Source organism: Podarcis pityusensis (genome assembly GCF_964106645.2).
Source record: "Podarcis pityusensis genome assembly, chromosome: 4".
NCBI classification, from domain to species: domain Eukaryota; kingdom Metazoa; phylum Chordata; class Lepidosauria; order Squamata; family Lacertidae; genus Podarcis; species Podarcis pityusensis.
In genome coordinates this window covers 33386355-33458443 of record NC_138027.1, presented here as the reverse complement: position 1 = coordinate 33458443, position 72089 = coordinate 33386355, and the positions used below count along the sequence as shown (strand labels likewise).

At 42.7% G+C, this 72089-nt stretch overlaps 1 protein-coding gene and 2 long non-coding RNA genes across 5 annotated transcripts; 2 read left to right on the top strand and 1 right to left on the bottom strand.

Moving 5' to 3' along the window:
* Window positions 1-12759: 12759 nt before the first annotated feature.
* Window positions 12760-36342, top strand: LOC308475637. The gene is made up of 3 exons (XR_013985321.1): window positions 12760-13443; window positions 21716-21916; window positions 35343-36342. It is a non-coding gene; the product is annotated as an uncharacterized lncRNA (long non-coding RNA).
* On the bottom strand, window positions 35733-51183 carry DPT (dermatopontin). Its single transcript, XM_081002787.1, has 4 exons — window positions 50845-51183; window positions 44439-44564; window positions 39332-39439; window positions 35733-37617 (listed from the first exon to the last, which is right to left on the bottom strand). The coding sequence occupies exons 1-4, from the start codon at window positions 51141-51143 to the stop codon at window positions 37542-37544; spliced, it is 609 nt and encodes a 202-aa protein (XP_080858913.1). The 5' UTR covers window positions 51144-51183; the 3' UTR covers window positions 35733-37541.
* LOC308475647 lies at window positions 39462-61483 on the top strand. Of its 3 annotated transcripts, none has more exons than XR_013985337.1 (3): window positions 39462-41223; window positions 42024-42254; window positions 61233-61483. It is a non-coding gene; the product is annotated as an uncharacterized lncRNA (long non-coding RNA). The 3 variants fall into 3 exon arrangements; XR_013985338.1 differs by having other exon boundaries at window positions 39462-40930; window positions 61233-61479; XR_013985339.1 differs by lacking the exon at window positions 61233-61483 and adding an exon at window positions 44392-44473 and having other exon boundaries at window positions 39462-40930.
* Window positions 61484-72089: the final 10606 nt, after the last annotated feature.

Here is a 72089-nt window from a genome sequence, read left to right as displayed (position 1 = left end):
TCTAACTGACCAATGATTGTTAGGTGTCCTTTGCTGCAGGGCCCAAATATGGGGAAACCAGCAGGTCTCCTGCTGCTAATCCTGCGCTGAAAATAGATTGATTTTATTACCAGAGACTCCAAAGTGCAAATTACTAACAGCTGACCTGACCCAGGAAGAAACGTGCCTCTCGTTTTAAGGCCCCTATCTGCAAGACAGTGATGTACTACTGGTTGTGGGTAACACAGAAAGCTCTGGACAGCCAGAAAGGTACCAGCATCATGGCCCTTCTTTGACTTCAGGAGTATCTCTGGAAAGCCAACATCCTCAATCTGAAGCAATGTGTCCCCCACTCTGATCAAATCTGCTATGATTAAAACCAGGGGACAAAGTGAGTTCTTTGGCCACCAGGGGGCATATAGCTACTTACTTACCAAGAGGGATCTAAGTGTTGATTGATTTAGCTGAGCTCATGTCACATAAAAGTGCCATAGCGTATCTCTGTACATTCCTTCTGTGGTTCTGAATTCCCATTGAATAACGAGCTTTTCCCACGGGCAAGAGTAAACAAAGTACAAAGGCGTTTTTGTGAAGATAAGGGACATGGTTCCTGATCACATGGGGTGGGGAAACCTGTACAAATTGTAGACGGATAGGCTCTGTGCTAAGAGGTAATGCATAAGTGAAGGTTGGAAGCAGTATTGGACACGTGATGAGCTACAGACACTTAAATCAGCAAGCAAGTGCTACATACAAAAACCCATGCCCTCACAGAAAATGTATGTCTAGGCTAGAGATGGAGGAAAAGTTAGTTTGGTTTGCATGATTAATATGAGCTTACAAAATTCACGCTGCCCAAACCAAACACTTTCCCAAATTTTGTAATGCAGGTCTCAAACCAAAGAACGCAAACAAAGCTTCCTGTACAATACTGAAATGTGCATGCAAAAATGCATATATTATTGAAAATAGTGTACAAAATTGCATTCCGTTGGGAGGAAATCAAAAATACACAGGCAAAATTGTGTACACAAATTGCATATATTTGGAGAAACACATATAAAAATTTGTACAAATTTTCAAGCATACTTTTTAAAAATTAAAAATGCAAAGACAACATGTATGCTAAATGGGGTATTTTTGTACTTGTTTTGTTTAATTCCTCAGGTCCTGCTGCCGCCTTGGCTCTTCTCTTCTCTCTATGATAGCTCAATTTTTGGTAGCTTTGAACATAACCCACATGTAAAGGTACCGTCTCGTGCTTATGGACTCTCTATGTTAGAACTGTCTTGACTGATCAGATGGTGACAGCAGCCACGAAATTAAAAGATGCCTGTTTCTTGGGAGAAAAGCAATGACAAACCTAGACAGCATCTTAAAAAGCAGAGACATCACCTTGCCAACAAAGGTACGCATAGTTAAAGCTATGGTTTTCTCAATAGTGATGTATGGAAGTCAGAGCTGGACCATAAAGAAGGCTGATTGCCAAAGAATTGATGCTTTTGAATTATGGTGCTGGAGGAGACTCTTGAGAGTCCCATGGACTGCAAGAAGATCAAACCTATCCATTCTTAAGGAAATCAGCCCTGAGTGCTCACTGGAAGGACAGATCGTGAAGCTGAGGCTCCAATACTTTGGCCACCTCATGAGAAGAGAAGATTCCCTGGAAAAGACCCTGATGTTGGGAAACATAGAGGCACAAGGAGAAGGGGATGACAGAGGACGAGATGGTTGGATAGTGTTCTCGAAGCTACCAGCATGAATTTGACCAAACTGTGGAAGACAGAAGTGCCTGGCGTGCTCTGGTCCATGGGGTCACGAAGAGTCGGACACAACTAAACGACTAAACAACAACAACAACAATCTTGACTGGTGCAAGCCTGGGGACAGCAGTATGGATTAATTTCTTTTTCAGGCCCACTGAAGCCTTGTACGGTACGGGCCCGAATTTCCATCAATATAAATTTGCAACATTTCATTCTGGTCCACTGCCTTCTGAAAGCATATATATTGCATGGGGATGGCTGATAGCCCTGAACTGTAAAAGCATCTCAGCATCTCTGGAAGGCAATTCTGTGCTCTTAAGCTATCCCTATGCCTAGACAATAACACAAGAGCTGCTACAACTGCTGCATCAGCCCCGTTCCCTGGACTGCAGTCGTTTTGCAACACCTCGCCTGCTAGTGCAGCAAAGCTAAATATAACCCCTGCAGAGTGGATCTTTTCTATTTATAGAGCCCCCAAAAGTCAGAGTTCAGCACATATCTCAGTCTAACCATTAACAAGCCCGTGATTCAGGGGGTCAGATACAGAAAACGTTGCTAAGAAGGAAAGCCAGGATCCCTCCCTCCGGCATCAAAGACTATGGAAGGACAGGTCTGGGCCTGGCTTGTATCCTCTGTCTCTCTTGTGCATTTACAGTACTTATCATGGAATTTCTCATCACGGGCTGACAGAGTTCAGTAATAATGCCTTCCTGAGGTGAGGGGATTCCCAGCTCCACAGTCTGTCAGGCTGCCAGAGATTCAGAGCTCGGCTCCACGAAACACAGAGGCCGCCATTGAAATGCCTTTAAACAACCATGGCTTCCACCAAAGAATTATGGGAGCTGTAGTTTGTTGCAGATGCTAAGATTTGTTAAGAGACACTTATTTCCCTCACAGAGCTACAGTTTCTAAAGTGGTTTAAAAAGCAATCTCTCTTTGGGAGGGAACTCTGAGAACTGTATCTCTCTGAGGGGGAAAGGGGCCTCCCAACAACTCTCAGCTCTCTTAGCAAACTTCATTTCCCATGATTCTTTAGGGGACGCCATGACGGTTTAAGGTGGCATCATTGTGCTTTAAATGTGTGGTGTGAATGTGTTTGGCTGTCTTGGCTCGCATCCTCTTGAATTTAGACCACAATTCTATACACACTTACCTGGGAGTAAGTCCATTGAACTCAATGAGACTTGCTGCCCAACAGGGATGTATAGGAGTGTGCTTTTCCCAAACAGGATTATTTGCAATGATGAATGGGGGAAATAACACTCTAAAGTAAAATCATGTGCTTGGTAATTAAGGGGTGATACAAAGGTCAATCCAGATTAATATTATTGTGAGAAAAAGCCTAGCTGTTTCTTATGAGGGGCAAAATTATGAATAGTAATTGGCCTGGCCACAGTTCTGAAAACATATGCAATCCTTATCTCTGTGAAAAGTGTGCATGTGGATTTTCAGTGATTTGGATTGGAGGAATCAGTCCTTGCTTGGAGAATTGGAGGAATCAATCCTTGCTGCATTATATTAATAATTTTTAAATATGCTATCAAGCGACCTAAATGAACTTTGCCAAGGGCAAAACTTATGAGCAAAGAAAGATTTATCATCATTATTATTTTGGTTCTTTTAATTATTCTAACTTCTCCTAAAACAGCAGCAACTTATACAAAGTGGTTTACATATAATTAAAATAACAGCACATGCAATAAAATAAAGCCCGAAGAATAAAGTCAACAATAGCTGAACCAGCCAACAGTTATGCATGCAAAACAATAGGTTTCAGAGTTTAAAAGCATTACTGAGTAGAAAGAAAGTCAAGTTCCCAAACATGTGTGGAGTCCTCAGGCCAAATGCTTAGGATTTTTCTGCCTGCAACATCCCTACAGCACTGGCACAGCAACACAGTGCTTGACCACTCTATGGCTACAAAGGTCAGTTGTGTTTCACACTAAGGCCCAGATCTCAGGATGGTGCTATAGAAAACATAGGAAGCTGGCTTATACTGAGTTAGACTATTAGCCTATCTAGCTGAATATTGTCAACACTGACTGCCAGCAGCTTTCCAGGGTTTCAGACGGAGGTGGGGTCTCTACCAGCCCTACCTGGAGATTCTGGGAATTGAACCTAAGACCTTCTGGATGAAAAAGATGGTGCTGAATCACTACGCCACAACCACACAACCGGGCTTATGCAGGAAACAGACATGTACAGTGGTACCTTGGGTTACGAACTTAATTCATTTCAGAGGTCCGTTCTTAACCTGAAACCATTCTTAACCTGAGGTGCACTTTTGCTAATGGGGCTCCTGCTGCCCCCGCATCGCTGCCGCGCAATTTCCGTTCTCATCCTGGGGCAAAGTTCACAACCTGGAGCAACTACTTCTGGGTTAGCGGAGTTTGTAACCCGAAGCATTTTAACCCGAGGTACCACAGTACATGATAAGAGCTCAGAGCAGAAATAAGTGCCACTCTTGTGGTCAAATAGCGGTGATCAAATGCTACTATTGTGGTTTAGGACTGTGAGTTAAGAGTCCTGGGAACTATTATTTACTTGCCCGCAATTTTATAAAGATGTGCAGATTAACAAAATATGTGTAACTTTCCCAAGGGGATATAATCCTGTTTATCCATCATACACAAAAAACAGGGCCCAACTTTGACCCAGAACACATGAGGGTTGGCTGCATGGCAAATAAGTTGTCTGATGGCTCCATCCTGTAACCAGATCATTGTTTTTGGTGGTTGTTGGGTTGGGTTTTTTTTTTTTTTTTTTTTTTTAAAGTGGACAATGATGGCAGTAATTTATTCTTAACTCCTTTCATCACAAGCTGAAAATTGATCTGGGCATCAGGCAGAGCAATCAGATGGCGGCTTGGCTGGGTGGCCAGCAGTAATGAGCTTTAAATTCCCTCCATGTTCAGAGCCAATTGTGGCTGGCAGGAACCGGTTTGTGTAGCAAGGCCAATTCATAAACGTTTCTAACGTACACGGTGATAATTGGATGGAAGTTTTGAAGTGATATAAGGCTCAGAAAACAATTGCCAGCATTAGGAAGGAAAGGCCTTGACTTTGTGAGCATGCCCTAGCCCAGAGGTCATGGACATCCTTTGTGTGCAGAAGATACAGCGTTCAGGTCTCACCACCTCTGGTTTAGAAGGCTCAGCAGCAGGTGAAGAGAATCACCTTGGCCTGAGACCACGGAGAGCTGCTGCTACTCAGGGTGGGCCAGGGGTTGCCAATGTGGTGCCCGTGTGCTGGCTAGCACCACCTATGGCATCCGTGAAAGGTCTCAGTAAATATCCACTCAAAACCCACAATGTGTGAGAGATTGCATGCTCTTTGTGTTCAGTTCCTGTTTGCCTTTCCTGCATTGAACACACACCTTTAAACGTGTCCACATTTCATGGGTTGCCAGGATTGGACACATACTCTCCCATTAGTTCTGAACAAGGCAGAGGTATCCTCATGAGCCACTGATGGAGCTGCTGGTTGGGGAGAGACAGGATTCAAGCCCGCACCATTCCTCTGCGCTTTTTGTGCAGTCATTTATTGCTATGTATCCACACTGTCATTTTGTGACTGGGGGGCCACAGTAATTTCCCAGAAGTTTATTTGTTTGTTTGTTTATTCATTTATTACATTTACATACCACTTTTCCCTGCAAGAAGCTCCAGGTCGTGTGCATGTTTCTGCCCTCACTATTTCACCCTCACAACATCACTCTGAAGTGCCCACTGGCCCCCAAAAGAGAAAAGTTGATGACTTCTGTCCACCTGGGAATATGGAGGAAACTTCCCTTGTAAATACAAGATAGGCAGGTAAGCCTGTGCAATGGGTAGACTTTTTAAGGAGTGGACTTTTCATTCCCAACCATGCACAGCTGCCATTGTGCAAACCTGACCCTTTATTGTTAAAATAAAAGCCTCTGAGTGAATTGACTTTGCAGCAGCAATGAGTCCCCCCCCCCCCACTCCTTCCTAATAAGTTGATTGGGGACTTTCCCTTGCAGAGCACCAGACCCAGCTCTAACTCTTGCCTCAGATTTTCCACTGTACCCTCTCGGCAATCATTGCTGCTCCTGTGAAGTGGGTTATAAATACGACCCACAATCAGGACGCCTCGCAGGCACCGACGGCACCCTCTTGAAACACCCACTTTGCCCAAGTGCTCCGGCCTTGTGAAAAGCGACCGCAGACAGGCTGTGTCGCTAAGGAAACACGGCTTGTTGTCCCCTGTTCTTCAGACAAGGCCTTACTCGGGGAGGAAGGGAGATAAATTTGGGGCAACACCGTAAACAGGATAAGGATATAATGCACTCTGTTATATAATAACAATATCAATAAAACAGCCTAGCAACTTAGATGGCTTTAAAAAAGGGATTGGACAAATTCATAAGGAAGATGGCTGATGATGACTACTAGCCATGATGGCTGTGCTTTGACTCCACAGTGGGCGGCCATCATGCTTCTGAGTACCAGGTATTGGAAGCCGAAAGAGGGGAGAGTGCTCTTGTGCTCAGATGCTGCTTGAGGATTTTCACAGGCACCTGGATAGCCGCTGTGAGAACAGCTTGCTGGATTAGATGGGCCACTGGTCTGAGCCACCAGGCTCTCCTTACGTTCTTAACAAAATGTTAGCACAATGCAGAGGAGTTTAAGCATCCTTAATTTTTTTCACTGATAATTTTGGTGCACATGTGAGAGCTTTATTCCCCTTGATTTCAGTGGGTCTTAAGCACTTGCTGTTAGCATTGGAAGAAGAGCAACAGTTTTGGTGCTATGGATGCTTTTCTGGCAATGAGAAGAAGCATGAGAAGTGAAGCTACAGGGAACCAGGCAGAGGGCCTTCTCAGTAGTGGCACCCATCTTGTGGAACGCCCTCCCATCAGATGTGAAGGACATATAACCTTTAGAAGACATCTGAAGACAGCCTTGTATAGGGAAGTTTTTAAAGATGTAATGTTTTATTATTATTTTTATATGTTGGAAGCTGCCCAGGGTGGCTGGGGCAACCTAGTCAGGTGGGCGGGGTACAAAAAACAAAATAATAAAATAATAATAATAAATTATATATTATTATATTGTGGTGGGTCAAGCTCCATCCTCCCACCTTGTAGACTACTGGAGTCTCTTCCAGAAGGTTCTATTCTCCCCATGTCCTTTTTATTCTGCCTCTGGGCAACCACCTTCAGTGCCCGGGTGCCTGAGCCTTCTTCTGTGGTACTCATAAGGAAAATGTGGATTTGCACTGACAAAACCCACCTTTTACAGCAATCGCAAAGGATTCCTTTTAAGAGAAGGACCCAGAGGTTGGGGGAAGAGGCACCCTGTGGGCAGAAATGCCTGCCAGTTCAAGATGAGCCAGCTGTCCCTACTCTCACCATTTCCCCACATTGCTCCAATAAAAGATATCACCTTACTTATTTTGTAGTGCTTTAATTTGCTGGGAAGAGCATGGCCACAGCAACTGTCAGTAACGGGTTGGGCAGGAAGAAGGGAGGAACCCCTCCCCTCCTGTCACCTCCCTCGTGCGGTTGTTTCTTTCCTCACCATACGCCAACTGCCGAACGTGAAAGATTCATGATCCGAGTGTTGACGCGGCAAGAGGCTGAGAAATTCCCTGACAGCACCGAGTGGCTTGGCTGCGGCTGTCCTCAGCCCGACCTTCCTCCTCTTCTGTACTTCTGTACTTCTGTACTTCTCTGTAATCTGAGACAGAAGGAGGAGCCGTGAGTCATCACTGGGCTGGTGGTGACTCACATTTGCAGCTCTCAGGACTGAGATGTGCCTGCTTGTGTTGGAAAATGCGGGGTTAAGGAAGCCTCTCTTTTTCTTTCGGTGTAAAGACAGAAAGGCCATGGCCAGTCTCCTGGGCACTAGGGCCTTGTGTTCTCTTCAGCCACGTCCATACATTTAAAGCAGTATTAAACAGGCATGGCTTCCCCCAAAGGGAGCTGTCATTCTTTAAGGGTGCTGAGAGTTGCTAGGAGACCCCTGTTTCCACCCTCAGAGCTACAATTCCCCATGTGGTTTAACAGCCAATCCTTTTTCACAAGGAACTCCAGGAACGGTAGCTCTTGAAGGGCAATAGGCATCTCTTAACAACTCTCACCACCCATAACAAACTACAGCTCCCAGAATGCTTTGGGGATTTGTGGTATCATAGTGCTGAAAATGATAGGTGTGAATGTGGCTATACTCTGTCTCTGGCCCAACAAGCATATTATTATAACGGTACCTTTTTCAACCACTTGCTTCTCCCTCAGTGGCACAGGTCTTCTCTAGCCTTGGTTCTGAAAAACCTTTTAGCTAAAGATGCCATTTGCAAAGCACTTGCTCCGCTGCTGAGGAACAAACTGCTTTGATTTGTTTTTTACTGATAATTTCATTTTTTTTGTAAACTGCTTTGAATGTGTGTTGCTTTACTGTACAGGTATTTTTTACAATCAAGCAGTGAAATCAAGCAATTTTTAATAAAATAAATACCCAGCGCTGTCCTCCTAGCATCTTATTTCCACCCCCAGGCACCACTCTCCCTAATGGTATTACTTGCCCTGGTGTTAGCTGAATTTTCAAGCATTACTAGTAGTCAGGCGGAAAGGGATGACTGTTCTCCTCATGCCATTTTCCTAATTGAAATCCTCTTCCCAAGGTTGCTATTTGCCCTACAGGTTAACCTCCACCCCACCAATATGGTGGTGGCAGATCAAACTGTGGGGCTCCCCCCAGCAATGCAATGTCATGTCCTCTTTCATGGTATTGCCAGCATTGGGTGCCAGCAACCTTGCATGCCTCTAGTCAGCAGAGGGCAGATTTGAGACTAATGGGTTTGTGGTTTGCCACTAAACACCTAAGCTCCGCCTCTTCCTCTGATGCAAGAGGGTCTGCAGAAGGTCTAGGTAGCAACGATGGGAAGCTGCTCTTGCTGGATCTGGAATCCACCTGGTCAGTACATAGAAGGTGACTCAGAAAAGCAGCAATTTGAGCTACATGCCACCCTCTCTGGAAGAGCAACTGGCTGAACAGCCTTTGAGACACCACAAACAAGCCAAGGACATGGAGAGATCTGAACTGGAGATTAAAGATCTTTCGTGTGAGTGGAACGGTGGCAGAAATGGAAGCTGTGAGAGACCATCCTGGCCACAGGCCAGTGTCAAGTGTCTGCAGACCTTAGAAGCCCAGTAGTTTGGCTCTGCACCAGACAAGGAGCACAGACCCCAGGGAATGTGTCCTTATTATAGTGCCGTTCAGTCAACTGATAGGAGGCTGTGCTGGAAAAGGTGTGCAGGAGGAGAAAGAGGCAACCTTGACCTACCTACATCAGGCGCTAAGTCTCTGGAAGGAAGAATGCACTAGGCCAGATTCCAATATATTAACTGTGCTAAGAGTGTCAGAATATCTTTCCCTGATGGATATGGTTTTTTCTGCTTATCATTAAGGAGTCAGGTAGATTGGAGATGCTTGGTGGTCATGATGAGTGTTTTGAGTACTCAGCTTCTTTTCTGAAGCAAGGCAGGGGAGGTATTCTTTCATAAAATTTATATACCCCTTGATGGTGTGTGTGTGTTTTCTTTTATAAAAACACACACACTTCAAAGTGTTTCAAAAATAATGAAACAATGAAATTGGGGGGGGGGACAATTAAAAACAGCTATTTAAAACAATTTAAAAAACCTTTAAGCTAAATTTAAGCCAGATTTAAGTACATGTCAGGTGCCAATTAGAGTACTATGAAGGTGTCAATAGGAAAGGAGTTCCCAAGCATGGACTAAAATATCTATTTCTGAAAAATGTGGAATGATTATTACGTGGAACTTGTAACAGTGCTGGTTCCAGGGATCAAAGTGGCTGAGTATGGGGGGAGGGTTAAGACATTCTGCTTTGAGGAGTTCCCCTTCCAGGAGATCCTCCCCTTGCTTTTTTATGTGGGTTGCCTTGTCCTTGCAGCCCCAGCTGCAGCTGTGGAACTGATATTCCTGGTGGAGGTTTGCATCTGGAATCCTAGTGGAAGGTACCTGCAAGGAGGCTCTTAGAAGATGCATGTTGTTCATTCTTCTCCCCTCTGTCTCTTAGCTCTTTGATGTTTGTGCAAATTGCAGCATTTGTGATAAATGCTCCCTTTCCCCAGAGAGCCCACTTGTCATTCATATAGTTGCACACACTCAATGTGCGCTGCAGTTGTTTATATGCAGTGGGCTTTGTGATCTCCTTTGCTGTGTGATGAAAGTCCTCTGATGATGGACCAAGTGCTATATAGGATGGAAGTGGGGACAGAGAAACTGCCTTGGGCTGCCCAATTTCCCTTTGTCTAGGTAGATAAAACATCTATCTTGTTGTCAGAGCTTTCTGCCGGCTCAGGTAGACTCCAGACTATTCTTCCAAACTTATTTTTACCATGTCTTCAACTTTCCTCTCTCCCTCCATCATAGTTGCAGTGATGTAGAATTATGTCACGGTTCCAACATAACTTGCGCACATCATCAGAACTTTGAGCTACCCCAGTTCAGGGGATCTAAGAACAATCTTAGCTTCATCCAGTTGGCATAACTCAAGGGAAAGGACTAAGCTGTAAATGTGATACTCCCATGAACTCTGATTGAACATCTCTATCCCGATGGGATGAGGCATGGCGTGGAACAGAAGTCTTCCTGTGGAGAATAACCATTCTGTTGCTTGCGGCGACCCAAAATAATTTGGATGGATGTGTCCCACAGTGGAGTTGTACACAATGCCAGCAAGGACAGGTTTCACCTTGGAAGGAGTTGTGGATTTGTGGTGTTGGATTGTCTTCCAGGTGTGGGTGTGTTTTTCCTGCTGTATTTCAGCAGTTTAATCATTATTTTAGAATGCCTCTGTCAGTTTTATTATTTTAACTCAGCTGCCCTGTGCACAGGGGGAGATGAGATACAGATATCTGAAACGTGGAAAAGAGGCAACCCCTCATCTTTCTAAGGTTTCTTGGGGAGAGAATAATAGCAAAGCCAGCCGAGGTCTGGAGATGCCTCACATTTACATTTTAGCTTTTTGCAATATGAGCTGAGTACATGGTGACTAACTGAAGCAGCTGGCATGCCAAGGAATTATTTGTTCCTTCTTTCGACCCCTGCAATGTGTATTTTTAAAGTGGCAATGTCAAGAATAAGATGAGGGAGACAAAGTCCCAAACCATCTAAGCAATTTGCAGTTCTGACCAAGGCCATCAGGCAACCCTGAACGACTTTTCCCCTTCTGGGAAGGCTGCGCTTGGCCATAAACAGGCAGCAGTTTTGATTCAGTGCCAGATGGAAGCAGGATGGCCACATCTCCTTACTTAACAGAGGACTGTCCTCTGTGTGAAGGGTAGTCCATGTGTAGGGATAGCAGAGGTCTGAACTTGACCATCAGCACTTAGCACTTGGAGAGCACACAGGTCACCAGGTTCCCCACTGTGTGAGAAGTACTGTATTTCTGTACAATACTTGAGATCTGGATACCTAAAAGATCATCTCAACCCCTCCACACCCAATCAACCATTGTGTTCCACTGTAGAAGGTATCCTGCAGATACTATTCTATATATAGATCCATTTCATGTGATGTCAGAATTGGGCCTTTGCTGTGGCATCATCTACCCTTCCATTGGACGCCAAGTCCCTTCCATTGCATGCCAAACAGGCACCTTCTCTATTGCCTTTTTGGCACCTGCTAAAAATGTTCCTTTTAAAATCTAAATCCCAGTTCGCATCCATTTTGAATTGGAAACGATTTTATGTGTGCACTGTTTTTATATCTACCATATATTGTGGGAAATGGTATGTTTGTTCTCTATGTGTTCGGACGACTCTCAAGATATCATTGCCAAATTCATCACAAGGGTTCCTGAGGTGGGAGAGGCAGTCTTCGTCAATGTTTAGATGCTGGGCGCCATTTTGATTCAAGATGGTGGACCAAAACACTACTCTGGTGTGGCTTCATTTTTTTGCCTTGGTTTGGTTGCCTCTTGAGATAGAGTTACCAAACTTGGCATAAACTGAGAAAACCCAAAATAGACAGCTTCTTATTGTTGGCCCTAGGAGTGAGATGCAGGAGAACTGCATCAGGGTCAGGGATGGTTGGAAGCTACATAGAAGGCTGAGGCAAGGTCCACAGCAGTGGGCCACTGGCTAATGTGACTGTGTAGAAACGAGGTGCCTTACATGGTTAGTTTATATACTTTTATTCCACTCTTCACTGCTAGAGACTTCCCAGGCCAGCTCACAAATCAAAAGGCTAAATAGCAATTAATTTATCAATTCACTAAATATCAAATAACAAATAACCAAATATTAAGTCCAGTACCAAGTTTTAAATCCATTTTGTTGAAACAGGATCAAAAAAGAACGAAAAAGCGGAACAAATAAAAGAGGTATTCACCTTAACCAAAAAATATAGCAGTGTCTGTATAAGACCAGCCTCCCTGGGAAGGACATTCCAAAGATCGGGTGCCACCACTGAACAGGTGAAGTAAGCCATATCATTGTTTGGCAAACCATAATGTCAAGCCAAGAGGGACAATAGACTCCAGAGCCTATGTGAGATAAAGGATATCTCAGTTTGTATCACTGGGTTACACAGTACTGTCACTCCTGCTTTCTGCTCTGTAGGACAATCCCCTGTTTTGAATTGTACCTACCGTAATAATAGTGTAAACCATAGCTATATGGCAATGATCCTCTTTACTTTTGAAAATTCACATCCTAGCCTGGCAGTATCTTTCTCTAACCTGTGACATCACACTGTCCTTTAATGGGCAGGGCAATCTTCCAAATTTAGCATAGCCATGGCAAGATAACTTAGACAACAGCAAGCATCTATTCCTTTCATAGACTTTAATGGGCCTTCTATGTACACAGTCCAATGAGACACTCCTGAACAGCTTAGCGCTGGTCAACATTTTAAGAAAGCGGTTTTTAAAAACTGTGGTAGAGTGAAAGATATTTTGCAATGTGAAGCTTACTACTCGAAGCATCCCTAAGAAATGTGTCCTCCAAAAGATCTGGAGACTTACAATGTTCTTCCTGCCAAGCGCTCAAGAGGCTGCCAAATATATCGTGTCCCTTGGCATCTCTGCAATGGACTGAAATAGCTATAGACCTTTCTGTAGCCAGAAGAAAGCAGGGGGAGAAAAGTCCCTGTTTCTAAATTTGAAGGGGAAGCTGTAAACAACAGGCGCACTCTCTGCAAATACACAAGAAGAATTTCTCATTTGATCTCTACCGCAAGAGGGGTCAGGATTCTGCACCTCTAAACAAGCATAAGCATCAACTGGGTAGACTTATTTTGCACCAGTAATTGGAGTCTAAAGGAGGAGGTTGCTGCCTACAATCTATGAGCCTCAGAAATGCTCTGAAGAATATTAAGAACTATTTCTAAAAAAACTTGTAAATCTGGATAATTTGGCTTGCTGCTGTGCAGAATGCAGGAAAGAGCCTTATTTAATTCCACTCATTCTCTGTGTAAATATGGCTGTTTAACTTGAACAATATTTTTATGAAGCTACATTTCCCATATCTTTGTGAAAAGAGGCAGGAATATCTGTAAACAAATGCAGGAGAAGCAATCTCTGGTCTTCTGCAGATCTCCTGGAGTAGCTGTAGTGTTAAGTTCTCCCTTACAGCCTAATATTTCTAGGTACATAGATATCTTCTGGACATTCCTTCTGCATTTTTCCTGCTGTTGAGGCTATCAAGTAAGTTTGCCTTTTTCTCTGATATTTGCTATTGTTAATGCAAATACGTTTCTTTAACTGTTACAGACAGACGATTTATTATTAAACCAGCATTAAGGGTGACTGGGGGCTAGTGGCTACTAGTTACTGAACACAACCTTCTTGCATGTTTCACTGTCGGATATGAACAGCTTGGCAGTCTCAGTGTAGCCAGTGAAAGGCCATATTTGCGCCATACATTTAAAGCTCCTGGCTGACTGCACTGTGAGGAGCAGGGCTGGCCAACTTATATGGGTGGGGAGTGGACCTGAGTGAAGACTGCTGCACTCAGGTCCACTTCTGAAGCCCCACCCCCAGGCCACCGCCGATTGGCCAATTTTCAAATTGGGTCTGGTGGGAACCTGAGATGCTCCATGGTGGCCAGGAGAGGGAACAAACAGCCGCAAACAAGATGGTGTTGCTCCAGTTATTTGCCCAGCAGGGGGAAATAGGTGGGTACCTGTTTCTCAAGTAGAGCAAATGTTGTCCATCTCTAGACATGATGAAGATGATCAGTGGAGAGCTGCTTTTCAGCACCAGACAGTCGCCTTGTCTCATTTTTGTCTTTATCTGAAATCTTCACCCAAGAGTACAGCTTTTTAATGAAATGAGAATGCTGATACCAAGCTTATTGTGCTTCTCAGTCTTATATTCATATTTATTATAACCCTGTATAATCCAATAATCTCTCTTCAGTCTTACACTGTACACTCGTAAATGTTTTATGTTTCATTGTGGAATCCCTCTTCAGGGCTTTTGCGAATAAATGATTGCATAGTTGTTGCTTTTTATGCTCTGCAGTGCCTTCCCGGGACTACCCTGTTTGGAAGGGTGGCTCCTAAATTATGCCCCAGTTCCATTTCTCTGATCATCTGATCATAACTATTCCTTAAAATACACCATGTCTGAGCAGTTAGAGAGGCTTTCTTCATATCTCGTACCGGGGTGCCAAATTGAATATAATATTTTTTGGGGGGGTGAGGTAAGTCCTACCCCACATAATTAATCACATGATGCAGTGCACACACACCATTTGAATGGGAATACCCATCAACTTTGTGGGGGCCTGCCCCCCTCAAATATTTTATTATTTTATCAACTATTTTATTTGATTGCCCCCACGGCCCCTCAATTATTTTGTTGTGGGGGTCAAAGCCCCCACAGCCCCTAAGAGTGGGCTCCTGTATCAAGTACACAACCATGGGACTTGTTTTCAGGGTAGTTTTTGTTGGAAAGAGTTTTTCAGATGTTACTTTTTTTTTACTGATGTGATCTTAACATCACAAGCCATGCCCAAGACCTACAGATGTGTAAAAATCTAGGAATTAAACCATTGCCATTTCTGATACAGCTGAAACCACAGTGGACTGAAGCCATTCCAGTTTGCACATGGTTCAGGCCAATAAACAGCTCGACACACCTGAACCACGTCAGTTCTGTTCTTTTGTAAACTGCATCTCTGACAGTCAAAATTATGGCAGCTAAGTTGGCATGAATGAGGGATTGCTAAAAGTCTATTACAGTGGTACCTCGGGTTACAAACACTTCCGGTTACATACGCTTCAGGTTACAGACTCCGCTAACCCAGAAATAGTACCTCGGGTTAAGAACTTTGCTTCAGGATGAGAACAGAAATTGCGCCGCGGCGGTGGTGTGGCAGCAGCGGGAGGCCCCATTAGCTAAAGTGGTACCTCGGGTTAAGAACAGTTTCAGGTTAAGAACGGACCTCCGGAACGAATTAAGTTCTTAACCAGAGGTATCACTGTATTATTATTATTATTATTATTATTATTATTATTATTATTATTACTATTATTTATATATATATACTTCCCTATACCTGAAGGTCTCAAGGGAGTTCACAGAATAAAATCAAAATATAAAACCACAAAATACATAATAAAACTAAAAACAACCCAATAACCCCCACCCCCCAAAAAACACATTTTAAAAGGGCATAGGATCCTCACAACATTTAAAGTAAGACAATTAATAATCTTGGACAAGAGTCATTCGTTGGACAGACCACAATCTCAGAAATGTCTGTGGCAATATTTATTGACAACCAAATTGGCTGGGTGCCTTTCTGATACAAAGACAAAAATAAGAGGGGGCGGGGATTAGCTTTGGCTGTTGAGCAGATGTAATACTAGTGCTTCATCTTCTGCAAGGGAAAGGCCTGTATCTAATGTTGCAAACGAGTCCTCATTGCTGAGTTTGATCTTGGCGCTGTTTCTACGGCTGATGCGCTTCCACCACAACGTTGTTTGTCCATCCCAGGGCCACCATGGCTGGGTCAGCCTCTTGGTCAGAGTCCGTATATCTTCCAGCATCTGGGAGGATGCTTGGATCAAATTCATCATCACTTTAGTCATATTATCTTCCAAGGGTCTTGAGGTGGTGTACGTGGTTCCCCATTTCATCACAACAACCCTATGAATCAGGTTAGGCTAAGAGATGGTGACTGCCCCAAGGTTCATGGCTGAGTGGGAATTCGAACCCTGCTCTCCCAGGTCATAGTCCAACACTCTAACCATTACACCACACTGGTTTATATTGCGTCCTTGTGCAAATAGGAGGTGTGTGCCCTGTGCTGGCATAGCCTTTCTCTCACGTACCCAGCCATGTGCGAATGGTGTCATGAAAAAAAAAGTGTGAGGGGTGTGCCTGAGCCTGAAGGACATCAGGGAGCGAGAAGGGGTCTATGGAAGGAGAAAAATTTGCTACTTTCCTAGCTTTCAGAGCATTGTTAGCAGATAGGGATGTAACTGTTTTGGGGACATGCAATTCAGTTATTTAGACACAGCTCAGTAAGGATGATGACCTCATCTCTCCGATAAGGTTGTTTTGACCTAATTGTAATCTGCTAATTTTATTCAAAAAGAAAAGAAATCAATCCTAACGTTCTTCCATGCCCTTTCTGTTCCTGAAATTGGAAAACAGGGCCTGTGGGACAGGAAATCTTAAAAGTCCTTCTGGATCAAGGACAACACACACATCCCCGCCCATATTTTGGATTTTGCAGCTGTTGTTTCTCATAATAACAAAGGTGCCAAAGGCTTTATAGGTCAGGCTGAAAGAAGCTGAGATTCCATCTGCTTCCCAGTCTTCTTCTAGTAAGCTGGGGAGACTGGGAAGCAATAGTTATGAGGATGGAAAGGAAGAATGTGAGAATGGAACAGAGTCCAAGAGGTTTAGCAGAGGAGGCTCGAAGGGGAAGAGAGAACCCTATGCAAGAAAGGCTATACAGTAGGGGGTAAAGAAATTCATTTTGTGGAAAAAAAGGAAACAGAGCAGAGCACAAACAGATAGGATGATAGTTGTGGGCCTTTCAGAGTTTTGCCCTGAAAAACGTTGTTGTTGTTGTTGTTGTTGTTGTTGTTGTTGTTGTTGTTGTTGTTGTCATCAGTTGGTCTTAAGAAACAATGGAGTGCGCTTCAAGGGGTGAAGTCAAAACGCTGCATTAGCAGCACCCAACTGATATCCTTGGGGTGCATGCCTGGGCAGTGTGTATGGAGGTTCTGGGCTGCCCAAAAGACAACCTCCCCCCCCCCGCCTCACTGATGTGGTCCTAAAGAAAGCAGAGCAATACACTTGGCACCAGCTTGGCTGCAGGAGTTGCCAGAAGGAGGCGTATAAGGTGCCATCCAACTGTCTTAGGGATTCCACTCTGGATTTGTGTGGGGTTCACTCCTTAGCCCTTTCTTCTCCCAAAGATATCCTGCAAGGTAGCAGAGGTTTAGGATCAGAGTTTTCCTTTTCCTGGATGGGCTACCTTCCCAAATTGATGAGCCATATCTGCCCCTCACTTCCCTCTACAGTACATGCAGAAACTGCCTTCTTGACTGTTGGACCCACTTTTGGTCCCATTCGCTCAATCCTCTGGAGCCTGTCTTCGCATACAGGGAAAGTCCTTGGCTACCCTCACCTGGTTTAGCCCTCCCTAACATCCCATACTCCCCGGCCTATAGATTTGTTAAATGAATGATAAATGATGAATTAGCCCAACATCCCAACTTTGAGTCCTACACTTTGCTCCTTATTTATTTTACTTCATCAGAACACCTCTCTCCCAGGCTCTGGAATGGCTTACAGTTCACACTTAAGCATTTTGAAAAGAAATGGGGGAAAGGGGGTTAAAAAAACAAGAATCACACCTCTGGTGCTCTTCCTGGTGTCTCTTGCAGACTCTCAATAAAATAATTCCCTCTCAAAGAACATCCGTCAACATAATATTAGCAGCCAGCGGAAGGACAACAGTTGCGCCATTAGTGGCCCATCTCCTCTCTGCTCTTGAATGAATGAAAACAAAACAAAAGTTGCAACGGCCAACATAAGCCAGCGCCTGTTTAGCAGGTGGCTTCCATCCCCAGTGATCATCTAATTATAGTTCGAGCACAGAGAGTACCTGTCTGTAGAGATGAATGGGAATTTGCAGTGGTGATTGAATCACGCAGAGTTGGCACATGATTAATGAGAATCAACCAGCTGACTCTGGGAGGTCCATTGAAACTTACACCATTGAACAGCCAGTGGGGAACAGTTCTGGCTCTTTGGATCATCCACTGTTGCATTTTATATGAAACCTCTGTTGCAAAATCTGTCTAGCTGGAAGAAAAGATGCAAGCTGCTAAAGTTATGTTATTCCCCATAGAAGCCCCTCTAAAGTGGGGGTTTTAATGTGGGTGTCCTCTGCAACGTGTCTTTGAGGCAATGATAGTGCAATGGCGGTGGATTTAGACTGGACTGTCCACACATCATTCTACTTCAAAAGTTGTTCTGTAATGCTGTTACCACATTATTAAGATCTGGAGCATGCTAGATCAGGCCAATGCAACACCTACTCTAGCATCTTGCTCTCCAAAAACTACAATCTTAGCTCAGTCCCCTTCCTCAACTGCCTTCCTTCTTGGTCTAATATAGAGATATAACAATAAAACAATGAACAGGGTGGTGATACAATGACTATTGCAATCGACACAGGATAATAGCACCAAGGCAACTATCTGTAAACAAACAATAAACTTCCACAAAAATGGCAAAAGTAGTTTTTTTCTCAAATACATTTTATCTTAAGCAATAGCAAACACAGTAAATAAAGAGTTTACTTGTAATATATCAGTGGCTCAGTGCTCATTTCTACTCTTTCCAAAATAGTTTTTATCTTGAACAATTGCAAATGCAGTAATAAAGAGTCCAGTTGTGATATACCAGTGGTTCAGTGCTCGGATGCCGTTCCAGTAATCTGACATTTCATCGCTAAAGAGCTTAGTCATCGAGCATTGTAGTAAATAATATACAATAAAAGAGAGTATGTAAATGACTTAAAGCAGGGGTATATTTGTCCCCATCTGCATGTTTCCATCGGGAGGAGCATAGAAAGAGGACCATGTCCTTCAGTTTATTAAACCTCCTTATGGACGTTTATTGCTTGTTTACAGATAGTTGCCTTGGTGATATTATCTTGTGTCGATTGATTTAATATAGAGATAGCAACTCAGCTGATGACCACTAGTTAACAAAGGAACATAGAACATAAGAAAAGCTGGATTAGACTTAGCTATCTAGCCCACCACCCTGTTCTCACAGTGGCCAACCAGATGCCTATGGGAAGCCCTCAAACAGCCCCTGAGTGCAACAGTGCGCTCCACCCTTCTCAGCAACTGGTAAGATTTGCCTTTATATCAAAGTGGCACCATCCAGATCTCCCATTTCATCTGCCGTCTGTAAGAGCTAGGCTGGAATCCTTCAGAGTTCAAGGACAGGGGGCAGACAGTTACTGGAATTCTGGATTAAAAAGAGAATTAACAAGAAAAAAATGCAGGGATTTCAAAAAATGAAACTTGCATTCTGATAAATGAACAAAAAAAGAAATAGAAGGAAATGATAGAATCTTAAGTTTTAAGGGATCCCCAGGGTCATCTAGTGCAACCCTCTGCAATGCTGGAATCTCAGCTAAAGCATCCATGACAGATGACCATCTAGCCTCTGCTTAAAAACCTCCAAGGAAGGAGAGTCCACAACCTCCCGAGGGAGACTGTTCCACTGTCAAACAGCTCTTACTGTCAGAAAGTTTTTCCAAATGTTTAGTTGGAACCTCCTTTCTTGCAACTTGAAGCCACTGGTTCGAGTCCTACCCTCCAGAGCAGGAGAAAATTATTATTATTATTATTATTATTATTATTATTATTATTATTATTATTTTGGATTTATATACTGCCCCATACCCAAAGGTCTCAAGGCGGTTCACAGAAAACAAGCATGTTCCCTCCTCCATGTGACAGCCCTTAAGATATTTGAAGACGGCTATTATTATTTTCTCTCTATAGGAGAAGAATAAATAAAATCTTGCTGCTGCTCCCCCCCTTCCCACACCCCAGCCATCTGCTGTGGAGAGAATGAATGCCTGACCGTAAGGAGTGCAAAAACGAGAAAGTGGCCAGCAGAACAGCTGCTGCGCATCATATCCCAGCGCTCTAGCAGAGACATCTTCTAAACAATCTGACATCTGCCTCCACTTTCTCCCACTCCTGCAGTTGAAAACGAAACACCCACTAATTCTGCCAGAGAGCCACAGAGAGCACAAAAATGGAAAGAAAGAAAACAACAACAACAATCTTGCTTCTTTCTTATGTCTCATGCAGCATCCACATTCCTCCGAAGGGGCACTTCTACTGAGGGGAGACCCAAAACTGGTGTAGGAGGCCTCCATTTTTGTGGGACCTTTCAGGGCAGGGCTGGGAAACTCTCAGCTCAGAGGACGCATGTAGTTCTCTGTCTGACGCTCAGGACTCTGTCCAGGCCATTCCGGACAGGCCACACCCTTCACTGGCCCTGCTCCTCTAGTGATTTGGGCTGGAACATGTCACTGTTACTGTGATAATACCTTTTGCTTCCATGGATGGAGAATGGAGAACGATGTGAGTCCAGTCATGCTCTATTTTACCACACAAGCCACTGGTATGAGGCCTGTGGGAGGCTGCCTTTGAGGGAATATAGCTCTTTAAGTTAATATAGGTTCCCCCACCCCTAAAATATAAGGCAAGGCAAATGGCAGATGAAAGGAGTAAAGAATTTGTTATATTCTTTATTTATTGAATTTATATACTGTCCTATACCCGGGGGTCTCAGAATGAAGCCCCCCCCCCACTTCCTGTCATTCTCATGCACCCAAACGGGACCCCCCCCCCCGCACTGGGTATTTGTAAATAAATAAATAAATAAATCCTTGCATTTAATGGTGATTTATATCATATGCAGTGTGGGACGCGGGTGGCGCTGTGGTGTAAACCACTGAGCCTAGGACTTGCCGATCAGAAGGTCGGCGGTTCGAATCCCCGCGACCGGGTGCGCTCCTGTTGCTCGGTCCCTGTTCCTGCCAACCTAGCAGTTCAAAAGCACGTCAAAGTGCAAGTAAATAAACAGTTACCGCTCTGGCGGGAAGGTAAACTGCGTTTCCATGCGCTGCTCTGGTTTGCCAGAAGCGGCTTAGACATGCTGGCCACATGACCCGGAAGCTGTACGCCGGCTCCCTCGGCCAATAAAGCAAGATGAGCGCTGCAACCCCAGAGTCGTTTGCGACTGGATTTACCTATCAGGGGTCCTTTACCTTTACCTAATATCATATGCAGTTTGACTACCGGGGAACACTGTCAGCTCATTTTCTTGGGATCGCTCTGTAGAATTCATCACAGCGGGGGGCGGGGGGGGACATAATGGATTTTTTTTACATAAATGGTGACAAATACTAAAAAAACCTCCCTCCCTACATGTCAAACCTGACCCCAGTATAACATGTTCAGTCACATCCACACCATATATATGTTAAAGTGCACGGCTTCCTCTAAAGAACCCTAGGAGTTGTAGTTTGCCCCTTACAGTGCTACATTTTCCAGCGCCCTTAACAAACAACTGTGCCAAAGGTTATTTGAGGGAAGCCCTGTGCTTGAAATGTATGATGTGCATGATTACTCAATAATAAGTTCCACTAAATTCAGTGGTTACTTCTTCTTTCATGTGTTTAGGACTATAGCCTAGTTGCTCAGGCCACCAACTGAGGAGGACCTTGAAGCTTCTGCAGGAACCATGATCCTCTAATGGTGCAGCAGGACTTTCTTGGTGTCTTGTCTCCTTGCAGTTCTGTCCTTTAGTTAGAGCTAGGTGGAGACATGGAAGCTGAACCCCCACTTTCCACCACTGCAACACACTTAGATTGATTCGTAACACTTACAATTGTCATTGTCCTATTTTACAGAGTCCTCTGCTTGAGGGGCTACCAGAGGACAGTCGTCTAGGAGTCTTCCATTTGAAAGTCTGTCCAGTTGGAAGTCTGCTCCCAAAATAAGAAACCAGAAGGAGGGAGAGCAAAGGTCTCACAGTTGTCCATCAGCAGCACCTGGACAGCAGTCTGAACAAGCTCTTTTCCCAACTTCCACAGGCTCTCTTCCCTACCATGGTGAGACAACTTGCATTTCTATTTAAATTACAAGAAGTATTTCTAAATTTGCATCTCTACCTAGAAATCAATACATGCAATTTTTATGCAAATTTGTGCCCTCATTTGTCCTATTGCCTTGGTCCTGAGGAGAGGTCATGGCTAGCAGCCACTCTTGAAGTTAAATAGGGCATGATTTTACAAATGGCATGTTATATGTTTAACACTGACTATCTATCATCTATCTATCTATCTATCTATCTATCTATCTATCTATCTATCCAGTGCTTTTTTTTCTGGGTGTACGCAGAGGTACACATACCCCTAAAAAAATTGTGAATCTAAATTTGGCCTCATTGAGGGGCAGTATTTCAATATGAGTAGGAAAATGAGAGTACCCCTAAACATTTTTTTTAAAGAAAAAAACTATCTATCTATCTATCTGAAGCGCCAAGATGGTAACATTCCACCATCAAGATTTGGATTCAAAAGTCAAATTTGAAAATTTCCAGTTTTTGATTTGGTAGCAGGATTGCAAAATTTCAGTTCAGCTATAGAACAGGAATTTAGGTTTATTCTCTTGGGGGCAGGGAAAGGAAAGAGGTTTTGAAATGTTATACCACCAATTAAAATAGGAGACCATCTGTTGCTTCTACCCTTCCAAGTGCAAAGTTCTACTAATTTTATTATAGTTTCTACCACCCATTTGACCCACGAGCTGAAGATTAAAGAGCAGGTAAGCAGTGAGAAACTAGCCCCCATGTTTTTGACTTTGCTTCGACTTAATGTGCACCTGGGTAACCATGGAAATGAAGGCAACTGTGCATTATTCTACAAGCTTCTTCTCAGCAAGAAGTCTTTTATAGCTGCATTTAGTTTTCCAGCACTGCATAATTATGTTTAGAAGTGCCTTTTAACTAATTAGTCATAGCCACTCATTCCCAGTGTTATCGTGACTCCTTCACTGATACCCAGAAGGCCTGTTCCACTGTTATTGGCTAGAGATACTCATATATCTAGTACTGCACGCTAATGGGCTTGTTGGACTTCCTCTGTAAGCAGGTTTCCACTTGAGCCCTTAAAGAAACTTCAGTGGGCACAGAAGACAGTTGCTGGAATGGTGTGTGTGTGTGTTAGACATTGGAGGACACCAATATAGCAAGACTGTACCCGTTGTGCTGGTTGCCTATTCCTTAGAGAGCCAGTGTGGTGCAGTGGTTAAGAGCGGTAGTCTCGTAATCTGGGGAACCTGGTTCGCGTCTCCGCTCCTCCACATGCAGCTGCTGGGTGACCTTGGGCCAGTCACACTTCTTTGAAGTCTCTCAGCCCCACTCACCTCACAGAGTGTTTGTTGTGGGGGAGGAAGGGAAAGGAGATTGTTAACCGCTTTGAGACTCCTTAGGGTAATGATAAAGTGGGATATCAAATCCAAACTCTTCTTCTTCTCTTCTTATCCAGACTCAGTTTGGAGTACAGGTTTCAATCTTTCCTCCTCCCAAAAAATAACATGCTAAAATACACATAAAATACAAATGCCATTGCACAAATGAAATACCTTCTAAGACAAAAGAAAAACAAATAATTCATTTAGAATGATGGAGTTGCTGTAACCAATTCATTATACAGATATAACTACAACTATGTACAAGGGGGGGAGGGACTATTGAAAATTTAGCACTACATCTGAGGATTGAAGATTTATCTGCTGTTATTTTCTTTGTTGTTTTAAATTGGTTTTAACTGTTTTTGTTGTATTTTGCACATCTCCTTGAGACATGTATGTGGAAGGCTTTTATTATTATTAATAAAAATAATACATAACCATATTCCAATAAAAGATAAACATTTTTCAGATTGAAGTAAATAATGTTTATTTTTTTAAAAACGTTTCTTTTTTAAAATAATGCTTATTTTTTTTAAAGCCATCTCCCAACTCCACTTAAAACAATTGTACATATTACAATACTCAGAAGCAGGAGGGTGGGGAAACACATCTGGACTTGCTTCTTCAGGTCTTAAAAGAGAGGAATCACAATTAGTAGCTAATTAAAGGAGAAACAGCAGTTATAGAAGAAATCATACATTCCTTCTGAAAGTGAATGCAATTCCTTTCTAGGTGAAGTTGTTTCACTTGTGTTAAGATCAGGAAGAAAGTTGTTCTGTGACATCACCCCACTGCCTTTTGAAAGGTGAACTCATGCTGTACATTTGCTCATATGAGTATCCTTTCAGCGCAGTCTATGACTCTGCAGAATCCCCAAGAACTGTGGCAGACTTTCAGCACAAGAAGAGTGACTCAGCTGCAGCAGCAGCTGCCGATATAATAGGAAACTATCAGACAAAAAGGGCATCCCTCTTGAAACGATACGCCGCAACCGCTGCTCTGGTTCAAAGCAATTGGCTGCATTTGTATCTGGTCAGGGTGCATTTGTCAGCAAGTCTCGTCCAGTAAGTAAAATAAGAATAGTTTAAGATAAGAATAGGTTTCAGAGAGCCTGGGAGAGCTATTTGGCAAAAACAACTCACATATCCACACTCATACACCGATCCTCTTAATAAGGAGAATGGGGGTACAGTTTTAGAAATTGAACTGCCTGATGTGGAATGAAACAAAATGCTGCAGCTGAGTCCCCAAGGTCAGTTCACTGCTGCCTCATTGGCAAAGTGTGGAAATAGCGTCTTTTAAAAGGCACCACCTAAGTAAGATTTCAAGAGCAGAGTTCCATGCCGATGCAAGTTTGCTCTGCCTTAGGAAGGCACGTCTGTGCTGAGAAAATGGAGAGGGGACCCTGTCTCCTGTTAGGCTTCCACATTATAGAGTCTTGTGTTCTTTTATGGACATCACCGGATGCATAAATGGTTATTAAGACATGCTGACATGGAGTAATTTAACTGTTTTGTCCTCTTCATTTGTAGATGTCCCTTGGGATCCCTTCCTACTCTCCAATTCTGTTATTCTAAGATTGGAAAAATGAGAAACCAAAGCTGTCAATTTCTCCCATCCCTAAGTATTATATATCAAGTATTATAGGGGGAAGCACACTAGAAAGTAGCTTGTAGTTTGCATCTACAAACACCCAAATCTAACTTTTAAATATAGCATACCTAGCTACTGGACTCCTTTTCTTCCTATCTTATTCATATTTATTATCTCTGCTGCCTGCATGTCTGTCCCTTTATTGTCCTTTTGTTCATGTATCTGCCCAGTTTCTCTGATCTGAGTTTCTAAACAGAGATTTTAAAAGGATAAATCAAAACTACCCAGGGGTTTCATTTTGCTTGGCATGTCACTCTTCTGTCAGGACAGGTATCTGATATCCAGAGGGCTAATATTTTCATTTATAAAGTCACTTGGAAGGCTCTCTTGGCTATCTAGTTTATTGATTGCAAAATTACCCCATTCTTCACAACTTGTATTTTTGTACGCACCTGGCCGTTCAGGACAGCCATTCTTTGTTATTTTACTGAACACTACAGTATACAAAATTTTTCACCAGGTCTGCTGCTCTATCACCACTCCTAAATTCTATACTCCTTCATCTTTGTCCCCATCTTTGGCATTCACTGAGCAAACTCATTACCAAATGAATGTGGCTTTCCTTAGTCTCTATCTTGAGTCTTCCCATTTCACCTGAGTCCTAGTTGCCAGATAGGGATGAATGTTAAAGTCCATTGATTAGAGCCGTCCAATTTAGAACGTTTGATTTTGTGGCTACACATCTGTCTCCATGCACACCACACAAGTGTCCTGGGACACCCTGTATTTTCACTCAAGAACACAGAAACCATTTTGGCCATAATGATCTCACACGATTTAATGCTGCGATCTCCCCCCCCCCAAAAAAAGCACTTTTGTGGGGGCCACAATCTTGCATAGCACTCCAAAACACACACTTGGATGCCGTGCTCTCATGCAAGAGTGCAGCCCCCCTCCCCAAAGTGCATCTTTTGGGCTCCGCGATGTCACACAGGTCACGTGACTTGTGCAGGAACACAGTCAGGAAGACGCACGTCCCGGTTTTGAGACTCAACATGTTGGAGGGTATGCTTCATGGAGGATAAGGCTATCAGTGTCTACTGGCCATAATGGCTGTGCTCTGCCTGCATAATCAGAGGCAGTATCCTTCTGAATACAGTGGAATCTTGGTTCTCAAACTTAATCCATTCCAGAAGTCCGTGTGACTCCCGAAACGTTAAAAAACCAAGGCACGGCTTCCTATTGGTGCAGGCGCACCGGAAACAATAGCCGACAGCCACATCAGACGTTCGGCTTCCGAAAAATGTTCGAAAACCAGGACATTCCACTTTTCCACAGTCTTCAATCTTCTTCTTGTATTTTGTCCCGAAGCCTAATGCCAAATAGTATTCAAAAGCCAATGTAAGACAATTGGTTGTGGTGGGGATTAAAGTGTTTCCTGATTTGTTAAGCAAACACACACACACACACACACACACACACACACACACATAGTTCAAAGGAAATCATAATGTGCAAGCATGAAGCTAAGGCTGGACCAAGCTTTTTGATGCTGTAGGCAAATTAAAATCCAGCCCCAACTACCCAGCCTTTCCATTTTGTTGTATGTTGAGTAGCATAAAATAACATTAAAGAACCAACCATAAGATTGTTTTCTTATTTTCATTATTGGTGCCTGTCATTTCCATATTTCCTCCTGTTTGCAACTGTGCCTATACCCCAGGGCAGCTGGAGAGGAGACCTCTTGAGCTACTTTTTGCAATCTCCCCCCTCCCCCCTCTCCAGGATACTCACATGACTGAGGCAACTATCACTCCCAGTTCACCTCTGTGGCTAGGTTGACCCTGCGGGCTGAGCTGGTTTTTAAAGTCTCTCAATCTAGTCCCCTTATCTACATCTCACACCTGCACAAGTCTTTTGTTTATTTTTTGCTGACTTTAGTCTGCTGAAAGCAAGTTAGACTCTGTGGGTGATATGCTTTCTCCTGTTCCTAGATAGGAAAGATAATCAGGGTCAGAAATGAAACAGTGTGGATAGTGATGGGGGAGAATTTATTTTGGTCCACATTTTTTAAGCAAAGTGACCTAATTTGTGCCTCCCAGACTCATATGCAGATTGGAGTGTAATTATTCTTTAGATTTCACAGTTCCCTGAATTTTGTGATACAGTGGTACCTCGGGTGAAGAACTTAATTTGTTCCGGAGGTCCATTCTTAACCTGAAACTGTTCTTAACCTGAGGTACCACTTTAGCTAATGGGGCCTCCAGCTGCTGCCACGCGATTTCTGTTCTCATCCAGAAGCAAAGTTCTTAACCCAAGGTACTATTTCTGGGTTAGCGGAGTCTGTAACCTGAAGCGTCTATAACCTGAAGCATCTGTAACCCGAGGTACCACTGTACAGTTCTTGGCTCAAAAGAAAATGTTCAATGAATGTGTTTTTAAAAGTTTGTATTTGCCGTATAACAAAATGTAGACATTATGATAAAATACATGTCTAGGTTAAATGTATAACCAGTAAAGACATGTTGTAAGATCCTAAGAAAAGCCTGCTAGATTAGGCCAATGGGCAAACTAGTAACATTTTATTTTCAGTTTATGAAGCAATTCTATATCCTCCCACCATGCTGACGAAGAATTCTACGAAACAGTAGTCAATATCCAGAATCACTGTTCAGTGTTGGACATCATATTTGCTGAATACAGAAGGCTTCACAGCTTGTCTTTCATCGTACAAAGTCTGGTACCTCCCTTCATTTAAAGATTTTCAGAGGCTTTGAGACTAAAGATTTCATTTTGTACTTGTTATGGTTTGAAGGAATTCTATAAAGATTGTCTATTGTGTATGTACATGGTCATCGTGTTGCTTAGACATTGCCAATGGGCAAACTAGGCTAGCATCCTATTCTTACAGGGCCAATCAGATGCTTGTGGAAAAGTAGCAAGCAGGACCCAAACACAAGAGCACTCTCCCCTCCTGTGGTTTCCAGCAATGGAAGCATTACTGCCTCCAACTGTTGAGGCAGAGTATAGCCATCATAGCTAGTCACCATATCTTACTGAGCTACAAGTAAGCACTGATATCACCCCCAAATCACAACTAGGAATGATTTCCCTCCAGGTTGCAATTCTGTAATACATGCTAATTCCTGCCCCGGTCATGTTTATGAACAAAATGTAACAGAGTGCCCAGCTGAAGAGAATAACTGGATTCTTCATAGCATGAGAAATCTGCATTTGAGCCTTGCGTTGCATGCATTTGCAATTCCTGAAATTATGCAATTCTTGAAATTTCACCAAACAATCCCACGGTACATGGAAAACTGGTACTGTTTAAAAGAGATCAGCTGGAACCTCCCACTGATGTGATAAATCTTAGCAAACAGAAATAGATTTGTTTACTTAGAGCCAACTGAGAGCTGAGGGCTGGTCCCTTGAAATCTAAAGACTTCTCCTGAGAACCAGCTGATGTTCTGCCAAAAGCATCGCTGTGCCAGGCACTAGCTTCCTTTTAGCCAGTTGGGAGTCCTGTGACTCCCTGGCAAGGTTATCTCATTTTACGAAATTTCAAATGCTAATCTAGAGGAGGCCCCAAGCCAATTCTCTCCAGGGTTTATTGTTGGGAACTGCAAATACGGATTTCTTTTTTGGGAAGAGTATCTATGTGGAAGTATTTTGATAACTCCTTCCTAGGTGATGATGCCATTAATTGTAGTCTAGTAAAGGTAAAGGGACCCCTGACCATTAGGTCCAGTCGTGGCCGACTCTTGGGTTGCGGCGCTCATCTCACTTTATTGGCCGAGGGAGCCTGCGTACAACCTAATTGTAGTCTAACCCTTCTGCAAAAGACAGTATTGCTTCAGTTCATCCAGATCAACTGGATGGGGAGAAAGGTCAAAGGTACTGGAGATGTACAGTGCAGATGTTTCCTTAACATCTTTCCATAATTTGCATAATGGATAGCATAGTATTGTGTGCTTTCCTTGAATGTTGAGAACTTCAACAGACAGTAGTATCTTTCTTTGGAGAAGACATTTCAGAAGGCCCTCAACTATTGTTGTAATATATGTTTTTATACAAAACATATATTATGGTGCTTTTGAATTATGGTGTTGGCGGAGACTCTTGAGAGTCCCATGGACTGCAAGAAGAACAAACCTATCCATTCTTAAGGAAATCAGCCCTGAGTGCTCACTGGAAGGAAAGATCATGAAGCTGAGGCTCCAATACTTTGGCCACCTCATGAGAAGAGAAGACTCCCTGGAAAAGACCCTGATGTTGGGAAAGATGGAGGGCACAAGGAGAAGGGGACAACAGAGGACGAGATGGTTGGATAGTGTTCTCGAAGCTACCAGCATGAGTTTGACCAAACTGCGGGAGGCAGTGGAAGACAGAAGTGCCTGGCGTGCTCTGGTCCATGGGGTCACGAAGAGTCGGACACGACTAAACGACTAAATAACAACAACAACACCCCAAGTCAAGACTGAGGAATCTGTGGCATCTAGATGTTGCTGGATTCCACCAGCCCCAGCCAGCAAGGCCATTGATCAGGGATGATGGAGGTTGTAGTTCAAGACCAAATGTTCTCCATCCCTGCCAAACGTGGAAGCCAACAGCAGGCAAAGGCATACACTTCCTCAGTGTGTCTTTTCTTCTCATCTTCTCATCTTCACACACATCCTTCCATTATCCCACTCCCAATAGCTTGAGATGTGTTTTCACCTTCTCCATTCTCTGGCAGGCTATTGTTCAAGCCGACAGAGAGGCTTATTTATTTGTTTGTTGCCAGGATTTATACGCTACTTTTCTCTCAGATATCCAAGGCAGCAAAAACAATTGCCAACTATCTTCTCACCCACTTGAGAGGAAATATCAACCAACTATTCTGGGCTATTGACACTGCATTAAGACTTTTGAGTTGTCCTTGGAATAGCCTCCATGATAGCCTTTTGACAGCAGTGTACTCCTATGCAGCTGGAATAATTTGTGTATGAAGGAGAGTTATTCTGTACTATTAATCCTTCCTAGCAAAAGCAATGGTCAATCAGCAGCCCATGGCACCGTAAAAAGACCATGCTGAAGGATTATCCCCTCCCCTCCCCACTCCACACACATATGCGCTTTTTAAAGAGCTTGCTAGTACTTCATTGAATTTCTGTCTGATAGCAAACTCTTTGCCATAGATCTGTGTCTAGTTGTCATCTAGAGCCATACTATTGGCTTCATTGAGACAAATCACTACTATTGTGCAATACTTTCTGATATAACTGTGATGGCATAGAATAAGATATCACCTCAGTAGGGAGAGCCTATGTTGATGTTCTGCATAAGCCATATAATAACATTACCCAGCCCAAACAAGTCAATGGCTTTGAACAGAACCAAGGAGGTTAAGGATACAATCCTTTACACATTTCCCTGGATGTAAATCCCATGCAACTCATTGGTGCTTACTTCTGTTGCAATGTGAGCAACCTGAATTAAATATAGCAAAACATGCTTTTGAGTAAAAGTTATTAGGATTGCATTGAATAGGAAGGGATGTTGCTTAGTAGTGGAGGACATCCTTGACCTGTTGTTCAATCAGTGGCATCTTCAAATAGAGCTGGGAAAGTCCTTTGCCTCAAACCCTGAAGTGCTGCTGCCAATCAATTGTAGACAGTACTGAACAAGATGAACCAATGGTCTGGCTTGATATAAGGCAGCTTCCTATGTTCCTGTTTACTCAGAAATAAGTAAAGTACTACTACTACGTGAGTGAATACGGGACTACATTCCCATAACCTTTAACCTCTAGAATCAACCCATAGCGTAATCACTGGCTTCTTATGAGGAACTGACTAGGATGAGAGAAAATGTCCTTATACCAAGCTGACTATTGTCAGCATTGACTAGTAGTGGTTCTCCAGGTTTTCAGATATTTTTTAAGTCCTGCTTGGAGATCTGAGGGATTGAACCTGGAGGCTTCTGCATTCAAACATATGCTCTTGCTCTGAGCCAGAGCCCATCCCCAGTGCTGATCTCATTAGCACTAATTTTACACTAGGTTAACTACACTGAATGGAAATTACATTCCATTAATTTCAAATTAATTTCACTCCATTCAGTGAAATCGCTCCTGGTTCCCATTTGTATTGTTACTAACAGGAGAAATCAGTTCCTTTTTATGTTATAAGAGCCAGCAGTTCGGCTAGGGCGCAGTTGTAGCTTTGCAAGTCTCCCAGACTCCAGAGTGGTCACACAGCTATTATTATTTTTAAAAAAGAAATGGAAAGAAGAAGAATTTGCATGTCACCATGTCCTTTCAAGTGCCAGGCAGTTCTAGGGCTGTTGCAATCTCTCTGGGGAGAAGAGGCTAGCAAGCTATTTCCAGCTGCACTGGGAAGCAAGAGATACACGAAGTTCTGATAACATTTCTGTAAGCATCAGGCGCTCATCGGACCAGTCTCTCTGAACCTTCTCCAGCTTATCATCTGCAAGTCTTCAATCTTAATGTCTGGATTTTCCCACAGTGTTCCCCACTTGATTACATGCTTCTGCCTTACCATGTCTGAGACTTGTAAAACTGAGACAGACACCTAGACGGGGGTAGGGATGGGGCAGAAATTCAATTCAGTCCACACAGAGAGGTGAATACAGTGGTACCTTGGTTGTCGAACTTAATCCGTTCCGGGAGTCTGTTCGACTCCCAGAACAGTTTGAAAACCAAGGCACCGCTTCCGATTGGCTGCAGGAGCTTCTTGCACTCAAGCAGAAGCCACAGAAGCTGCGTCGGACATTCAGCTTCCAAAAAAGCTTGCAAACTGGAGGACTTCCGGGTTAGCGCCATCGGCGAATGGCGGAGTTCCTCCGACCGGAGGAACTGGCTCCGTGGAAACTGGGTCTTCCCGCCGCAGCGAAGGTGGGGACCCGCTAGAAATCCCAGGCGGAGGAAGCCTGGGAACGTGGGGTTCGGCAGGGCACCAGGAGCGCCCCCCCTACTCACCAGGAACCCCATTTTGGGGCTCCGGAGTGAAGTGGGGTGAGCGGCGCGGTGCTGCGAACTGACTGCTACTTTCACGGAGTGAAGCCGCACAGCCATTGCCGGAGAGCGCTGACTTTTTCCTGTGGACAATTGGATTTTAAACAAGTACCCGTGAGTAGAAACGGAAAATTGGATCAAGAAATATCTTAATTTGGCACCGAAGCGGGAAGGTTCAAAACAGGAAGTCCGCCTTCCGCTTTTTGTATATAGACTGAAGCAAAAACCTTGTCAGCTAAAGCCTGGAAAGTCGTTTAAAAAGTCTAAATTTCCTTCATTTAAAACTACTGAAACCCCCTTGGAAGCAGGAGAAAAGGGGGGGGGGCTTTGTTTAACGCCTGCAGGAGAGGGAGTGAAGAAAGATAAGTTTCCACCGTCTCTAACCTGGGAACGGGGTGTCAGAGACAGAAATTGTTGGAGAGGTTCATTGACTGTGAATGGAATACTTTGACAGATAGCTAAAGAAGAGAAATAAACTGATTCCAATGTTGCCTTTTGCATTCTAAAGAAACAAAATATCTGAAAAATGAAAGTAATTTTCCTTTGTTGGACTTGCCTTAAAAAAATGGATACAAATAGAAATTGTCTCCTCTAGAGGGAGCTTGCTAAATTGTTGCTGCAGTCTACTTGAGGACTCTACAGCTGTCAGATTAAGATCGTGGGACCAGTCCTTTTTGACCTTGACTAAATATGAGCTGGGAGGAAGTTTTGGTGCTTGCTTTATGCAAGGCAAGTGCCTTGTTGGAACAGATGCATGAGAAGATGGATTTGATGAATGAGAAAATGGATTTGATGACTGTTGTGGTTAATAACTGTGGACAAACAGGAAATATTGAGACAGAAACCATTCAGGGACCAACTCAGGAACCTGTGTTGATTGGGCAAGTGCAGAAGATAATGGAGGAGGATGCAGTTGCACCTCAAATAATACAAATGGAGAGACCTGAGGCCCTACAGGAGCATAAGCCGCTGTCTTTGAAGATTGAAGTTGGAGTGGGCCAGGGGGAGTCTGGAGCTGAGGAGGTTCTTAACTTTGGAGAAACCTTGAAATATGCTTTTAAATATTTTTTGGACTACATTGATGATTGTGGGGAGTGGGACTGTGGGGAATGGGCTGGTTTGATGAAGGGAGACAGAGATAATTTTGGGTTGGAATCCCCCAGAGACCTACTCCTCAATGAGAAAGGAAAGAAATTAAGAAAGAGACCAACAAAAGACAAGGAAAAGTGCAAGTATAAACAAGAAGAAGAAGATCTGCAGAAGGGACATGGAAGAGACTTAAGGGCCTCGGACATAAGATTACCAGGTTGATGGACTAGATGGAATGGACAGTAAGGACTGACACGACCCGAGACCAGGAAGAAGAGACGTTGGATGAAGACTGGAAGAAAATTTATAAAGATTTTTTTTTTCTAGCGAATTAGCCTAAAATTAATGAATATTAGGGAAAATGTTGGAATGAAACTATATGACTCTAGTAGAAATGATATCAGGAGTTATGTATAATCGAGTATTAAGCTTTAAGCTCTAAAGTATTTTTTGGTAAGATAAGGTTAAATAAATTAAGGTAATTTGAATAACAGAATATGGGGAAAAGATGGAAAGGATTTGTTGAGTTAATTAATAGGTTAAATTGTTAAGATAAATTATTTAATAAAAATTGAGAAAGATGGAAAGAATTTGCTGAAATAACTAATCAAACTAGAATACCAAAAGGGAGGTGTGAGGAGGTCAATGAAACAAGCAAATGGAAGTTAAAGATATGTAATATGGGATTTGTGTCTTTTTTTCTTTCTTTTTTATCTTTTTGCTGTATTGTTGCATTGGTTTTTATGTTTTGCTTTTCTTTATTCTTTTTTATGTATTGTAGTGTTGTTTTTAAATTTTTTTCTTTCTTTTCTGTAATTTTGAAATTATTAATAAATATTATTTTAAAAAAAACAAAAAAGCTTGCAAACTGGAATACTTACTTTCGGGTTTGCGGTGTTTGGGAGCCAAACTGTTTGAGAACCAAGGTACCACTGCATATTAAATTTGCCCTTTCTGAAACAATATAAGAATCGACACACAAATACCTTTCAAAATTTGTGCATATCCAGACTTTGCAATACAGTTCCACATGAGATCATGGTGGCCATTTTGGGTGCCACAATCTCACACAATCTCAGGTCGTGCTCTCACCTCAAAAAATTACTTTTTGGGTTGAGAGCATGGTACAGGCCATGTGACTCACCTGGGAGCACGGCCCGGAAGACACACGACCCGGTTTGGGCTCCATAAAAGTTGGATGGTATGACATTGCAGGGACTGCCAACATGGTGCCCAGGGGCACTGTGGTCTCCTTGAGGTCTTCCTCTGGTGCCCATGAAGCCTCTGAGTCCCCACCATAGCTGTCAACTTTTCCCTTTTCTTGCGAGGAATCCTATTCGGAATAAGGGAATTTTCCTTTAAAAAAGGGAAACGTTGACAGCTATGGTCCCCACCCCTCACTGCCTCCTTAGTCATCATGAGGTGATGGATACCTTTCCCCCCCTTGAACAGATCATAGAGTTAGGGGAGGAAATGAGAAGAGTAAGTCTTTTTACCACTTCCTTTTTCAGCTCAATGAATTTTTCAAGACTCAGATTAATTCTACTGGATCTGACTTTTACACAGATCCCTTGGGAAAGCATAGTGTCTGTCCCGGGCAGAGGGCTGATCCATAGGACTTGCTCAAAAATCCAAATGTGCTTAAAATTGTGCCACCACCCCCAACCCCCAAAGACACATTAGCTTTGCATCTAGTTTGGCCATTATAAATTCTACCTGAAGGCAGCATGGCTGGGAATTGTCCCCTGTCTGAAGCCTTGTGAATCTGCTTCATCCTGCCAGTCAGACAATACTGAGCTAAATGGACTAGTTGGCCGGACTTGGCACCATACAACTTTCTATGTTCCTATGTTCCATATGTTCGAGTGATTTGGGACAACTCATGATGAAGAAAAAGAGCGGCGGATGCATACTTCCTGTGACTTTTAGGCTGCTGCAGTTGAGCATTACAATGGACAAGGCACAACTGTTTAAAGAGACAGAGAGGAGCCACATGCAAGGCGAGCAGCAGGAGCTGGCAAGGGACTAGAGTGAGATAAAGTCTCTGAAGCAGGCTAGAACAAATCCATTGAGGCTCTTCTACAAACAAGGAAACGTTTGTGAACAAAGTGCAGGTCTTCGGCAGTATCATACTGAGTCATTTGCTCTTCACAGAGGCATCTGTAATCTTATCGCCTGCAAATTCATGCAGTCTCTCGTCTTTTCCAGAAATTTGTGCTTGTTCAGGGCATCGCTACTTAAAGAGAAAGTGTCCAACTCTTTTATTTGTTTATTTTAAATGAGGGACCCATTGTGTGAGGCACCATTGGGCCTACAGTGATATAAGGCCAGTTCTAACATGGCATTTCCATTTTCCTTTTCAGATAAAAGGAAGCAGCTCAGAGAGAAAGGGGTATCTTTGCTGCTCTTGGCTCTGGCCATGACAACTTCTGGCTATGACCCCCACCTACCCCTGGTATGTCAAGTGAAGAGAACAAGTTATAATGCTTCCATCTGCCAGCAGTTATATTTCCTGTTGTCATTGACTGAAAACTGAATGTTGCTTCTTTCCCTGGAGTCCTTGAGAACACGATTGACTTATTTCTTGGCAACCAGCAAATTTAGAAACATATGGTAGTTGGGGGGGGGGGCGAGAGAGAATATTTTAAAGTTACTGCATCACCAAATTATTTTATTTTTTCAGTTGATTAGGATAACAATTGACAATGTGCTTGTAAATACCGGACATAATAAAGATCTCCTAATACAGGCAATTGGAGTAAATTGCATAGTTTATTTCAACAGGGTTGTCTTTGGGTTCTTAAGTATCTCCCTTTTTTTATTTATTTAATCCTCTCCTGTGATAGAACAAATTGTCACCGGCTTCAGGGACATGGTCACACCTTTTCATGCCCAATAAAGTTATACCCCACATTTGACTTACATAGCACACAACATCAGGATGTCATCAGTTTTACACAATCGTGTTCAGTCGCAAAACTGCAACTCTATATTCCCTTTTTAGTTAGAAGTTGGAGATCTGGTATTATTTTATTCATCATAGGCCTCTGATTATTCAGGATGTCAAAGAAAACATTAAGAAAAACACAACTTGATACCGTTTCAAAGTTCACCTGAAATTTAGACATATTAATTGTAGAAGCGATCATATTTCAGGCGATAGTGTTAATAAGCAATCTCTGGCATCCTTCCTGTCAGGCAGGCTTGCTATATAACAGGTATGGAGAAACTTTGATCCTCCTGATATTGCTGAACTACAATTCCCATCAGCCCCAGAAAGCATGGCCAATGGCCAAGGATAAGGGGAGTTGTAGGCAAGTAACATTGGGGGGGGGAGGGTTCCCCACAACAGATAATATGAATGTGATATATTTGCATGGGTTGCAAAATTGTGGCATAGAAAAAAATGCCTCTGCTGTCATCTAATTGTAGAGGCACTACATTAATCATGTTTTTTGGCACTGGGAGCAGGATTTTTTCTGCAGAAATTGACAGAGTGGGGTCCTGAGTTGGATCAGGGGTAGGGAAGCTTCAGCCTTATATCACCACCACTGCATTCCCAGTCGAGATGAGGAGGGAACCTGAAATTCTTTTGTGGGGGGTGGGGGAGCTCCCATTTGCTCAAGCTGCTTCTCCTTCCCAATGCAAATTGTGGGCATGGAGGGCAATCCAAATACTGAGACTACAGCAGGGGACAGAGAGCTAAAGCCCCCTCCTGCCCCCACACCAAGATCTCAATATGGATTGAGTTGCCACACTGCTTAGTTTGTGCAATAAGAAGTCTGCACTCCAAGCGAAGGGGCATGATTAACATCCTGTGTGGTTTGGCTTGCTGCTCTGGGTTATTTTGAAGGAGGTATGCACACTGGTAGCATTTGTCGGCAAATGATTAGCTCTGAAACATCAGCAAAGCACAATTTTGGGCATTTTGGCGGTCCTTTTTTGTAAACTGACAACGGGGCACAGTGGATACAAAGATGCCATGCAAAATCAAGACGCATCTGTACAGGTGAGCTAGACAGCAAAGGAAATGGCTTCATCTAGGTTTATATCAGAAAGCATCTAAACAATGTAAAGTAGCTGTGAATTAAAAAATAAAATAAAAAAATCAAGGAAATGGTCCAAAGTGTTGTCTAAAGGCACACACACAAGGCAGCTACCCATACTCTCAGGTCAGTGCTGGAAGAGACCCAGTGAAGGGCAGAAATACACACACGACACACTACAGTGTTAACATGGGTCCCCTGCCGTTGCATCCACCAGGTATGTCGAAGGACCAGGAAGGGGTAGAAGTGGAACTACTCTGCACACATGCTCTGCAGAGATTATGTAAATCAACCCAGCCCATCTAATCCCTAATTAAGAGCCAAATGGATGTGCCTGTCTTGTAAAGTTGAGCTCAGTGTTCTTCGCAGCCCTCTTCGCAGAATAAGAGTCATTCTTACTCATCTGCAAAGAAACTGGTGTATGGTTGATATATGGCCTTTGCTATTTTTCTCTCCTTTCCCCTCTACCTTCATTCCCCCCTACCACCACCCCACCCCCAGAAGCATGGCGCATATTCACTTCTTCTTAAAATTGTCAAACTGGCAGTCAAAATCCGTCATCCTGCAGATAATAAACTTCCACTGGCGATCCCTGCAAGGGAAAAGATAGAGGAAACAAGTGTTTAGGTGGTGACCAAGACAGAACATTGCAACAGAGCAAGGCTTCTGGTTGGGCTTCTGTTTTTGTTTTTGTTTTGTGATCTGTCAGGATGAACTTTGCTTGTTTCTTTCAACTTGATCATCTCTAGCTAAATGGCTTAGGCCCAAAATATATAAAAGACTGCCTTCTTACCTACAGAGCTTCCTGGGGGTTGAGATCAACTCTTGGTAGTTCCACCACCCTTGGAAGTTCAGAGGGTGTAGCCAGAGGTATGGCCTTCTCTGTGGCAGCCCCTATGGTGTGGAATTCCCTCCCCACAGAGGTGTGTCTTGGTATTTCAATATGCACCTCTTGGCAAATGCTAAAGACGCACATCTTTACTCTGGCCTTTGACACCTGTTGTGGCTGTAATCTGTTTTAACTGTTTTTAATTCTGAATTTTGAATGTAATCTGCCCTGGGATCTGCTGGTGAAAGGCAGGTAATAATTTAATCATCATCATCTCATGATTTTGAACTATTGGAGGTGGAAACTTCAACAAAAATTGGGTGTTTGATCCTAAATGCCAGGATTCTGGTTGTTGGAGAAACCTTAATTTGATGTTTAGGGTACCTCTAGACATTAGCTTTCTCCAGGAAACAAGGGAGAGAGGAGGCATTGCCATGAAGCAAACAGAAACAGATGCTTTGGCTAGAGACACTGAGTATGTGGTGGACATTTCCCATAATTAAAAATGAACAGGGGAGAAGGCATCATTTTTGGCATTTTGTTTCAAATACAAAAATGCCTTAGTACAATGCAAGTCCTTTACTGCTCTCAATGAAATTTGACCCCATTTTCTCTGAATGTAAAAAAAGAAAAGAAAAACAGAATGCGGGCAGAGTTTGCCTGGGAATGAATACTTCTGCCATCAGCCAAAGGAGAAGCTGCAAATGTGACCAGGCATTGCTAGGCCTACAATACAATTTCAGACCACATTCCTTTATGGGCCAGCTTCTGGGGGCCACATACAAGTGGTGGTTAGGGCCAGAAGCATAAATTAGACAGAGTAATGGATGTGTGGCCTCTACCTTTGTACAGTAGGGTGCATTCCAGAGACACTCAACAATCAGAGGTCTCTCCCCACTCCATTCCCACCTACTCACATCTCCCAATCCTCCTTCCAAACAAGCAAAAGAAGAATTATCACAATTCAAGGACAAACTGCAGCCTGGCAAAAGTACTCAAGGAGACTACAGAGCAGGGCTGGTGAGGGCTGTGGTTTTGGGAAGGGGGTTGGCTGGAGTCTATTGGGAGCCTAATAGGGAGACTTAGAGGGTTACAATCAGCCCTTGAGCTGAAGTCCTCCGCCCCTGCATTTAGGGTTCCTTGAGGAGGATCAGCAAATCAAGCATTGAAGGGGTTGGGGTACGGAAAGTCCCCTATTGCTTTGATTGGTTAAGGGATAAGAAGGGGGAGGGATACAGAAGTCCCATACTGCTCTGATTGGGTAAGGGGCTAGACTGCCACTCTGTCTCCAGCTCAGTGGATGCATGAAGAGGGATCATCATGGAACTTGTGTCTTCCATGTCCATAGTCCCTACCTCCCTTGTTCTATGTTGTACCTTCCACACCATTGTTTTTTGGGGGGAATATTACAATGTAACAAACCATTTCTTTGCAGCATAGGAAAGGTTCAGGTTTCAAGAGAATTTCTGAATCTGACCTTTCCACACCGGAGAAAGTTGTGGCTGCTCCACGGATGTAATGATCATAGGTATACATCATCATGTCCATATCTTCCCCGTAGTGTTCTGGGTGTTCTGTTGTCAACCTTTTAAACAGGAGGAGTGGGGGGGAATCAAGTTATTTGCCTTCTCTAGAAAAAGTAAGAACAGTTATGTTTCAAATGTTATGACTTTTGCTTTTGTCAGCCCACTGAAAAACCTGTTCACACATGTAACTTAACCTAGTGCATATCACACCCACTTTGAACTGAAGTGCGGGTAGTTTCCCCGTATCCTGTGATTTCATGTCTGCTCTTGACAAACACAGAGGGTCTGTGTTCAATGTAGCATTAAGCAGATGGTTCTGTTGGAGCAAGGTCTTCTCCTAAGGTCCATTTTGTGTCTACTAAGTCCAGGGCCTTTAGTGTGGTAGCACCAGCCTTTGGAATGCTCTCCCAATGAACAGCAGGAAGGCACCTACAGTACCGGCATTTAGGCACCTGCTTGAAACACACCTGATCCATCTATGGTCGGTATATTAAGCTGATGGGTGACATTTTTAAAAAATGGATGTAAATCTGTTATGGATACTATGCTGCTCACTGCCATGATTCCCACCCTCACCTTAACATTGGTAGTACATTTTTTTTTTCAAATAAACAAATAAATTAAAGCAATGTAAAGAGAGAGAGAGTGTTGTGTCTTGGTCAGTTCTTGTCTTCAGTACTTTTCATCTAGTTCTTGCTAGCTTCTTCAATGAAAAGAAAATGCTTTGGATGTGTGACATGTGATGTGCCATGCAGAGTCGCTATGGCAACCTAGTCAGATGGGCAAAATAAAACAACAACAACAATGTCTGCATTTGTGCAGCATGTTGGTGTACCCATTCATGCTTCATCAAACACAGGTGTCTTACTGCTACTCAGGGCATTCTTAGAGACTGGCCCAGGGAGTAACCTTTTGTACTGGGCCTGGATTTGCCGTTCTTCCTCCTCTTTTACTTTTTTAAGGGTTGCTGGGCATCCTCAAAAATTCAGCCCCTGTGAGACCCCTCTCACCCTTTGCATGTTGGCTGGGGCTGATGGGAGTTGTAGTCCGCAAGGCACCATTTGGTCAAATGATTAAGGGAAATAGAAAGTTTAGGCAACTTGCCCAAGTACACACAAGAAGCCTGTGTCAGAGTCAGGAATGGAAATGAGGAGAGCATAGTGTCTCACTTGGTTATTCTACTTCAGTGGAGTCTCTTTGTCTACAAGCCCTTAGCTATTTTCGGTGATTATAGACACACTGAAATTGCCCTATTTTTTATATAATTAAACATATATTCCACAACTTGGTTTTTCTGTTTAGTAGTTTACTATGTCATGTACATAGCAGATGTGGTTTAATTACAGATCATTTCCTGGCTCTTTTTTCTCATCCCCTCCGCCCCCGCCCTCAAAAGACCATTCAGTGCACTGTCTAAACATTGCCAGTAATAGAAGAACATTCTCTAACAAACACAAACAAGAACAACTGACTCTGAAATTCTGGAACGGCTCAAAATTCTTAAGAGGGAACTTATCTCCCATGCCTGATAGAGAGAGCAATGGTACTATGTAAGTTTCTTTCTTGCCATGTGGTGTGCATGTGTGAAAGATAGAAATGCTGTTGAGAGAGAGAGAGATGGATGAAGGAAGGAAGGGAGATGTACAATTGCCTTTCAGGCTTCCTGCTATGTCTGTGTCATCTTCAAGCACAAGAAACCTTGGAAGAGCTGTAGCTCAGTGCTAGAGCATCTGCTTTGCATATGGAAAGTCCTTAGGAACCTGCTGGATCAGACCAATGGCCCACCTCATCCAGCACCCTATTCTCATAATAACCAACCAGGTTCAATCCCAGGCATTCCCAGGTAGGCAATGATGTATTTATGGGAAACAGGGCATTTGCTTGGGGCAGCAAATTTGAGGAGGTGGCATCTCATCACAGCAGACAAGAGGCCCCAAGGTGCAGGTGGTCATTCCTCCTCCTTGCCCTGCAGCAGTTTCAGCACCATGGCAGCTCTCCTCGGGAGGAGGGAAGAAGGAGGAGGAGGAGGAGAAGAGAACAGTCTCTCCCTTGGGGACCAGCTGCACATTGGCTCCTTCCGGGCCATTGTGTTGAAAATCACCAGAAGTGGCCAGAAGCCATGTTGAGGGCAACATGGGAAGGGTAGTACCCTTTGAGCAAGGCTCTCTCCTTGGAAGGAGGCATGAAGAAGGGCAAAAGAGACTTCCTCCATTCCCTTCTAGGGATACCAGCTGTATTCTGCAGTTGCTCCATTTTCCGGACACTGACATTGCCAGTGAAAGAGTCCATGAACATCAACGCCTTTAACAAATGGCAAACTGTGTAGAGGAAACGGTTGTATCCGCTAGGGTCCATAATTCTGTAAGGTCTTGGTAAATGTGGTCATTGCTTGGACAGGCAATGGTGAGCGAGAGCAGCTGTAGCACCAGCCAAACCTTTCTGGACCTTGGCAGCCCTGCTTGCTTGGAGCAGGGAAATTATTATAAACAGCATTCCAAATGCTGTTTATCTTTCAGACTGCTTCAAGCTGAGGATTGAGATCTCCCTCCACTTATATACATTTACAGATAGATGCAACATCACAGTGACATCTGCAAAGAATTTGCTACTTCTCTATTTAACTTTCTTCTTTATTCCTTCCAGGCTAACGCTGGAAGTTATAGAACAGCTGGCCTCTCATCACAGAACCATAAAATGTAGCTGATTGCTAGAGCCTTTCCCAGGGAAATACCTTACTTTGCCTTCCAATATTATATTTTGATAGAGTAATAAAACTGTCCCATATAAAAGAACAAGACAACCACGTTCAACACTAATGAGATCTCACAGGTTCCTAGTAAATGAAGGCTGGATTTCTGGAACAGTTGTCTGCAAGTAAGTCCCATAGATTTCATCAGGGCTTGCTTCTGAGTAGAGGTGCATAAGATTACACTTTAAAGCTGTAATCCTATGCACATTGATGTACAAATAATTCCTCTGAACTTCATGGGCTTAACAAAAGCATAGACTTGTGTCATAAAGAGGGTATGTTGTGATGAACCACCCTGAGATCTACGGATGAAAGGAGGTATACAAATTAAATGAATAATAATAGTAATAGTAATAATAATAATAATAATAATAATAACAACAAGGAAATGCAAATAGCTGTTTGTGGGCAAGGTCAGACCATTAAGACACCAACCAACAGGATTCTGAGCACAAGGTTTGCTTGGCTTCATAAAATGACGCAGTACTGTAATAGTCAGTATGTGGACTCGGGGACTCTGCACAAATCCTGATTGAACACAGAAGTTGCTGGACCAGTCTGCCAGCTCAAACACAAAGTGAGTACAGTGGTACCTCGGGAGTCGAACAAAGTCTGTAAAGGAAGTCCGTTTGACTTCCAAAAGGTTCGGAAACCAAGACGCAGCTTCCAATTGGCTGCAGGAAGCTCCTGCACAAGGCGTCACAAGGCGTTCGTCAACCAAGGTTCGACTGTATCTAGTTTATAAAATGGAAATACTAGGAGGAGGGTACACTTAACAAGATTTTATGATAAAATGTATCTTTGCTGAAAAGTCTTAGGGGTAAATTCTGTGCACAGTGTAGGACATTGTGGAGCTGGAGAAGACCCAGAAAAGGGCAAGCAAGGGGTTGAAGCAACTCTCCTATAAGGAATGGCTACAATATTTGGAGTTCTTTAAGTTCAGAGAAAATGTGAGCAAAGGAGGGGATGATAGAAGTATATAAACTGATGTGTGGGGTGGAGAAAGTGGACAGGGACACATTTTTCTCCCACTCCCATAAAACTAGAACTCATGGATGTCCAATGAAGCTGAACATCGGAAGGTTCAGGACAGATAAAGAACATAGTTCTTCACACACTGCATAGTTAAACTATGGAATTTGCTAGTAGTGACAGCCACCAACTTGGATGGCTTTAAAAAGTGGATTGGACAACACCATTGATCGGGAATCAGAAATAGAGAACATATTGTTGCACTCAGCTCATGCTTACAGGTTTCCTACAGGCATCTTGTTGGCCTCTGTGAGAAAGGGATGCTGGACTAATGGGCCATTGGCCCTGATCTAGCAGGCTCTGCTTATGTTCTCATGTGTATAGATAGAGATGGATACCTAAGCACACACTCATGAGGATGGCAGAAGCAGGGAGGTGGGGCTTCACATACGAACAGCATCTGAAGCTGCCAGGCAAGAGCCTTCAATTGACATGGCAAATCGATGCTCCAAGATTACAACTGAATTGAATGATACAGTAGTGTGACTTGTCCCACTGAGGCACAAAACCAGTTCCTTCATAAATGTAAGCAAAGGCCTAAATGATGACCTTCGCTAGTAAAGCAGAGAGCACCTCCTTCACAAGGCAGACTTTTAGCAGGGCTGTTGCTTCACGCGCAGGTGCAGAACATCAGCCGACACTTGGAAGGATGTTTGAAGATTTTATGAAGGGAAATCCAAGATTACTTTCCCTTCTATCTGCAAGGCAATTTTTATTCTGGACTTGTATGCATTGTTGTTGCATGTAGGTCAGCAGCTGGCCCACTAAAAGGCAAGTAAACATCTTGTGCACATCTAATTGAAAACTTCACTTCCTCTGTAGTTCTGTTTGTCTATGATACTTTGAATCACCTTTGGTCAGTCCATTTAAGGAAGCAATTTGCCAGTGCTCATTTTAGCTGCACAGACAAAAATCATCCAGCTATATCAACAACCCAGTTGCTCAGCTTGTGATACATCAAATTACCCTGTTTTGTTCTATATTAAAGCTCAGTTTGTACTAGAAACTGGTTTTTTTTGTATTACAGTTCTAGCCCTCTGGGGTCAACCAACTGAAATCGGACAGGCACATAGTATTTGATGCTTAGGTATCTACTGAAGGCATTTTTATTTAAGAAGGCTTTCTCTGAGGAATCATTTACACAATCATTTACAAAATATTAATTGTACATCTCTGGAAAGGTTTTATTGCTTTTATAGTTTAAGGGAATGATCTTGGGGTTTTTTAAAGAAATGTTCTCAATGCATTAAAAATTCAGTGCACTTTTGTAAACTCACCAACATGAATATGGACATCTCCGGCTGTAGCGGCAGCAATAGAATTGCCACTCTCGATCAAGCACCGATGGAAAATATTGGCTCTGGAATCCTGCCACCAACCCATTATTTGAGCATGTTTGATACCTGAAGAGAAAAATGATAATGAAAATAAGTTGTACTACTAGTAGTAGCAGTGTTGTTGTTGTTGTTGTTGTTGTTGTTGTTGTTGTTGTTGTTGTAAACATGCCTGTAAACACTTTCTTGCAGAGTACTGGAATCTAGCAACTAGGGATGAGCAAATATGACTATTTTGGTATTTCTCGGTTCCTAATTTTCCAATATTATTGTTGTGAGTTTGCAGAGTTAGTCAGGCAAGTTTTTGTGTGAGAGAATGGGCATAGTTGTTACCTAAGGACCACCATTAATGTAGCAAAAGAAGTGATGGTGCCCTCTGGGCAAATGAGCGAGCCTTTCCCTCTCCTCACCTGACTGCTACTTAGAAGGGCAATAGCGAGAGTCCTGGGGCTTCATCTAGAAGCAGGTAGAAGCCAGAGAGTGAGAGACGTGCTTGATTTCCGTTTGATTCCAAGGCTGTGAATATCAGAAAGTGTAAATGCTGTGAGCCCCTCCATCTTAGTCTCAGGTTGTATATTTGTGTAAATAAATCACATATCCTAAAGACACCACAGTCTCCGCTATCTCTCTTTCCAAGGAAATGGAACCCTAGGTGAGTGCTTGGAACCCCTGGACTCTTGCACCACTCAGAGACTGGGGTGACGTGCAACCCATGTTGTTCAGTTTTCCACATCAGTTTGCAATTTTTTAAAAAGTCCTCATGAAACTTCATCAATACTTTAGTGCAAATTTATCCTAATATTCCAATATTTATAGTGCAAATTTGCCTCATGAACACATTTTTGTAAAGCAATTTCCCCATATGTACTGCATTTTTGTATGATATTCTCACTAACCTATGCATTTATATGCACACTTCTTTGCTAGCAAACGTCATTGCAAAATATGGAGAAGCAACCCAGACTCTATCCCTGGCTTCCCTTTGCCCAGCCCTGAAAGGACTACCAGGCTTTGGTGGTTGCTGCTGACATTTTGTGATGGGAAGACGGTGGGCCCACCCTCCAGAGTACACAGGACATTGGTGACTCCCCAACAGTGCCAGCCCTTGAAGCTTAACTTTTTCAAATGGTCTCATACCTGTAGCTGAACCAGGCCAAGTCTTTTCCCCACTTCCCTCATATATGCCTGCCCAAAAACTGTGCTCCTCAGATAGGGCACTGCTGTGCATGCCACAAGGTTCCTCTTAGTTTGTACCAGAAACCAACCCTCCAGAGTCAATTACCAGATGAAATCAGACAAGCTCCTGGTGCCTTGAAGTTTAAATATATTTTTGTTTAAGAAGGCTTTCCCATAAGCTATTTGTTTTATGGATTGCTAACTGCATATCTTATAAACAGTTTTGTCTTTGCAGTCTATCTTTTGTATTTCATTTTAACTTATTGTACATCGCTTGGATAGCTTGTAGCTATGAAATAGTTTATAAATCAGCAGAATCAATAATGTAGTAATAGTTAATAATGATGATTCTCCTTCCCTTGTGATAGTCTACCATACATGCACTAAGAAAATTATCTGCAGTCTCTAGGGGCTGCTGGCAAAGGTGTAAATTCTTCCAAAAGTGAAATGCTGCTGTAGACTAGGAATAAGTGCTTTTTAAAGATCTATTTGCCTGTCATGGAAACCAAATCTATTAGCACTTCTAATAGTGCCACCACTGTGTGGCAGTTATTTCGCTGGCACTATTTCACAGAAATCCCTGTGTTCTGTTTTTCAAAACGGCCGATAAACTAGGGCTGCTATGCTCAGCTATTACCATAAAAGCCATGCAGTCTTTCAAGATGATTGTTTCATGTGCTTTTCTTTCTCAAGCGCTGATACGGTTACTGTGTCATATCACCATCAAATAGTAGTTGGGGCTAATGGCTTCATCTATCACTTCACAGTCACCAGTGCTGCCATCAAGGAAGTTTTTTGTTTTGTTTTTTAAATCATTAAATGGTACAAAGGTGGAGGGTGGGGTGAGGTGCTAAGACTAGGTAAAACTTCCACATAAGGATTTCAGTTTCAGCTTGGATAAGTAAAGCTAGACATTCCGAAGGAACATGACCTCAAATGGCTCTATAGCCTTGAATTGTTAACCAGTCATTTTCCCCTTACACTCACTTTCGACTTTGTCAGCAAAAAGGGGTGAACGAAGATAGTTGCATTTGGATATGGTTTTGTTAAAAAAAAATTAAGTTCTCAGATATAGAATAAATATTTATAAATGCACACATATCTAAATATATGAAACGTGTCTGCAATAGTATGGGAGAGCAATCCTGAAGCCATTTTGACTCTCCCAATGACCTCAAATATTCCTCTGTAGTAAGGGAGGCAAATGAGGAAAGCCTTCCCATTGTCTTTTTGCTTGCAAATCCTGTCTTAAGGGCGTATTTGTGTATGAATAGGGTGAGCCTGTGACCTGGATTCAGGAACTAAAGTATTAACCATCACAAAAGAATGGCCAGACTGCCTGGGTAATGCAATTAGTGACCATTATCAGGTATCCTGGCAAACAGGACTTCTGCTGTAGACTGCCTCCTTCTGTGATGTTTTGGGGGGTGGTCTTGGGGTACAGGGTGGGCAATTTCAAAAGTTTATATAAGGGCTTGTGCACCATTGTTCTCCTCCCTCCTGCATGTGGTGAGTGGGGACCCTGTTGCAACAGTTCCTTTAATAAAGACCAGGCTTACTAGCCACTTTGCTTCTCAGTATACTCTGGTTGGCCTCTGTTATTTTCTCCTACCAATGGGGAACCCACTTAAGGACTCTATACGGGCTCCAGAATACCCCATAAGGGAAAGGGAGCAGGGTTTTTTTTCTTATAACAGTTTTCAAAGACCAAAGGAAGCTGTCTTACATTCCTGAAGACCCATCGGTCAATCTGGTCCAGTACAGCCTAGAATCACAGAGGCTTGCTAGGGTTTCAGTCAAGGGACAATCCCTAGCTCTACCTGAAAATGCCTGGGACCTTTTGCTTACCAATGAGCTGCATTCCTTCTCCAGTGTGTAATGAGTTTGCCCAGGCTCCAGCACTCCTTGCCCCATACTAGCCTTCCTCAGTGCCAAGCCCTTTCTCCTCACCCCTACAACTACTTTTGTGCAGGGTGTGTGTCCCCAGTTCCCAGCTTCCTTCAGAAACTGCAGTTCTCAGGATTCTCTTGGGGAAGCCATGTGCTTTAAACGTCTGGAGTGGATGCGACCTAATTTTATGATGGTGTGCTGGAACATCTTATGTTATCGCCAGCTGCATAGGTAGAAGCAAGCAATGCTTTTTAAAAGAGTAGAAGGCAGTACGGCAGACCTGTTACTGCTTGTGGCTACACACTCTTGTGTACCGCTGTCATCACTAGTAAAACTGCCTTTGCCATTTTTAGCAGCATTACCAAAATCATCGTCATCTGTGGCCAAAGTCACAGGGAAAGTGTGGTGGAGTAGAGGGAGAGCTAGGTTAGCAAGTGGGAGAACTCAGGCTCATGAAGCTGTCCCAGCTCTTTCTTAGCCTAGCCTTGGTGGCTATTTGCAGTTTATTTGCGCTGCAGAAAGCTTGCTGGGGAGACCACGCATTACAAGGAACTCAAAAATAACAAGGTTTTAATAACAAAAACAAAAACTCCTTTTACACTAAATACATCAAGAAGCATGACCAAACCATCGACCCATCCCCCAGGGTACTGAGAGAGCTAGGTGCTGCTCTTTATATACTATACCCAATTGCTGACACAGCTTAATTAACACAACTTAGCAGCACCTGCTATACTGTTTCACTGCTGTAAAACTGGATCAAGTTATTTGCTCTGGGCCTTAAAGACATACACATCTTGTGGAACAATATTGAACCTTCAAATTTAAAGAGACCATTCAACAAGCCTAGCCTTCCTCACAGGGTTGTTGTGAGGATAAAATGGCACAAAGATATATTACTTCCTAAACCCAGGCCTCAAGAAAAGGGTGGGAAATAAATGTACATCCTTTGGTATGATGAGTCATCTAGGCCTGTTTTATTTCATAGACTCCATCAGCATTTCTAGGCAAAATATTAGCTAACGATAGCAAAATATCTCTGCATACATGGGGGGGAAATGGTCATTTGTATTTCCAAACCAGAGTGTTAAGAGGTCAGTGTTAATGCTTTCTTAACATGCATATTTTTTCCAGATTTAGATGCTTTTTCTTATTTCCATTTCGCCTTTAAAGACACAACTCCAGACCATCTCTTCCTTTCTTTTTTAGCAAAGAAACTGGCAGGTCTCCCTCTCCTACCCTGTGCCAAATAAGCACATTCTGTGTGAGCAAAGTGAAGAAGAAAAATATATGCAATGATGAGCAATACAGTTAAAAGATGTGAAAATGTTTTGTTGAGTTTAATTAACATTTTCATGTTTAACACAAAGTGCCAAAGTCTCCTAGGGGAGGTGGGGTGGTGAGAGATTATGCCCTCTTGTTCAGTATTCTTTTTTGGTCTTAGGATATTGAGGAAAAGTTGTGGTGTCGTTTTAGTACAAACACCATTTTTAAAGGCAGTAACGTAAAACTGAGATTGTGAAGAACCTTGCAACCAACTTAACACCTTAGTAAGAAGAACTTACTAATGGGAGAATGGGGTGAGATTACTTGACCACAAGTCAAAGGACAAGATAATTCTTCCGTCTATAGTTTACATATATATACATATATATATATACATATATATATACAAATATATATGTATTGAATCATAAGCAAGGAAATGAGGCAGTGCATTTAACACCGAACCATTAGAAGACATGTTTAGATATATTCTGCCTAGAAATATTTAGTGCACAGTGAGTATGTGTGACAGAATGTTCTGCACACATAATATGAAGAGAAACTGAGAACTTGGACTACATAAAATATCCCCTCCCTATCTTTTGAGGTGGTAGATAGGACTTTTAATCATTCTTAACTGAACAGGAACAGGAGTCTTTCGTTGCAAAATTCATCCAGCACTGGGCAGATCTCTCAAATCATTAAAATGTTGGCGGGAGATCAACAGCACTTTCTTCAGAGAGCTGAACATATTCTAATAGAGCTATCATTGCTCATGTACGTTCATTGCTCTCCCCCCTCCCGCTCCACATGGAATATTTCTCTAGTCAAATAGATTTTGCAAGGTTTCCTGGCGCTGTTAAAATCTGCTTCGCTAGAACAGAATATGATAGCCATGCCAAGCAAAAATTCTTCTCATTACAAACAACAACAAGAACTATTATCCATCTAACTCCAGCCAATGTTGCTGAACCGGTGGACAAAAGTACAATGCTTGCAAGACAAGGAGGGAGACAAATCAAGGAGCATTCACAATGTGGAGAAAGCAAGGAATGGAACAAAACGAATGGGAGCCATTGTGGTGTTGTGATTAGAGCGTTGGACCAGGACAGGGGTGGTGAAACTTTTAGAGACCGAGTGCCCAAACCCCAACCCAAAACCCACTTAGTGTTGGAACTTTGTGAGAAATAAGTGCCATGAGTTGTTTAGCTGTTGCGGTGTGCGTGTGTGTGTGTGTGTGTGTGTTTGTCCAGGCTTGTTGAGCTTTTTTGAGGGGAATGCCAAAAGGCAGCCACCAAACTAACACAAGGAAGCCAATCGACAACAGGGAATAATCTCCCGCCCAATCACCACAGACAATCTCCAGCTCGCACAAGCAACAAATAACCCATTTCCAGCTTGCAGTGGCATGGGGAGCCCGAGGAACTCTAGCGAGAGTTTCCTGCCCACAGTGGTCTGGGGGGGACAGCTGCCCACTTTGCCAGCCCCCAGCAACGGCGCGGATGGACCGATGGCATGCGTGCCCACAGAGAGGGCTCTGAGTGCCCACTCTGGCACACGTGCCACACGCGCCATAGGTTTGCCACCACTGCCAGGGTTCCAATCCCCGCTCAGCCATGAAGTTCGCTGGGTGACCTTGGTCCAGTCACTGCCTTTCAGCTTAACCCGCCTCACGGGGTTGTTATGAGGGTTATATGGGGATGGGAAGAGCCAAAAATGCCACCTGGAGCTCCTTGGAGTAAAGGTGGGCTATAAATCCAATAAATAAATGAAGTTGCGACTGCCTCATCTATGGAAATACATAGCAGAATCATCACTGCAGCTTGTTGGATTGTTCACACTGGCTTAAGCAGAGCGTTAATTCCTTAATTAATTTGTTTTAGTGCCACATGCATTGCTATCTGTTAACCATCGCATCAGCCTGGCACTGAGCAACATGGGTTCCACGCACACATACTCTCTCACACAAACACACACAATGGCAGCTCCTCAAGAAAGTTTAAGCTTGGTGTCCTACCATTCCAGTCCAGCTCTGTTGATCTCTTCCCACCAGCACTCTGAGGGCTCTCCCAAGGTGTGAGGGGTAGGCATGCAGGCATAGTTCCACAGTCTGTCAGAGCCTTCCTTTTTGCTGAAAGTACTCCTCACGGCCACTATCACTTGTCCATGAGGACACTGGAAATTGAAACCCTGCCGGTACACATTGACCCATCCGTCGCTGCCCCTGTAGTCACTATACGGGTCATAATAGTCCATGTATTGGCCCCAGGCCACCGTGAGCAGCGGCAGGACCATGCAGAGGAGAGCGAGGTCCATGTTGCTTGTGTTTCTGGCTGCAAAGTGTCCTGCTGGTTTGTTGTGCTGGCTTTTTTTTTTTTTTTTAGCATCACGTCAAACATTTGGATTCCAGATGTGGAATATCTAGCTCCAAATGCAATGTGTCACCATTTAGCGGAGCTTCTCTGGGCGAAAGACTTGGCCGCAGACACATTCAATTAGTTTTAAGGTGGAATTTTATGAGCACATTAATTCCTGACATCGTCTGAGCTGGGATTTCCTAGGACTATAAACCAGTTGCAATCCCAAGGGCTCCCATATAAAAAGAGGTGAGTGTTATATATCACAGATGTTCATACAGTAGCTGGAGATGGGGACATGAGGGGGGGAGAAAACCTTTTCCATTTGAAAGCACAGCTACTGCTGCAGGCAATCGTGATTTGGCAAAAAGCTGGAATTCCAGGAATCACAATGAAATAACTTCAGGTTGCAATATTCCACCCCTAGCCTCTGTTTGGCTTGGGGAGGGGGGAACAACATTCTTTTTCATTGGAGAAAAATATTCCTTCATAGATTAAAAAATACAGTCTTGGATCCAAGTATGTACCTATGCAACTTGTTGCACTGTAAGCTTGCTGCCCTGTGATAAAATCAACAGATCATTGGGGAGGCAGGAAAGGATAAAACGTGCAACTCTTGTGGAACAGTTGAGGGCCCCTCCAGACACCTTTTAAATTAGCCAGTCATGGTTATTTGTGCTCAATGATGGTTATACGCCATCTCGTTTTCCATGCTGTTTGCACCTGCAAAGGTCTCCGGGCAGATATTAGGCTTCATTTCCAATCATTTCATGTCCCATAACTTCGTCCTGAAATCCTCCTCACGCGGAACAGTTAGTGTTAAAGTACAAGTGTGGAAATGGAGGCAAAGAATGAAAAACATCTGAGGCTGCCCATGCTGCAAAATTGGTTTCACATCATGATTAATAATAATAAACAAACTTACCTGCTTTACTTGCCTTCTTCAGCCTCCAGCTTCCTAGTTTCAACTCCTGCCATGTGTCTCCTCTTTGGTCAGTTGAATGAGCCTGCTAATGTCCTTTTTCCTTTCCTCGTCAGTTTTAAAATACTATTTGGGTACCTATTAAACATGCCACCTCTACCCATATCTCTTCCCACTTTTCTCCTAACCAAGGCCCAATTTTGCACTATACATTTAAAGCAGTATCACCCCACTTTACACAGTCATGGCTTCCCCCAAACAATTCTGAGAACTGTAAATTGCTGTGGGTGTCAAGAGTTGCTAGAAAAGCCCTATTTCCCCTCACAGAGCTACAATTCCCAGAGTTCCCTAGGAAGGGGGAACGATAGTTTAACCACTCTGAGAAACGTAGCTCTGTGAAGGGAAATAGGGGTCACCAAACAAGTGAGAAAATGAGACACAGAGAGAATGGAAATGGACAGATTTAATCCATCCCTGATGATAGCTGTCTGCTACCTCTAGTATTGCAGACAGTATGCTTCTGAAGTTGCTGAAGACCACAAGTGGGGAAAGTACTATTGCCCTCATGTACTGCAGGTGGTCTTCTCATTGGCATCTGGCTGTTGTGAGAACAGGATGCTGAACTAGACAAACCTTTGGTTTAATCCAGCAAGTGTTCATGTGTTCTCTTCTAATGTGCATGTGTTGAAAGAGCCACTTTTATGGGAAGCCCGCCAGCAGAAAGTACAGGAGCATTTTGCCCTGAAATCTGGTATTCTGCTTTCTGTTCTGCAAAAAGCACAATTTGTTTGAAGGGACTCCAGACTCTGAATTCTAGAGCACATATGGCAGTAGAGTGTTTTGCATGCACAAGGTGTAGCATTTCCTGTTGAAAAGATCTTGGGCAGAAAGGCTGGGAAAGTCCTCTGTTTGTGAACTTGGAGACTAAAGCCACTGCCTGTGAAAGTTAAGATAAATAGTAATAGGGAAGATATGGGCCAGCATGACGCAGATGCCCCTGCTGGCTATGCATTTTGAAGAAAACTGGCCTAATTTGCCACTCCCAGACTTATATGCAGATATATATATATACATGCCTACTTACTTGAGAGTCCCATGGACTGCAAGAAGATCAAATGCATCCATTCTTAAGGAAATCAGTCCTGAGTGCTCACTGGAAGGACAGATCGTGAAGCTGAGGCTCCAGTACTTTGGCCACCTCATGAGAAGAGAAGACTCCCTGGAAAAGACCCTGATGCTGGGAAAGATGGAGGGCACAAGGAGAAGGGGACGACAGAGGACGAGATGGTTGGACAGTGTTCTCAAAGCTACCAGCATGAGTTTGACCAAACTGCGGGAGGCAGTGGAAGACAGGAGTGCCTGCCGTGCTCTGATTATGTGCTTGATTATGTGTTTCTCCAATTACTGCAATGCACTCTTGGTTAAAAAAATAATAATGCACACCAAGATACATATTTTAGGGGGAAATACATTGGAAATACATTTGATATTGTAGAGGAAGAATGTGTACAAAACGAGTACAAAATGCATGCAATGCCTGTGCTAATTTTGTGTGTGCAAAACCTGGGACAAGACAGACTTATGACTCAGAAGGGAAATAGGCTTATCTGCCCATCCCTAGTGGCAGCTGCTTATTTTGCATCCTCTTCCTAAACACGTAGTTTCCACCTGATGTTTTGTTCTCATGCTGACAGCCTAGCAAACAGCGGTAATTTATGCTAATCCTATAACGGCTCCAGGATATGAAACCTCCCCGAAAAGCATCTTGCATTCTGCAGTTATCCAGCTTTAATGGCACTCCTCTGACAATCCTATAAACTGCATTACTAGTAAATACTCACAGATTTCTTCTGAATAGAAAGACCATTCCAACTTCTTACCATAAAACTGCATTGGCCCAATGCTATAAAACATTTTTTTTTTACAGCCTGGATGAAAAAATTACCAAGCAAAAGTGGATATATAGGCAAGTTGCTGAATCTCACATTATAACCATATAAAGGTAAAGGTAAAGGTACCCCTGCCCGTACGGGCCAGTCGTGACCAACTCTAGGGTTGTGTGCCCATCTCACTTAAGAGGCCGGGGGCCAGCGCTGTCCGAAGACACTTCTGGGTCACGTGGCCAGCGTGACGAAGCTGCTCTGGTGAGCCAGCACCAGCGCAGCACACGGAAACGCTGTTTACCTTCCCGCTATAAGGCGGTACCTATTCATCTACTTGCACTTAGGGGTGCTTTCGAACTGCTAGGTGGGCAGGAGCTGGGACCGAAAGACGCGAGCTCACCCCGCCGCGGGGATTCGAACCGCCGACCATGCGATCGGCAAGTCCTAGGCGCTGAGGTTTTACCCACAGCGCCACCTGCGTCCCATTATAACCATATACCCAATGTTTATTGGGTAGGGTGTTTTTAAATCTATTCTCAAGACGGCCAAGTGTTGGAATACTTGGGTCGGACAGAAACAATACAAATTAAAAGCCTTTGCAGATGACCTGGTTTTGACCCTGCAGAAGCCAGAGCCTAGTACGAAAAGAGTATTACAACTGATTAATGACTTTGGTCGGGTGGCTGGGTTTAAATTAAATAAACAGAAAACTAAGGTCTTGGGGAAAAATTTGACTGATACAGAGTCAGAACGGTTTCAGAATGAGACGGAACTTAATGTGGTTAAGAAAGTAAAATACCTAGGGGTAAACATAACAGCAAAAAATCTAAGTCTATTTAAGGACAATTATGAAAAATGTTGGACAGAAATTAAGAGAGACTTAGACAGTTGGTCAAAATTGAAACTTTCTTTGTTAGGCCGAATTGCTGCTATCAAGATGAATGTATTGCCAAGGATGTTGTTTTTATTTCAAACACTTCAGGTTTTGGACAAAAAGGAGTGCTTTCAGAAGTGGCAGAGAGATATTTCTAAGTTTGTCTGGCAGGGCAAAAAGCCCAGAATTAAGTTTAAGATACTAACTGACGCAAAACAAAGAGGGGGCTTTGCCCTGCCAGACCTAAAGCTGTATTATGAAGCCGCAGCGTTCTGCTGGCTAAAAGACTGGCTACTTCTTGAAGACACTGATGTGTTAGATCTGGAAGGGTTTAACAATACTTTTGGATGGCATGCATATTTATGGTATGACAAGGTTAAAGCAAATAAGGCCTTCAAGAACCATATTGTCAGAAAATCACTGTTTAATGTCTGGACAAAATATAAAGACTTGCTGGAAAATAAAACACCAAGGTGGCTTTCACCTCTGGAAGCTAAGGCCCGAAAAAGACCCAATATGGAGGCTAAATGGCCAAAATATTGGGAAATACTAGAAAAGGATGGAGATAATTGGAAATTGCAGAGTTTGGAGAAAATGAAAGACAAAGTGCGAGATTGGTTACATTACGCTCAGATTAAAGAAGTTTTTAAAAATGATAAGAAACTAGGGTTCCAGGTGGAGAAATCGAAACTAGAAACAGAATTGTTAGAACCTAAGATTAAGGTACTTTCAAGGATGTATAACTTGCTGTTGAAATGGAATACACAAGATGAAACGGTTAAATCGGCTATGATAAGGTGGGCACAGGACATTGGGTATAACATCATGTTTGAGGACTGGGAAAGGTTGTGGAGTAATGGATTGAAATTTACTGCATGTAACGCTTTGAAAGAAAATGTAATGAAAATGATTTATAGATGGTATATGACCCCAGTCAAACTTGCAAAAATTTACCACCTGTCTGATAATAAGTGTTGGAAATGTAAAGAGTGTGAGGGAACGTTCTTCCACCTCTGGTGGACTTGCCCTAAAGTGAAGGCGTTCTGGGAAATGATTTATAATGAATTGAAAAAGGTATTTAAATATACCTTCATTAAGAAACCAGAGGCTTTCCTTTTGGGTATTGTCGGCCAAGGGGTGGAAAAGAAGGACCAGACATTTTTTATGTATGCAACAACAGCAGCAAGGATACTTCTCGCAAAATACTGGAAAACTCAAGATCTACCCACACTGGAAGAATGGCAGATGCAACTGATAGACTACATGGAACTGGCTGAAATGACCGGCAGAATTCGTGACCTGGGAGAAGAGAGGATTGAGGAGGATTGGAAGAAATTTAAGAATTATTTACAAAAACATTGTAATTTGAGCGAATGCTAAATAAGATGCTAGACCAAAATAACTGAGCACCACTAAACTTAGAAGTTTTTTTAAGAAAATAAGTAAGACTGTGAAAATTTAACTCCTTTCGAGAACTATAAGATTATGAAACATAGAAGGGATATAAGAATCTAAATAAGATGATAAATTGCTGACAAAATGTTATAACGATGAAAGTGGGAGCGGGAGATGTGAGGAAGTCCAAAGAAAAGGTGAAACTATGTTAAGACAAATGTTATATTGTTTATTATGTTTATTTTTATTGTAAAACCCAATAAATTGCTTTAAAAAAAAAAAAAGGAATACTTGAGTAGTATGTTTTTGTTTTCGATTATTTCTGGGGCTGGGGGACAGATTTTCAGAGGGCAGAAAGTGATTTGAGTCAGAGGCTTGATTCTGATGGTATGATACTTCAGATAGTTTGCCCTTGCATATGCATGTATATGTTTTTACTCATTATCATCTGTTGTTGGATGTTGGAAGGAATATAGGAAAGTGATTTATAGTGAGTCAGCCACTTGATCCATCTAGCTTAGCATTTTCCAAACCAACAGGCAATGGCTCTCCAGGGTTTCTGAAAGTACCAGTAATTTCCCCCAACTGCAAATAATGATGATGATGATATATCCCTGAAGACGTAAGGGATTGAACCTGAGAGATTTTGCATGCAAAGTACCGTATTTTTTGCTCTATAAGACTCACTTTTTCCCTCCTAAAAAGTAAGGGGAAATGTGTGTGTGTGTCTTATGGAGCGAATGCAGGCTGTGCAGCTATCTCAGAAGCCAGAACAGCAAGAGGGATCGCTGCTTTCACTGTGCAGCGATCCCTCTTGCTGTTCTGGCTTCTGAGATTCAGAATATTTTTTTTCTTGTTTTCCTCCTCCAAAAACTAGGTGTGTCTTGTGGTCTGGTGCATTTTATAGAGCGAAAAATACGGTATATGCTCTACCACTGAGATATGGTAGATCCTTAAAAACAGGATCTGCAGGTTTTAGAAACAAAGAATAGAAAAAGCTGCAAAATCTGTTTGCCAGGGATGAAAGAGAGATGAACACACCACGCACAGGGCTCCCTCTTCCAACCAGCTTCAATTCTCGGGGTGGTGGGGGATTATAATCCATATCCAGCCTAGACCTTTGTGTTTTGAACTGCAAATGTCTCCATTTTCAATAGGCTTCAATAGGCTTATCTGCCCATCCACTTTCACTTTGTGAAAGTGAAGTCTGTTTGCATCCTACAAAAAAGAAAAGGTAGTTGTGCTTCCATGTCTTGATAATAGTGTTGGTAATAGTATTATTTCCAGTTTTATCTTTATAAATAAATTCAAAACATATTTATACAAGTATATACAAATAATTAAAACAGTAAATATTAAATGGACACCATTCATTTATTGGGGGGGATTCCTACACCCTTGACATATTTTGTTTGTTTAGTTTGTTTAGTTAGACCTGGGAATAATCGTCATTGAACACAGTGGGGCATGTGTCTAAGTACACATACATAGGATTGCACTGCAAGACTGATCAGACCCTTTCTCTTCTTCAAAGAAAGAAATCTGAGATTCTCACATGGTCCCTGTGATTGCACAATAATTTTATATGATAATATGAATCTGCCACGTTGCCAAATAACATCCTCATGCTTAACTAGCTCTACAGTGAGACACATTCTAGGTTTGCATTGAGGTCCTGGGTGATTACTCATCATCGTACAGAAAAATGTCCAACTCCAGCAATGAAGATGACATTATACCCAAGAGAGTTTGCCTCTGCAAGAGCTGCTAATCACCATAGCAATGACTCTTCCACCACCAGCACTCGCCTGCTTTTTCATTTCTTTTTTGCCACATCATACAGTGCAAAAGTTGCCATATTTCAGCATCTAGCATTGAAAGCTCCTGAGATTATAGTAAGAAGTTTGTTCTTAGAGAAGGAAATGCTAATTTAGTAGGAATTCACAATTAAGGCTGCAATCCTCACCCTGTTTACCTGTGTGTAAGCCCCAGTAATTTCTGTAGGGCTTACTTCTGGAGTAGGCATGGTTAGAATTGCACAGCAAGGTATCAAATGTCCGAACAGAGCAGGATACGGACTAGAGTGAGCCATTCTTTGCTGCAGCCAGACTTCATATATCACACTGACTCCTATGAAAGCACAATAACATTCATATCAACTATACTTTAAGACATGAACAGGCCAAGCGGAGACCTCAAAATGCCAGATTATGTGGATGAGCAAATGAAATATCCAGGAAATGTGATGGCTAACCCTTTTAGCCCACGCTGAAGGTTGGCCACCACCACAACAAATGATGCATATCAGAGGTGCATGTGGTCAAAGCTGCCACCAAACGCTTCATTTTAGAGCAAATTTCTTCTAATAGAGACATTTTTATCTGCCATTTTGCCTAATACATACATATTTGCAATGCATTTTTCCTTAATAATGCAGTTTTGCTTCGTTATTTTTCACCACCATTGTTATCATGTCACTAATATTACTATTATTAATATCATTACAGTGGTACCTCTGGTTACGAACTTAATTCGTTCTGAAGGTCCGTTCTTAACCTGAAACAGTTCTTAACCTGAGGTTCCACTTTAGCTAATGGGGCCTCCCGCTGCCACAGCACCACCAGAGCATGATTTCTGTTCTCATCCTGGGGCAACGTTCTTGAGAGCCAGTGTGGTGTAGTGGTTAAGAGCGGTAGTCTTGTAATCTGGGGAACCGGGTTCGCGTCCCCGCTCCTCCATATGCAGCTGCTGGGTGACCTTGGGCCAGTCACACTTCTCTGAAGTCTCTCAGCCCCACTCACCTCACAGAGTGTTTGTTGTGGGGGAGGAAGGGAAAGGAGAATGTTAGCCGCTTTGAGACTCCTTAAAGGGAGTGAAAGGCGGGATATCAAATCCAAACTCTTCTTCTTCTTCTTCTTCTTCTTCTTCTTCTTCTTCTTCTTCACGTGAGGTACTGCTTCCAGGTTAGCGGAGTCTGTAATCCTAGGTGTTTATAACCCAAGCTGTTTGTAACCCAAGCTGTTTGTAAGCCGAGGTACCACTGTACTATCATATTCCACCAATATACAGATTTTATGCACACTTTACCACATGCATTTTTGTACACATTACCTGTCTGCAGAATGGCACTGCAAAATGTGGAGAAATGTGGGGACACTTCAAAGGATGACTGTTTTTTTAGTGGGGCAGTGTCCCACTCTCCTTATGCAACAGCCTCCACTGCAAGAAGGGGTTACTTGAGTGTAGTTTGTTATACTTTTGAAGAGGGTTCTGTTTTTACAGAATGTAGCTGTTGAAGTTGCATTCTGAAATGGAAGATCTGCATGAGAGGAGAGGATCTTATGTAAATAATAATAATAATAATAATAATAATAATAATAATAATAATTTGAAGATCAGCTTCTTAACCTTTTCTCTTCATGCATGTTTTCCACTGACAATCACCCCTCCCCAGCTACTTTTACCTTCCACTTCTTGTCTTTCCCCTCACAGTGGACATAAAAACCACTTGCAAGGGAAGGGGGTGATTTTTTTCAGTGGAAAACAGCATGAGGGGGAATGGTTAAGAAGCCCCTCACTTTCCACTCTAATCTTTCCTTTCTTGTAGCTTTGGTGACAACACGGTGTAATATATCCCCACAAAGAGTCATGAAATGTCACATAACTAGGCTTGTCATGAGAATTCACTTGAGCCTGGCTCAAAGGAGAGGTGAGCTTTTAAAAGACCTCTGAGCTCCCTAAACCTTAACTGACTCAGATTCATACCACCTATGTAACTTCCATTTTTTACTTACTTTTACATTTGGATGGTGCCGAGGCAGTGGAGCATGTCAAAGCTTCCAAAGCAGTTTCTCTTGGGAGTTGTAGTACTTCCAAGGGACATGGGCATCGCAGTGACCCTTAGTTGAACTACAACTCCATGGGGACATTGTTCTGGAAGCACTGACTACTCAGTAAGCATCAGAAGAAACCTACCTGCTCCCTGCTCTCTTCTCGGTACCACGGTCACTGCAAGGCCCTAATTTAAAAGTAAGTAAAAGGGAAAGGTCCTTTGTTTCCCAGGTTCCCCGCAGCAGTCCAGGGGAAAACTGGTTTGCCCACCTCTACACATAAAACATAGTAAAGAGAGACGAAGTTTAGAGAGAGGCCAAAAGCTGTATCTCACTCCAGACAGTTACATTGTCAGATGCAGGGGTTGGAGGAGTTAAATGGCCTCGGCCCAGGATACCTAAAGGAGCGTCTCCATCCCCATCATTCAGCCCAGACACTGAGGTCCTTCTCTGAGGGTCTTCTGGCGGTTCCCTCACTGCGAGAAGTGAAGTTACAGGGAACCAGGCAGAGGGCCTTCTTGGAAGTGGCACCCGCACTGTGGAATACCCTCCCTTCAGATGTCAAGGAGATAATGAACTACACAATTTTTAGAAGACACCTGAAAGCAGCCCTGTATTGGGAAATTTTTAATGTTTGACATTATTATATTTTTATATTCTACTGGAAGCCGCCCAGAGTGGCTGGGGAAACCCAGCCAGATGGGCAGGGCATGAATAATAAAATTGTTGTTGCTGTGTAATCTAGAGACTATCTTCATGCACACTTGACCTGTCATAACAGGACTTGAAAGTTTGGACTAACTTCAGTCCCATTGATTGACCTATTGTGATGGCTATTTGCTAGCTTATATTGGGTTAGGGTCAGACATAAGTCATGATGAGAGTTGTAGACCCATTGAAATGAATGGAACAGGGTCTACTCTAAGCATGACTAAGTCTTGATCCAACCCTCTGGTGCTTGTCATGGGAACAAATCTATGTCTGTACATTGAGCTGGGTTGTTTCCAGCATGAGTTTTTCATTGGAAACTTGTTCCTGTTGTTCTGTGCAGTGTGTCTATGCCATGACAGAACAATAATAATAATATCATTGCAAACTGCTTTGGGGTAATTCCTAACTAATCACTCTTAATAACTCTCCACAGATCCACAGGGGTAAAGCAGAGGTCAGCGCTCGATTGATCTTCTGAGTTAAAGCGTCAGAAGTAGACTGTAATTCTCAGGCTGGTCATGGGAATGAGATTGAGTCCAGCCTGTGTGTTGAGTAGTTCTCAGGGAAGCACAATTATTGCTTCATTCTTGAAAGCGTTGCTGAAGGGCTTAATTCCTCTATGTACACGCTACGTACACTGGAGCAAAGGAAGTGTAGAGTATTCTCATTTTCATCTGCTTCCATCTTTATGCATCTTTGAGAAACAAAGTTTAAAGGTTGTTAGCATTATTTCTTGCTGTTGCTTTAAAAAAAAATTAATGCTGAAAAGATGATATAAAACACAATAAAAGCATTATCTGTTAATTTTTAAATGTAGCATTCTAATAAGGAAGATACTTGAAATGCACATATTGCAAAGCGGAGGTTGAGTCTTGAGGGAATAGTGACCTGCCTAAGAGCACTTAAAGACTTTATGTTTGAGCTGAGATTTCCCAGCTCACCCTATCAAAAATGTATAAAATGTTGTTGGAATGGTATACGATGGATGAGGAAGTAAAGTCGGTTATGATATACTGGGCCAGAGATTTTGGATACAATATATAATTGGATGATTGGGAAAAAGTATGGAATGAAAATATAAAATTTACAGCATGTACTACGTTAAAGGAAAATATCATGAAAATGGTATATAGATGGTATATCACACCGGTTGAGTTAGCAAAAATGTTTAAAACGTGTAATAAGTGTTGGAAATGTAAAGAAAAAGAAGGATCATTTTATCATATGTGGTGGGAATGTAAAAAGGTGAAGGGTTTCTGGGAGATGATATATAATGAGTTGAAAAAGATGTTGAAATATACATTTGTAAAGAAACCAGAAGCCTTTCTGTTAGGAATAACAGGAAGTGAGATAAATAGAAGGGACTATAAACTCTTTCAATACGCAGTAACGGCAGCGAGAATATTAATGGCCCAGAAATGGAAACAGGAGGAACTACCGACCCTTGAAGAGTGGAGAATGAAACTTATGGACTATGCAGAGTTGGACAAACTAACTGGGAAGATTAGATACCAACGGGATCACAAGTTCATTGAGGACTGGGCAAAATTCACAGAATATCTGAAAAGTATATGTGATGAACAAACAACGCTAGTGGGATTTAAAGAAGTTTTGTGAAAGCTAGAGGAATATTGTTAAAAAGAAACAGGATAGTAAGGGTACGCTAAAAGGCAATATTATATTTAGAGAATGCGTAAAGTATGTAAAGAAAATATGGATGATTTGCAGAGAAGCTGATGGAAGTCTAAAAAGTTGAAATTTGTGAAAAAAATTTGATATGGTGAATTTGTATAATGGAAAATTTAATAAAAATTATTATATATATATAAAAAAAGATTTCCCAGCTCACCCTTGTATCCAGTACTCTATACCTGCTATTCTAGGCTCCTTTTTGTTGAGAGTAAAGCAACAACAAAGGCAAGCCTAGCTTTCAGTGAAACAATCCGGGGTGTATTGTGATTATTAGCTTTACCTGACCCACACCTGATGTCAGGTGCAAAACAGCTGGGTGTGACTGTGGTAAAAAGGCCTGTGGGTCAAATTAGGATGCCCGGTGGGCTTAATTAAACCTGTGGGCTACCAGAGTATACCCATACTTAGTAATTTTTTAAAAAGTCCCATCAATTCATCAATCTCCATGGAAAATTTAGAATGGGCCTAGATTTCTCCCTGTGCAATCCATGGCTGGATTGGGCTGAAATTATAAACAGTGGTTAGAGGAACAATCACAGGCAAACCTTAGGTTTGTGTCCTTCCCCTGTGCAACCAGAAGAAGGAGACTGGAAATTTTTCCTTTAGATTAATCACAGCTTACTTTTATACCAAAACTCAGAAAAAAACTTTATTTAGTCTTAACTGAAGATAGTTGAATGAGCAAACTTCAAATCACTGGTTATAAATCTGGTTTCCTTCAAGTAACCAAGCCAGTTAAGCAACAACTATTTAGGTTTCAGACATAGCACTAAACTGTAGTTTATCAAAATAAGAAACAAGATCTCTTTATGGACATTCTAGGGACAGACCAATCAGCCAATTACAACTTTTCCTGCAAGTTTGCCCAATATAGACATCTTTGCAAGCAATTTCCCCCAGCATCAACATATGCATTTTTCCTGCACACTACCCCCTAATAAATGCAAAATTCAGAAAACTAAGAATTTTGAAGGATGGCTGTGTTGTCTGTATTTTTCAGGAAGTGTGAGTTAGGTACATTCCTGTAAAAATGGAATCCAAATTCAATTTCTTCCCCATCCCTATGCCATGGCTGAGGACAAGAGTAAAGTGTGAAGAGCATGAACTGAAGACTCGTGCAAAAAATGACAAACCATTGTGGCCATGGCTGCTGTCATCAAGCCTTTCACACTCACCCTGGCATGAGATACTTATATTCTGGCACTGCATCATATTCTTTCCTGCTTTGTTTTCCCTGAATCTTCTTGGAAACCACTTCTGCTCCTTCTGCACATCTCCCAGCCTTCTGTTTGGCTTTTGTGGGAAGGAGGGGGAAAAGATTTATGAGTGTAATACATTCCTTTTGTTTGTGCAGGCAGATAGAAAACGTGGCTCTATAAAAGCCCTCCAAATTAGATCCATCTGCCAAAAGTGGGGCTAGTTCCTATGGTTTACTCGTTCTTCATGAGCCCTTTTTCTCTATTCCCTACCACCCAGTACCTCCTTGACTTGCCGCCCCCTTTGTAAAGATACATCTAGGAACCATGACGTCAACCTAGATGCATCAGAGGCAAATCAGTAAATACAGGGCATTTGATTTTGAACTCATAAACACAGCAGGGAGATAAATCATCTTGGCAAGCTCCGAAACACAGGCAACCACTGACTCTCAATCAATTTTATGACTGCTTCACATCATCCCTGTATAGCACAAAATCACCTTCAGGAATCCTGCCATATCCAAGGCCAGTTTCATGGTGTGGAAAAGTACTTATCAGTATGTATGTACATGAAGTAATAAGTTTCATTTGTATTAGCAATATAATATTTTTTTTGTAATCAACCGATTACATCCGAAAGTGAAAGTATTCAGTTCTACTGGATTTAACATGGATGAAAAAGTGCTGGAGACTTGTGATGTATTTGCTATATCTATTGACTCACAAGTATATAAGCAGAGCCTATTGGTAGTAGACAGACTTCTAAAAACAGGCAGAGGTGCTAATCCTGCATCAGGCTCTTAAGGAGGCAGAGGTACCCTAAGGATCTTCATATTCTGGCATATCATAGCTCTCCCCTACTCACTGAAATTCATACTCCTCCCAACTCTCTTTCCATCTCTCTAACAATCTGTGATGGGTATAATATTCCAAAGGCTGAATAGAGATTCCAGAACATTAAGAACCATCCACCTCCTTTGGTTAATTCCCTAATTATCCGCCAGATTACTCAGGCAAAACCACAAGCCTAATGAAGACAACCAAATTCAAAAATAATACAGAACAGAGCAAGCTCATTGACACTCAAACCTTTGCTTGCAAAAGAAATCTCTGTAGCATTCCTTGATGCTCAAGGCTTGCTCCCAAAAGGTTTATGTGGGTAACCCATTCTGATCTACCGTTAAGAAGAGAATTGCTCACTGAAGCACTTCTTGAACTCAGTGTGCCCACAGCATTATACTAAAATGAGCTATTAACACTGGCAGAGTTTCTTGAGTAAGCCGCACGTAGTTCAAAAATTAACAACAGGATCCAAGTTCCAGGAAACTGCAAGGCTTTACATTGAACTTTGAACCATATAAACGTTTGCAGGAATGCCACGCTGAACATCAGCGCTTCAACTCTTCATGGTACAATTAAACAATTATCATGCTGCAGTAGTCTTATTCTCATGAACAGAACATCCAGGGGGAAGATAAACAATTACCTTAACGTTGACATCCCAAAGGAAGATGTTTGCTGTATTTATGGAGGTGTGGGTTCAGTAACAAGATAGTAGATACAGCTGAAACATTAGTAAAGTATTCCGAACAGCATTTCAGTAGCAGAACAAATTGAGAAGTCGAACAACGCATATACCCCCCCCACCCGATTCACTTTGCGGCCCTGATCTGTGGCCCCCTGATTGGGCCAATCTGCTCTGCACCATCTCAGGAGCCAGACCCCACTTTAGCAGGTTGTGTGAGAGCAACGAACAAAGACATAAAGGACTGGTAATGTACGAGCTGGAGGTGCAAAGCATGTATGGGCTCATCTCCGCATTTGCTCCACATTTCTAGGCAAATACCTAGGCTTTCCAGGTTTGTGGCTGAGCGTTTGTTTCATTTTTGCCCCACTGGGAAAACCCCATCTCTACTGCTGAATCAGAGCAAACTGCAATCTGCAGAAAACCTGGATTGCCATTAGTGCAGAAAAGCCCTCCGTCTTGTGTTGGGTCTGCGCTCCAAATCAGCGCCCTCATCTCCCCCACATGATGGATCACACCAAAGACTCGCCAATTCTAGCATTCTGTTCTTATGGCAGCCACCTAGATGCTTATGAGAAGCCCACAAGCATAGCTGTCAACTTTTCCCGTTTCTTGCAAGGAATCCTATTCGGAATAAGGGAATTTCCCTTTAAAAAAGGGAAACGTTGACAGCTATGCCCACAAGCAGGACATGAGTCCAATAGTACTGTCCCACTAATGATCCTAAACAACTGGTATTCTGATACATACAGTGGTACCTTGGTTCCCGAACAGCTTAGTTGTTGAACAAATCAGCTCCAGAACACCCCAAAGTAAGTGTTCTGGTTTGTGAATGTTTTTTGGAAGCTGAACGTCTGACGTGGCTTCTGCGGCTTCTGCTTGAGTGCAGGAAGCTCCTGCAGCCAATCGGAAACTGTGCCTTGGTTTTAGAATGGTTTTGGGAGTCGAACGGACTCCCGGAACGGATTAGGTTCGAGAACCAAGGTACCACTGTACTGTCTCTGATACTGGGGGTAATATATAGCCATCATGACCATTTGCCACTGATAGCCCTACCTTCACCATGGGAGCCAGTAAGCTTCTTAATAGTGGTTCTTACAAGAGTGCGGTTGTGTTCAGGGCCTGCTTGCTGGCTTCCCATAGGCTGTGAAAATGGGATGCTGGACTAGATAGGATCCAACAGGCTGTGTTCTCAATTTGTCTAATCCCCCTTTAAAGTCATACAAGCTGTCAGGAAATTCCATGCACTGTGTAAAGAAGGACTTCCTTTTCTCTGTCCTGAACCTCCCACCATTCAGCTTTACTGCATGACCTCATCTCCTAGTAGTATGAAAGACAGAGCAAAACATATTCCTAACTATTTCTGCCACACAATGAATCATTGTAAATGCCTCCATTGGGTCCCCTCTGACCATTTGTCTAAGCTTAAATAACCTTCCCTCAGAGGGGAGCAGCTCCAGTCCATCAATCATTTTGGTTTACCTTCTCCTGCTCTACAAGGTGTGTTGACCTGATCAAACATGGTGAGATGGTGTGCAAAGAAAAGTTTTATCACACACACCCGCCCCCCACTGTTCCTCCACTGAAAACCATTGTCTCAAGAAAAATAAAGAGGGACCCTTGGTTTGGTCATATGCATTTATAGTCTAAACGGGTAGTTTAGACAAACTGAGTGAGAAGGTTCTGTGCATTTCTGTATTCATGACAACAAAGGAAATTTGCATAGCGAAATTGATCTTCCTTGAATTCTCAGGTCTCTCCTCTGTCTTCCGTGGCTCGCGTCTGATGTGGCTGCCACACGGGAGGTGATGCATGGATACGGCTTCCTTGTAAATGTGCCAGAAGTTTATCTTTTACAAGAGAAAATTCAACTACCAATCATTTCACTTCACTGCTTCCTTGAGCTCCTGTCATCTGCTTGTCCCATCTACGTGCTGCCTTTTGTGCAAGTGCATGAGATTCCATTTCTTTTTAAAATAAAACAGAACCGATTCAGGCATTATTCTTCTGGGGCATGTTATTATATATTTGGGTGTAGTCTGAGTTCTGCTTTGTTGGAATATTTGTCACATTTCTATCCCGCCCCTTCTTCCAAAGCGGAGTGGAGATTTATTTATTTTTAACCTGAGGGCCATATTCCCTTTTGGGCAAGCTTCGGGAGGGGGCAATGACATGCCCAAGGTGGGCTGCACTAAAGGCAAACGTGGGTAAAGTACTGTAGCTAATTTCTACACTTACCCCTTTTCATTTGAAGCTGCCTTTTAAATTGATTTATGAATATCTGTGGAAGTGTAGGACGTCTGCTTCTAACTTTTAAAAAATCATTAACACACACTGCTACAGATTCTGTCTTGCTAACTTGCTGCCATAGGTCAAGGCTGTCTCTGGAGTGTGCTACTTGGACTCAGATGATGGAATGCTCTTACATACAAAAAACTACCCTGTGCCTAGGAAACTATAGAGCAGAGTGAAGGATGCTAGCCTAGAATTCCCATTTTTGACATACAGGATATTTTCTCCATAAGTGAGCATTCCATTATGTCAGACCTCTACCGTAATCGGAAGTAGTTCAATCCAGACACAAGTTTACCACTTTATTGGCAGTTTGCGATAACTAGACCATAGTGATTCTTTGGTAAAAGAGTCTCTCTTTCTCTTTCTTTAATTCCCCCTTAAAGTTTTCGTGCACGTTAACATTTGACTCCAAACCATTCTGCTGGAGGGCTGCCTGCGTTTGTTTTGGCAGGCTTGCTCCTCTGGATTTCTGCCACATTAAACATGTTCACTACTTCAGTTGTTGCATTAGGGACATGGAAAATGTGGCTCATGTAGGATCTTGTCAAAGCTTACAGTGGTCCTTGGTCTAGCCCTTTGTACTCAGTGCCTATTCAAAGAGGCAGCACATTCTGCTTGGACAAGAGTCATCACCCAACTGCCTGTCTCCAGAATCTCTTTACTAGGATTAACGGGTTCAAGACGGCAAGGGATACCAGCTCCCTACAGAGATGCAAATTTTCCAATGTGCCTCAATAGTTCTCTGCACCGGGGTTTTGCTTCACCTTCTATTGATTTCACTTTCCATTAGGTTTTTAGACTTGTCAGTACTCAAGCTGTGCCAGAGATTCTGTCCCCTTTCACAGGGGAGGGTATTTCAAAGAGGAGGGTTTTCAATGATTTCCAGGGTTTAGCTGATTTCTTTTTTAAATTTTTGGTATTACCTTCAAATATGAGGTGGCTGAGGGTTCCCCCCCTCTTTCCTGCTTCTTTCTTTTAACAGCAACAAACTTTGCTGTTGTTTCAAGAGGTGGCTTGGCTGCTGCTAGCTTCACCATGCTCCTGTTGGGACAGAATGCCCACATTATGACAGACGTGTTCAGACCTATCTACACAACGTGGTTTGAGCATCATGTGCTTATACAGCAGGGATAGGGGACAGAGGGTTGCACTCTAACCTTTCAGGGGCCACATGCAAATGGTGAGTGAGGCCAGAGGCAGAAGTGGAAGGGGCAACACATATAATTTGATCTTTGTCCAGTAGGGTGAACATAATACAGTGGCAGCAGATATCCGTTACAACCGTTGTCATAAAAACTGCGAGGAGTCTTGGCTCATTTTTTGTAAACTGGTGTAGTGCAGTGTAGTAGTTAAGAGACTGAGCTAGGAATCGCCAAGTTCCTCGTCTCAGTATACCTGAAGGAGCATCTCCACTTCCATCATTCAGCCCAGACACTGAGGTCCAGCTCCGAGGGCCTTCTGACAGTTTCCTCACTGCAAGAAGCGAAGTTACAGGGAACCAGGCAGAGGGCCTTCTCGGTAGTGGAATGCCCTGTGGAACGCCCTCTCATCAGATGTCAAAGAAATAAACCACTATCTGATGTTTAGAAGTCATCTGAAGGCAGCCCTGTTTAGGGAAGTTTTTAATGTCTGGTTTTTTGTTTGTTTTTAATATTTTGTTGGAAGCCGCCCAGAGTGGCTGGGAAAACCCAGCCAGATGGGTGGGGTATAAATATTATATTATTATTATTATTATTATTATTATTATTATTACTATTATTTGGAATGGGCAGGGTATAAATAATAAATTGTTGTTGTTGTTGTTGTTGTTGTTGTTTGAACCTCATCTCCGCCATGAACTCACTTAAGTGATCTTAGGCAAGTTATCTTCTCCCAGCCATCTACAGTAGAGGAAACAATGATATTGACTTGCCTTATAGGTAGATTACAACTAGATAAGGCTTATGAAGGACTTGGAATGCTTGGAAGCACTATACAAATGTTAAGCATTATTACACCGTAACTTTAAGTCGTAACTACACAGCAATCTTAACATCTTTAAAACTTGGCTATATGTAACTGCATTTCTTTAATTTGTTTTTTATACTGAATATGCTCCATCTAGGGTTCTATTATTATTTGCATGGTTATGTGTTAATTTGTACAAATGTTTATGATAAATCAATAATAATAAAAAGTAGGTTTTTTTAAAAGAAAAAACAAAAGGAAAGCTTGGTAGAGTAATGAGGTTCAGTATTAAAGAAAACAAAAATTAGAAAAAGGATGTGGGCCAGTGTATTTACTAAGGTGCCTGTTTCTTTAAGATCTAAACCTATTTCAGTCTTAAGGGCTTAGTCATAATTTTTGGACAGTTGCGGCTTACCAATATAATATTTTGTTCACTTCAACAGCTGGGAAATTTAGCTAATGAGGGGACTTGTCACACTTCCCAACATACCAAGGGTGGCTTCCAAAAATGAAATGCCCCTCAAGACACATAATCGGAGAGACATGAATCATATGGGAAACCTGCCACTGTTGTTGGAAAGAAGGTTCTCACAGAATAACACCAGCCGTAGCCTGCTGCCTCTCTAGATAATGCAGATGTGAAGCAACACTTGCAAACCGGACTCAGCTACACAACTGCAAATAAAACGTTTTAAGTGTGTTGTAAAGAGCAATATACAAATGTGACACTAGATGGCGATGGTGAGCTATGGCAAATTGAATCCATTTTTTAAAAAGCATTTTCACAGTGTGTTTTTTTATAGGTGTCTAGACTCCACTACTCTCTTTTATCTGTTCCGAATCTTCAAACATTCAACTTCATTTGTCACATTCAAGCCAACTTTTTCTCCAGTACACTTTTTCATGTACTTCCCATACAACGGGATAATTTCACAGTTAAATTACATTGACATATAAGAAGAAGATGGGTGTATGAACTGAAGAACATAAAAAGGCACTGCTGGATCAGATGAAAGTCCCATCTAGTCAAACATCTTCCCACAGTGGCCAACCAAATGCCTATGGGATGGCCTCAGGAAGAAAATAAGCATAACAGCACTCTCTTGTTTGTGATTCCCAGCAACTGGCATTCAGAGGCATAGTACTTCCAGGATAACCATTATGGCTCGTAGCTAGTGATAACCTTCTCCTCCATGGGCACAATGCCTATTTTTGGTGTTGTGCCCCAAATGGTCAGGAACAAATACAGCTCAAGGTTCAGTTACAGATAGGTAGCCGTGTTGGTCTGCCATAGTCAAAATAAGGTTCAAGGTTCAAATATTGTACAGGAGAAGTCTTATGGGGAGATAATCCATGTCTGTAAGTTTGACTAGACCATTTGTATCCACAGCCGGTTTTCATTCCCAAAGGAAAAGGTGGAGCAGGCAACAGCAGGCTATGGTGCCTCTATGCAGCAGCTAGGCTGGTGACTGGGAGTGGCCATCAAGACCATATGAAACTGATCCTGAAAGACCTACATTGGCTCCCAGTATGTTTCCAAGCACAATTCAAAGTGTTGGTGCTGACCTTGAAAGCCCTAAATGGCCTCAGCCAAGTATACCTGAAGGAGCGTCTCCACCCCCATCGTTCTGAGGTCCATCACAGAGTGCCTTCTGGTGGTTCCCTCACTGTGAGAAGCGAAGTTACAGGGAACCAGGCAAAGGGCCTTCTCGGTAGTGGAACGCCTTGTGGAACGCTCTCCCATCAGATGTCAAGGAAATCAACAACTATCTGACTTTTAGAAGACATCTGAAGCCAGCCCTGTTTAGGGAAGTTTTGAATCTTTGATGTTTTATCATGTTTTTTAATATTCTGTTGGAGCCACCCAGAGTGGCTGGGGAAACCCAGCCAGATGGGCGGGGTATAAATGATAAATAAATTATCACCATCATCATCGTCATTATCCCTCTTCCATATTGCTTAGTATTTCTCTTGAGTGCTTGCAAACTATAGTTATCCACAGCTAGTGAGCTAATTGGCTTCTATGCCACTGCTTATAGATAGGATCTCATTGCTTTTCATAGGCAGAAACCACCAGCTTATGATGAAATTCTATACATGTTTACTCACAAGTAAGTTAGTTTAGGGGAGACTCTCTAGTAAATGGGTTTGGGATTGCAACCTTCATAGTTTACAATTAGTCACATGTTTCCTAAGCCAAAAGAGCACCTTATTTCATATGTACATACTGTAACTGCTTTCAATTGGCGCTGAGGATGGTGACAGAAAGGCAGCACAGCAGAGGACGAAAGGCAAATCGTGAAGATGAACAGTTCTTTTCTCCCACGTTCTTCCACAAGTCAGTGACTCATCATAGGTGAATTTCCTGTGGCTTCCGCATTTTCTCATCCAGACTCGGAATTTCTGACACCCTGCAGCTCGTATGAGCTCCTTCTGCTTCGTTCCCCGCTCCTTTGGTTGAAGGGGCTAAAAGGTTACTACCAGAGTGATTTGGCTGCCATCCAGCCAACGTGTAGCTCGAACATTTTACTACAAAGGAGAAAGAGAAAATAAAACGAGGACCTACTACAAGCCACTTCCTTTTGTCGTTTTTAGACGGCTCAGAGGGTCATGGCTGAAAAAATCCAAATAG

Excerpts from the sequence above, each read along its gene's own strand:
- DPT (XM_081002787.1), bottom strand. The coding sequence starts at position 51,143 with ATGGACCTCGCTCTCCTCTGCATGGTCCTGCCGCTGCTCACGGTGGCC. Across the intron at positions 44,565-50,844 it reads AACAGAGCTGGACTGGAATG|GTATCAAACATGCTCAAATA; the intron begins GTAGGACACCAA and ends TTTTCTCTTCAG. Across the intron at positions 37,618-39,331 it reads ACTTTCTCCGGTGTGGAAAG|GGATCGCCAGTGGAAGTTTA; the intron begins GTCAGATTCAGA and ends TTTCCCTTGCAG.